Source organism: Alnus glutinosa, chromosome 1, assembly GCF_958979055.1.
Source record: "Alnus glutinosa chromosome 1, dhAlnGlut1.1, whole genome shotgun sequence".
NCBI lineage: Eukaryota > Viridiplantae > Streptophyta > Magnoliopsida > Fagales > Betulaceae > Alnus > Alnus glutinosa.
In genome coordinates, this window is record NC_084886.1 from 14,192,417 (window position 1) to 14,264,505 (window position 72,089).

Below are 72,089 nucleotides of genomic sequence, written 5' to 3' on the forward strand. Positions count from 1 at the left end.
AGTCTATTGTTATTGGTATGTAGATGATTATCATCACGTGTTGGAGTCAAAAGTAGGAATTAACAGATTTGTGGTTTAATCCTACACTATCCTGTAGTTTATTTAAAGAGAAGCAACGTGAATAAAAAGTATCAAAAAAATTAATCAAAACCTTGTGTTTGAAAATGTTTAGGTTCCCTCAAAATTTAAAAGGTCTAGTTTCATTCAAAATTTAAAAGGTCTAGATTCCTTTAGAACCTAACAATCTATCAAAATAGGTAAAAAAGAATAATCTAAATCCAGTTTTTTTTTTTTTGAAAGACGCGTTACAAGATTCGTTACGTATTCATGTAACATTTCATTCGGACGAGATCGTGTAAATGGTAGTAATTTGGACGTAAGTTGCGCTACAAATGTTAGAATCGCTCATAATATCCATATTTGAAATTTTTTCCTTCAATGTGCATGCCAATGTCACCTAGCTAGGCTCCTTAATACAATTTCTAACTCAAAATCCATCATTTATACCACTAAAATCCCACTTTCTTTGTGTGTTATAATTTATGTCCATATCAAATCATGTCTTGCACTATCACTGATTCATTGTGAACAAATGTACCTCTTCCCATGGATTACGGTTATCCCATTACCTTTTGTTTTTTAAAGGGGAAACATCATGCCACACCTCCCATTACTTTAGAATGCAAGACGCATAACACTTAACAGAATCCTTATTTGATTACAATTGTTTTCAAACCTTGAGCAAATAATTGAAAATTTCTTTCCCACTAATAATCAACCCCAAACCTTATCCAACTCGTATGAATGGAAACCAGGAAGAGATTTGATAGAATAGATGGGGAAGAGGTAGGGCCGGCGGGCAGGCTATTTAGCAACCAAAAATCAACAAAATAGTACGAGTATCAGTGGCATGCATGATAATTGTTACCAAAAAGTTGGGCAAACAATCAACCCTTCTTCTGTACGACACTGTTCCACCGCGGAAAGGACTCTTACCTGTACGGGTCCACGTTCTCCAGGGGCACTCTCGTGGTTCTCTCAAACTCCGTGTCTGTTCCCTGATCCCACGGCTCAAACAGTTACGGCAATATACGGCCGTTGGATCCCACCACCGTGGCCATCACGCATTCGCTCATTCCCCTTCCCACGAATATTCCCCCAAAACATTCCGAAACCATTTCATCGTTCTATTACTCTTCTATTTAAACCCCACAACCTCCAAATTAAAACTCACTTTTCTCTACCCCCCCAACAATCCCCACCCGAAAAGTAATGAGCCAAGCACTCAACAAAAACTACAAGATCTGCGAAGAGCTCGGCCGGGGACGATTCGGCGTCGTTTTCCGGTGCCTCTCGCTCGAAGGCGGTGACACCTACGCCGTAAAGTCCGTCGATAAGAAACTCACACTGGGCGACTCGCTGGACGCACAGTGCTTGTTAACGGAGCCCAAGATCCTCCATCTCCTGGCTCCACACCCCCACGTCATCGGCCTCCACGGCATCTACGAGGACGAGACCCACCTCCACATGGTCCTCGATTTGTGCTCTGCTTCGGACCTCCACCACCGGATCGTGACCCGCCGGGTCATTCCGGAGCCCGAGGCCGCCTCGGTCATGGACCAGCTCTTCCAGGCCCTGGCCCACTGCCACCGAGTCGGCGTTGCCCACCGCGACGTCAAACCCGATAACATTCTCTTCGACGAGCGCAACCGCCTCAAGCTCGCCGATTTCGGATCGGCCGAGATTTTCAAGGACGGCGAGCAGATGAGCGGCATCGTCGGTACGCCCTACTACGTGGCGCCGGAGATCCTTGCCGGGAGGGACTACTGCGAGAAGATCGACGTGTGGAGCGCGGGCGTCATTCTGTACATTATGCTCGCCGGGTTCCCGCCGTTCTACGGCGAATCGGCGGTGGAGATCTTCGAGGCCGTGCTCAGGGCCAATCTCAGGTTCCCGTCTAGGGTTTTCCAGTCGGTCTCCCCGGCAGCTAAGGATCTTCTCAGACGGATGCTTTGCAAGGACGTTTCTAGAAGGTTCTCGGCGGAGCAAGCTCTACGTAAGTCCATCCATGCCTCTTCAGTTCTTCGCTTTTATTGTGTGCTTGGTTGCGGAGAAAATTTCCTTTTGGTTTTTGTTATCTTAGCTTTTTAATATTTTTGTTCCAATTCCAAACGCTAGGAAAAGCATTTTGCCAATTAAAAAAGGGTTTAGCAGAATTAAAAAGAAGCGTTAAGATTATGGTTTTAGTTATGAAGTGGTTGTTTACTGATGGCTGATTGGTTTGTTTGGTACAGGACACCCCTGGGTAACAAGTGGAGGAGGGTCTCTCTAACTTGAGAAAGAAGAAATAATCATAACGAAGCAGAGTATATGGTATTTCATTAAGATATATATATAATAGGGTTTTGTAAAGGTGTGCGCTACAGCGCTGGTGTACATATTTTAATGGAAGCGAATTTCTCCCTTCTTGAGTGAGTTTGTAAAGCGCAAGGAAGGTATATAGCCAAATAGAGAGAGAGAGAGAGAGAGAGAGAGAGAGGAGAGTTTGAGTAGTTTTTGATTTGCTCGTCCGGGCCTTCCCCATCATTTTGGTGTTGTTTTTTTTCGCAAGTGAAGGTGGGAGAAGATTATGCATATGCTGATAAGCTGTATGTCATGTATGATATGTAATGAAAAGTTTCCTGGTTATCTACGATTGTTGTTTGTTTGTTTGTTAAGAAATCATAAGATCAACTAATTAAATGTCTCGTTGTGTTAAAGCAAAAACTAAATCCCACCAAATTTCACATCTCCTGCCTCCCTTCTCCATGTGTCGCCAGTCCCTTCCCCACGTGCCTTCACATCCTTTTTCTCTTTCCCCACGTCTCGTCTCGTCTCGTCCGCTCCCTTTTGCACCTCTCTCTACTGAGCATCTCCAAAATATTAGTTTAAACTACCAACGACTTTCTTTTCACCTCCGGAACATTTTTTTTCCTACAGTAATCAGTATCTTTTAACTAATTACTGTAGCAAAATGTTCCGTAATAAATTTTGGTACTGGATAACATGATTTCAAAAATAAATATGATTATGTTCTTGCTTTTTTAAAAAAAGTCGTATTTTATTCAATTTTATTTTTAAAATTTTATCATACAAAAATCAAACTTCAAATTTCACACATCAAACAAGAATTAAATTTTAATTTCAAAAATTAAATATTCAATAGCTCTTCTCTTTTCCATCTTCTCTGTCCCTCATCTTGTACATTAATCTTCTCTGTCTCTTTCGTCATCTTCCCCGACTCTTCTTCACCTCCTCGCTCCTCCAATAGCTTCTCGTACCTCTCTACTGCTTCTCTGGAAATTTCTATTGTATTAATGTAATCCTTCTTGCTTAGGGGAAAAACGTCTATCAATTTGTCATGTGTGTCTCTCGAGTATGTGAGAAACGTATATTTTTTTTTAAAAAAAATATGTACTTTTCATATGTAATTAAAAAAAAAATGAATTTCTTTAAATGTTAAGGAACACATGATAATTTTATAAACCGATTAAATTTGTAGGAAAATCTGTAAAAAAATAAAAAAATAAAAAAAATAACCCTTCAAGACACTAATTTGTTATAAGCGACAATTTTTTTTAAACGATCTAGATCTGGTTTTACTCTTCCTATAAAAAAAATTAGAATTAAATCTAAATAGTGGAAAAAAATACAGTAACATATACTATATTTGTTTTCAAATACCTAAGTCAAATCCTCGAAACACAACAAAGCCAATAATATTATTAAAATATTTTATTTTTCATGGGAATTCGGTAAATAAAAATACAAGAATATATATGGCCCTACCGTACTTATATATTGTTATTATTTTGTGCAAGTGGTACTACCGTACTTATAATTTATCTGGGAAGGAACATAACGATGAGTGTTTTGGTTATCAAAAAGAGGTGAAAAAAAAAAAAAGAGGCGGTCGAATCTCCGCATGTGCTGGACTATCGAAAATTTGAAATCTGCACCCAAGACTGCCCCGTTCATCACGGAGGTCTAACGTTCTACACGTGGCATCTTTAGTTATTCGTAATTGACCAAAAGCAATGGTCGCTAAACACTTGTTTTCTACCCCGACTTTGACGCCAATGACTTTTTTTATAAACGGAACGCAATTTTCTTCGGAAAAGGGATTCTCTGATGAATTTTTCCCCAAGTTAGTTAATGCAGATTTGAGTCTTCTTTGAGTTCCGAGAAGCTTAAAATATCTCCTAAAAAAAGAGGGAAATATTTAAATATTAATTGGATTATTTACCGAGATTAAAAATAACAAATATCAAATCAATCCCTTCAAAAGAGAGAAGAAAAAAAAAAAGAAAAAAGATTTGATCTCATTATCAATGTTTTGATATCTTAACTAATAAATTATTACTTATCCTAAAATGTTACCAAACTAAAGATATGAAAACATATATTAAAAGGGACTACCTACACTCTATAGTGACGCGGCCAAGTCCATTCATCATAGATAGTCACCATTATAATTATCAATTTTATTACCTTATCCTTAAAATTCTAACCTATTATATTATATGATATTAAATTGATTTTTTTATGTTTATAAATATAAAATGTGAATATATTAATATATTTTGTACGTTTTAATAAACAAACGAAAATTATGAATCATGACTACAAATAAAATTCTTAATTTCGAGTTTCAACGACTCTGCTAAGTCTATATTTGAAGGACTAGGATCAAATGTACAGTATGAAAAATGTTACATATTAAACATGTGACGTATTAACAATGAGAATTGAGTATATTTTTATCAGACTCTTATAATTTATATCATATAAAAATTTTGAACAAGAAAACTGTCTTTTGGTTTAATAAAGAAGAAGCGTCTCTTCAAAAAGTAAAGAAAAAACATTTTCTAATGATTTTTTTTTTCCTATCTCGATGACATATCATATCTTTAATATGTTGCATTTTTCACACTGGCCGTTTCGGTTTCGATATAAAAAAGGACTTGAATTCACATAATTTTTGAGAATTTAAAATTTCTTTAAAAGTATAGAGATTCATAATTAGTGTTTGAAAGGGGATGTTCAATTAGTTGTTTACCGGTTGGCACAAAATATATAAATTTTACGTGGCCCAGGTGTCTTTTTAACGTGTTCGATACATTTTGATTTGGCACAGAGACAAATACCTGTCTGGCAAAGAAGAAAATGCTTAACTTGGAGAGCACATTGAGACTTGCTAGAGGGGGCAAGGGCCATGCTCTCTTATTATATTTTAATGCCAAAGTTTCATATATATATATATATATATATAACACTAAAGCTTATGAGACAATGGTTTAAATTTAATAAATTAAACAGCTGTGTTCTGAATTAGAGATTTTTTTTTTTTTTTTTTTTTTTTTTTTTTTTTTTTTTTTTTTTCAATTCAAACTATTAAATTGATATGTTTCTAATTTATTTGTTCTCACGCGTCTAATTATATGTTATGTGAATGATTTTGCAAACAAGCAACATGATAAATTGTTAGGTTCTGAGAGAATCTAGACTTTTTAGATTATGAGGGAATCTAGACATTTTTAAAACACAAGGTTTTGGATTAATTCTCGTTACCTCTTAATTTTTTGATTGATCACCCATTAAATAGGGAGCTACATGACTACACGACTCAAACTAAAAGAGTACTTAAAGATAATTAAACTCCTATTCTAACTTGGAGATAAACTCGTATAAAAAACAATATATAAAAATTTATTACTAAATAACTTTTGCACCATGATGCTACAAATAATTAAAAGACTCTGACTTAGAAAGATAATTATAACTATCATTATTTAATTAAACTATGACTACTCTAGGATAAGATAACATAACCAAAAGAGTTTAATAAAATAAATGCTTGTGAGTCATGCCAACGTTTTTTAGCTACTGTAGAATTTTACTTTCATAACATTATTTGGATATTCGACACGTCAGATTATTAAATTATGGTGCACGCGGGAATTAATTCTTTGGATCCATCGACGTGGAGTAAAACTTTGGATTCATTCCTATAATCTAATATTTTGATGCATGTGATTAGCTAGCAGACGAGTTAGGTAGCCATGCATTAATGTTCTTCGTAGATGCCTTGATGGCAACACAAATGGAGCCTAGCGATGTCATGAATGATTAAGCTTAGACAAATAAACTGACTCTTGGCAGCACCCATAAAGAACTACTACTAACCTAACTACGTACCAATTAACCTTATCCATTCGTTTAATTGTTTTCTTTTGTACGTGGCTCGAAATGGTTAAAAAGCTAGGCCCGACTGAAGAAATTATTGATACTAGATAGCATTACCATTAATGAAATGGAATTAGAAATTGATGGCTCAATCAACAGCTGAAAGGAGTGTATATCCACCCCCCACCCTCTTCATTTCTCATCGATGGAAACCCTGCCAATTTGCATGTCATTTTCCGTTTGAACGAACACGTGCTGGTCTCTGCATATCTCATTGGCCAATTCAAAAAAGATACCCAGTTTCTAATTTCGTGACGGCTCAAACATTATGCAGAGATCAGGCTAGCTAGAGCTCTCAACTTGGAAACAGAAATTAAGAATTGCAAGCGACGGGACATGATTAACGTAGCGCCCACATGCATGCTGTGATAGATTAAGGTTGTTCCGTGTTCGGGAATCGGGGCGGTTGGTCTGCTGTTAAGTTGTTGCTCACGTGCTTGTAGGGTAGCCAGGCTCCCAACTATACGTTTCCATGAATGTCACTGCATGAGTGCATGTGCAGTGCAATATGACATATATGATTACGTCAAAAAAAAAATAAAAACGGTTGGTGCTGGGTCAAATCGCTAGCTGTCGTATACACACACGTATGAGAAATGTTAGAGTTTATTCTAGTGTTATTTTAGATCATTTTTATACTGATATGATATCTTTTTTTTTTTTTTTTTTTTAAGAGAAATCAAGCTTTAGTTTTTTTTTTTTTTTTTTAATTAAAAACAGGGTATCATGTTAGCATAGAAGGATCCCATAAAAAAATTAGAAGGAGTATATATATATATAGCTCATTCTAGCGTCTTTCTGAATAACATGGATTTAATTTTTTTTGCTTAAAAAATTGCATTTCGTAAGTTACATTTTGAGATAAATTTTTTTATTTATTAAATTCATGTAATTCAGAAGGATGGTAGAAGAGACTCTAACATTTCTCTATATAAAATAGGAAGACAATTATTTCGGGGGTGTGGGTGGGAAAAAAGGAAGGGTCCAAATGGAGTGAAAATGGGCTTCATCAATAGCCTTGGGTTCAATTACAAACAAGACCTTTTCTGATTAGAGGAAACCTGGGTTGGCCTCACAGCTTCACATATGGGCCTAGTTTCTCTATGAGCTCAGGCAGTTCGTAGAATATCAAGCTAACGGGCTTTGGTATGTTTAAGAGATGATAATATGATTTGGAGCTCAAAACTCTTCAATGCATTAATTCTACAAGTCGTTCATTTGTCATTACAAGAATGATGTGTTTTTAAAATTATTACTTGAGCATAATTTAATAGTGATTAATCATAAGCCTAATGTTGATTTTAAAAACCACATTATTCTTTTGAGGGACACAAAATGAACTTTTAACATTACTCATTAAAACTGTAATTGCTCATCTAAACGGATAAGGATTTACAGTAATTACATGCTCGAATTGGTAGCAATTTGGATAGATAATGTGATAGACCCTATATGAGACCCACATATTCGTTTATTATCCACTACCCACATATTAGGTAATGAGCCTTTTGGGCATATTTAATCTTTTGGACTTTTTTGGGTCTCTATTATGACCAATTTTAAGCCAATTTTTAGTGTTTTGGATTTGTTTTAATTCTTTTTAAACCCTAATATTTTGAAAATATATTGATTTCACATTAATTTTACCTTTTTGTCCAAGTGTTACACTATAAAGCAACATAGCCAATCAAACCAATGTAATCATAACCTATACATAATCTAAAACGACGTTATATATATATATATTTTGCTAACCGCATTCGCGTGTTCGGATAACGGATATTTGTAAATAGTGGATGTGGAAAAGCCTATTTGGGAGTCTTGTTGTCTTGGCTTGAGGCTCACAATTCTCCATGAGCCGGCCTTAAGGCCCCATCCATCTCAGATGGACCGGTAAAAGTGGGATTATTCCCAAAATATGTATAGCCCATTGAAACAGCCAAATGAGCCAAGAAATAAGCAGCTATTTATGGGCGTGAGAAAAATCTTTGGTTCTGCTTCGTTGATGAGAAATCACCTAAAAAAAAAGAAAAAGAAAAAAAGATTCCTTCCTTTCTAATCAAGAAACGATTACCATGATGTAATCGCAAAGAAATAATTAGCAGGAAAACAGAGAGTTTTGCAAAGTGATAATGTGATGATAAAGTGTGAGTTTCTGATTAAAATGACATAAAAGAGAGTCAATCTCAGTCATCTCATTATAAAAGAGTGAGAAAGATGATCTCATATTCTCTCAATAAGGCTGTCTTGCCAGTTTGCACAAAATTCTATGGAGCAAGTGCCTCAAGTATGACAGAATATGGTCGATGGGCCTTTTCATCTTCAACTTTAAACTTCAATGGGAGTCGAATGGCATATATATATATATATATATATATATATATATATATATATACACACATACATGGTGTACCGCACAAACTTGGAGTGCAAGAACAAATCCCATGCACTCGTGTTGGTTGCTAGAAGACGGGGGGGCATAACGGCCGAAGAAAAAAGAGTAACTAAAAAGTTGAAATTCTTCATTCTCTTCATGATTGATCACTTTTTTAACTACTGCAACTACAAGAAGATGAATTCTGCAGGAATATGATTATGTAATCATCAAGTGAATGTAACGCTAAAAGGCCACGAATCAATTAAAAAGAGAATTTAAATACACAGAGCATTGCCATAAAAGTTTGGACTTACTTTCAAATCACATAAAACTTACTGTCTGAAATTTCGTTTTTAAAAAATTAAGATTTGAAAAATTTATGTTTTCAAATTGTATGCAAAAAGATGTATTTTTAAAAACACAATTTTAGAGGCTGAATTGCGATTTGAAAGGCCGAACATATTTTTAAAAATTGCACTTTTTCAAATTGCATATTTTATAATCGCAAACTTAAACGGACCATAAATATACTAATTATGGGCCTGTTGCTCCATGGGCTTACAATCTATATGACCCCCCTTGTGGGTGTGAAGTCTAAACGAATTGGCAAATCCAAGGTACTAGTAGACTTATCAATATTGGTAGGGAAGAATTGTTAGAAATACGACTTCTATATTAGGTTGGACCTTATTACAATATTTACCTAGCTATATTGTTTGCTTTTCTCATGATTTGTATGTGGGAAATTTTTGAGAAAGAATTGTATTCACTTTGCTGATGTTGTAAATCACACAATCGAGCCCAGGTCAAGAGGGCATGCAAAAGAAGGTACTGAAAAATTTGTCTTTAAAAAAAGAAATTATTATTATTATTAATTTTTTTTTTTCCTTCAACCTTTAGTTTGAGAAGAGATATTAGAGTAAAAGATTTTCATATTAGGTTTGATATATTTTTCTTATTAGCATATTTATCATTTTTGTGTAATTGTAATCAGGGTCGGTTGTATTGTAAACATATCAGATTGAATATATAGGAGCAAAATATAGCCTTTTAGAGTACTTATCTGTGGTGGAAATAGGTCTCTAAAGCTGAACCACCCCAAAATCTCTTTGCTGATTTTTCTCTCTTGCCTAGCAATATTATCTTTCATTTTATATTTATTACAAAATTTTAAATCTTTCTTCAGTGATTTACTCATTGATCCTAGGGATCGGATTACTCATGCAACTGCAAGGGTCTGTCCTTCTGGTTCAATTAGGGTCATTTTTCCCTGTTATTTAGGTCATGGGTACCTTTCTCCGAGGTTAGTTTTATGGTGGTATATGGTGGATCGAGATCCCGTGCAATACTTAAGTGTAATAGCTCTCATTTATAAAGGGAACCGTCCAGAAATTGATACTTCTACCGTGATTCAACACCCCATAGTAGAGTTATTCACCCCATAATCTCAACCTCTAGAAGCTGATGCACATACCCAAGTCTTAGGGGGCATTTCACATTGCAATTTCATAAGCAAAAAGTGCAATTTTAGATCAAATCATAAAAAACTAAATCGTTTGGAATTTTGTTTTTAAAAAATTACAATTTAAAAACGTAGAAAATATGTTTTTTCAAATTACAGGTAATGATGTGTTTTTTTTAAAAACGTACAATTTTAAAGGTTAAACTACGATTTTATAGGTCAAACTGCGATTTTGTCAAACGTTTAACTATGTTTTTAAAAATGACACATTTTAAAATTGCAAACCAAATAGATCCTTAATTTCCGTTACTTGTAAGTTATAACGTACCTAACGATAAGTGAAACTACGCGCACAGCACCTCTACATGGATTTTCTTTTTGAGATATGATCTTTTGTTACTTCAAGTCACAACTCTTGACCATCTTGTCTATGTGGCAAGGTGATCCCTTAGCTAGCTTTAGAATTTTTTATTTTTTTTCTAAAAAATTTAAACAATTCACATGAACAAAATGGTCGAAGACTTTTGTTTTGAGGCGACAATTTATCCTATCTCTTTTCTTTTAGGATTGACCTCAGCCAACCGATCATTCGTTTCCACAAAACTGACCGACACTTGTCTGTACCATCCGGGGACGGATTCCGGACACTTCTTTCAATTGGGTGCAGGGTCCATGTCAACGGGCCCCATGCAATTTTAACTCGAAGCAATTAAGTAACAAACAGTCACATGCAGACACGCCTAAAAACGACACTGTAAGGTAAAGGAGAATCTTATTTCATATCATATGGTTGGCTGCCAAAATGTCCGGAGAATATCAGAAAGAGCTCAAAGAGATCAAAGGGCTATGAAGTAATCATAACGTGCATGTGATGAGAGGTTCTAATAAATTGTGAAGAGAATTAAGTACTTAAGCTCATCATCATCCCACAAAAGGACATGTCATCATTGTATACAAGAGGATGAGAAAGAAGCATAAATGCTAATTCCCCTTCCACGCACCTTAATTAGGCTGATCAATGCGAAGGAAAAGATCGATCACAAATGGCTTAAGATGGGTGGGTGTTAAAAGACATAATATATGCTTATTCTTATGCAACTTTGGCGGGATGCTTCCATGCTATTCTGTTCGTGTGGACGGCTCTTCAATTAGAATTTCCATAGCGTATGTAAACAAGTTCTAAAAGTTGTAGAACTATCATACGGAACGCATGCAATGCCATTGAGTTGGACTTTCTTAACTAAAAAGGTAAGCAAGCAACATTCCAATAATGAAATTGACAGTACAAAAATCACTACAATTGGATGCATGTCTACAGTACCGGTTACTGTAGACACGTGTCTTCTGAAAAACGTGTCCAATTGTACCATCTTCACAATTGGATGCGTGTATTTAATACACGTGTCCATTTGGACACGCGTATTAAATACACGCGTCCAATTTGACACGTGTATTTAATACGCGTGTCCAATTGGACACGTGTATTAATTAAATACACGTGTCAAACTGTTATTTTTTTCCAAATATAATTTTTTTTAATTAAATAGAATTTCAACAATTGGACACGCGTATTTAATACGCGTGTCCAATTGGAGTATTTAATACGCGTGTCCAATTGGACACGTGTATTTAATACACGTGTCAAACTGTTATTTTTCCCAAATATAATTTTTTTTTTAATTAAATAGAATTTCAACAATTGGACACGCGTATTTAATACGCGTGTCCAATTGGACGCGTGTAGGGGTGTAAACGAGTCGATCCTGAGCGGGTATTGCCTGTTCGGGCTCGGCTCGTTTAACAAACAGTAAAGCTCGAGCTCGACACGAGCTGAAAAATCTTGTGCGAGCTCGGCTCGCGTAACAAAAACTATTGTTCGAGCTCGAGCTTGAGCTCGAGCTCGGCCATTTTGGTCGATCCCGAGCTCGAGTACTCGGCTCGAGCTCGGCTCGTATCACAATTTAAATTATTGACTTTAGCAAAAAAATAAAAAATAAAAAATTAAACCACAAATTTTCAAAATAATGTGCACTTGCACGTATTAGAATTTTGCAATAAAAGAAAACAATAAGGCAATTGCCAATGAGTTTAGAATCTGAATTACAATTATCTATGAATCTATAATAAGTAATTAAATATGGTCAAATTGATCATTATGAATTTATGAGTCATAAATCATAATTTATAACTACCTACTAATAATACTAATATTATATGATCATACGATTTAAGTATTATCATATGATAGCATATTTAATGTATTAACATGATTTAACAACTCGTATGATCTTAAATCTTAGATTTTTTTTTTTTTTTTTTTTTTTTTATATAAGTAAGAGATCTTAAATCTTAGATCTTAGATCACGTGATGTAATGATTAAGTATTTAATGATAAACTCATAACATATAATAAAGTGATTGCATATTTTATATTTACATGTCATATGGCACAATGTTATATTATTATATGATCATATAGCCATATAATCTTATTATATAACATGAATAATATGATTAAGTATACAAATTGTCATTATATCATATGACTAATAATTAATTATTGATATTATTCACTTTTATTATTTTATATACCTATAACCAATTAATATATACTAACTAATAACTATTGTTATTTATTACTTAATTTATGCTTACATATAGTATATTATTTATTAATATACTATATTATAAAACTAGTTATATATATATATATATATATATATATATATATATATATATATATATATATATATACGAGTCGAGCCTTAATAAACGAGTCGATCCTTATACGAGCGGGTTCACGAGCTTTAGTCGAGTCGAGTCGAGTTTATACGAGTTTGCATCGTTTAATAATCGAGTTTGATTTTCGTGTTCACGAGTAGCTCATTTAATAATCGATTCGAGCACGAGTCGAGTTTATTCGAGCCGATCTCGAGTAAGCTCACGAATAGCTCAGCTCGTTTACACCCCTAGACGCGTGTATTTAATAAGTGTGTCCAATTGGACACGTGTATTAAATACACGTGTCAAACTGTTATTTTTTTTCAAATATAATTTTTTTTTAATTAAATAGAATTTCAACAATTGGACACACGTGGATCGGAGTTGGATTGGGTTGATGCGATTTGGAGAATAAAAGGTTATATAAAATAGACTTTGATACTATGTTAAAAACATGAAAAAGAAAAAAAAAAAAAGAAAAAAAAGTGAAAATAGAAGTAGATTTTGGAGAAAAGAGAGATAAGACAAAAGATTTGAAATGATTCAACTTTAGATGCCTGTGTCTACCGTAATAATGTCTGATAACGCTACATCTTTATTGACAGACTTGATTAATATTGTATTATGATTAAGCCTATAACTTAGTTGGTTAGTATAAACTATTGTACAAAGATAAATACAGCAAATGTAATCTGGTAAACTAATATATAGCAAACAAAGAAATACAATTTGAAGGATTTTAATATGTGATAGAAGCAAATATTGCAAGAGATCCTTTGTATTCTATAAATTTTGTTAATTTCTACTCCCTTTTCAGCACCCTGAGAAATTGTGACAAGAATCACAGGGAGGGAAAAAAAAAAAAAAAAAAACCTCAGAATTTAAGGAAAAGTTCAGTAGTGCGATTCTATTATGATAAAAGTTGAAGGTTATGCTCAATGGGGATGTATAGAGTCAATCGAACAGGAAGCCAATAGAGGAAAAACCATAAAGCTTTCTTTATACTAGCACATCATAACCTCTCATTATACAACAAAGACACTACTAGTTCTCAAACCAAGCAGTAGGGTAAGAGCTTATTCCATCTTTGGGCTACACGTGAAGTAAAAGAGTCCCTCATTAGATGAGTAATGTTACTCTTTACACCCATTTTATACTTGTTGATGTGTCGTATTTTAAGTAGCTTTCAAAAAGTTACTTAAAACATGCAACGGCAACCCGTATAAAATAAGTGTTAAGAGTAGCATTACTCAACGCTCATAAAGTACCCTCTAATGCAACTTTCAGGAATTCTACCGGACAATACAAACATATTGGATAAAGAGAAGGCCTAGTTAAAGCGTAACAGTTCTAAGGTCATGACCAGGTTGCTGCCTTAACTCTGTTGCAGACCCAGTTTCTTCCTCTGCTTCACCAGACATTTCCTCCAATGATCTTCCCTTTGATTCAGGCACCAAGAAAGTAAACACTATTCCAAGGAAGTTGACAACACCCAGAACTATAAGTGTATTTCTCACTCCAATACCCTTTTCTGCATACTGAAATCCAAATGCCCCAACAATTGCCCCAGCCTTTCCAGCTGCAGCTGATATACCATGACATGTTGACCTTAGCCTTGCCGGGAAAATCTCTGCCGGCACGACGAATGTAGTGGCATTTGGACCGAAATTGGCGAAGAAAAACGTGAGGGAGTAGATCACAACAAACCCAATTCGGTTGGCTTTTAAGGTCCAGTGATGGTAAGGAATGGCCAAGGCAAACATGAAGACAGTCATGAAGAAAAACCCCATCAATTGAATTGTAAACCTCCCGATCTTATCAATTAATGCGACTGTAAACCAATACCCTGGCACAGTGCTGCAAAGGGCTATAAGAGTTTGTGCCCTGGCAATTCTGAAAACCTCGTCAAGTGCACTCATTTCTTTTGCCTTAGGAATCCAACCAATGGCAGTGAAAATGTCCTTCTGAAACAGATTCTGGCTGTAGAAGGCAATATCCAACAAGAACCAAGTAGTTGTGGTTCCAACCAAGTGAAGCCCATGTCGGCGAACAAACTGCATCGAGAACAAACCGAAATCATTTCCCTGTCCTCTGTCCTCGACTTTCTCCTGTTCAGCTTCCAATTCAACCTGCAGAACTTTGGACATATCCGCAGCCGCCTGCTTAGCATTCTTGGCAACCAAGGCAGTGTATCGAGCAGTTTCGGGCATTTTCATGCGCCAGTAGTAAGTAAGCAAAGCTGGGATTGCACCAAACATCACAATTATACGCCAAACATAATCAGCTTCTGCAGGAGTGGAGCCAATTGGATCAAATTGATAAGCCAGGGCAGGGTATTTCAACTTGAAAGCTGCTGAAACTATAATAGCAACCATCCCCCCAGCCAGAATTCCGAAACCTTGCATCGCAAACACTGCAGCGATGAAGGCTCCACGAGTCTTCTTGTTGGCATACTCAGACATGATTGTGGCAGAAAGCGGGTAGTCACCGCCAATGCCGAAGCCAAGCCAGAATCTGAAGAAGCATAATGTGGCCATGACAGCATTGGGATCCTTGCCAAAGGAAAGGCCACAGGCAATTGAGCAAAGGACCATGAGCATGAGGGTCATTCCATAGACGCGTTTCCGGCCCATTTTGTCACCAAGCCAGCCGAAGAAGAGCTGGCCTGACAGGGTACCGCAAAAGGCAACGCCATTGACAGCAGCCGAGATATTTGAAGGGAGAGAGCCGGGATTAGGAGAGCCTTCCTTGTAGTAGTACAAGCGACCCAACAGTTTGGTCACAAGAGAGATGCAAAAGAGATCATATGCATCAGTGAAAAAGCCCATACCAGCAATCACTATTGCTGTGAAATGGTACCATTGTGTTTTAGCGACATCAAGGGCATTAAGCACTTGCAGTTCCTTGGCCATAATTACTCCTCCTAAGTCTCACGAACTCTTGAACTTTGTTAACTCCTCCAGTCCTATATAATCAAAATATGAAATTATCATTTATTTCAAGTAAATTTAATCAAAACACGTTAGACGATAAAAAAAAAAAAGAAAAAGGTGTGTCATGTATGCCAAGAGCATGAGCATGTGACCCAGAAAAGTCAGTCAGTGAGTTGACTCAGCCGAGCTGAACTAGAACTATTGGACTCGTGAGTCGTGAGTCGTGAGTCGTGAGCTGTGACAATGAACAAAACATAGAAGGTCAGTGTAATTAAGAAGAAGACAAAAAAGAGGGACCAGGCTTTTCCAGAGCCGTAAATACCTCTCAATAGTCAATACCTCTACGGGGAAGCAAACCGGTTTCAAAATGGAGGGCCATATGAATAAGAAAGAAACAGGTTATGACAAGAGACAAGCTGTGACAGAAGCGTGATAAATTGACTATAATCAGAGCATAGGAAGTCCATGAGTCAATAAAGTGATGCTGTAATTATCAACCTATGATAAATCCTGATAAAATATTAGTTGTATCTCAAATCAGGGAACACGTGGATTATTATTTTTTTAATAATAGTTTCGGCGGCTTTGAAAAGGGTCTCAGAGCCGTTCAAAGCATGGCTTGGGTCGAACTGTTCTGGTTGCTTCTTGTGAGTTGTGAGAGTGTGTACTTTTGGGTAAAAAACACTCCCCCCACGTTAATAAAGACCCTTTTCAGTGCTCTTCAATGCGTAAGATATCATATAATTTTCATTACAGATAGACTTAAAAGAAAAGGCTCAGAAAAAAAGAGAGAAAATAGATATTAATTAAAGAAAAGGATTGATGGAAAGGAAATCTCATTGAATGGAAGGTCCGCCCAAGCAGGAAAAGCTGCAAACAGACGGGGAAATGGGAATAGTGACTGAAAACCAGAGATTACTTTTAACGCTCCAGCCAAGAACACAAAAGAAGTCACTGACATGAAGGTTGCACTAAAAACAATCAAATAATTAAAAAGAAAAATATATATTATTCTGACTTGAGATTTATAAATAAAAATAAAGCTCTCCACTATATCCAGTACTTTTGTATGTGTTTAGCTACGTAAATATGATATGCTAAATATTTCAGATAGTCTTCCATCAGGATCCCTCAAAAGTTTGGAAAGAAGTCTCTCAAGAAAAGTATTCTTTGATTTTCCTTACCAACCAGACAGAAAGCAAGGGGGAAAGAAGAAATAGAATTAAAACCCAGGAACCTCTTGAAGAAGAATCATTAAAGACGTACAATGTTCTTCAAGAACTAAATCCCATCCAGAAAACAGAGAAATTCTACATCTACAAATATTCAACTAAAAAAAAAAAAGGGAAAAAAGAAACATAATAGAAAAGAAAAGAAAAGGAAAAAAAAAAAATCAGAAAATCACATAGTCGGGTTTCAAATTTTTTGTTTGGAAGTCTCTCTTAATGCTTCATAATCAATATGGCTAGTAGAGGTGGAAACATATACTGCAAAGATTTATAAATATTGGTACTTTTAAGTAAATCTTCCGTAATATGTCTACAATTTGACACCTAATTAAAAGCGCAAACCCAAGAATATTTTCTGCTTTTTATGTTTGGAGAACAATTTTCTGACTCAGAATGAAAAACAGGGCAGAATTTTTATCTATCCACTTGAAGAATATAATATCACTTTCAGAAAGCGAAAATGAAAAAAATAAAAAAAATAATTATGGCAACAAAGTTTATATGGAATCATTGAGAAAATATAAATTACCTTGCCTTTACTGCACCAGAGAGAACAGTGACTCTCTGCCTTCTTTTTCACATGCAAGAATACAGATTAAATGCAGACACTGAAGAGAGAGCTAAAGACGAACAAGAAGAAGAAGAAAATTAAAAGAAACGTTGAGAGTAGTAATTAAGTAAGCGTCCTATATGACTTTTTATATTCACAGATATAGAGAGAGAGAGAGAGAGAGAGAGAGAGAGAGAGAGGCCTTTGGATCTCCCAAGAAGCAGAGGAGGTGTGCTTGGGACATGAGCATGAAGTTGTATTTATAACTATAACGGACCCTCACCTATGGCGGAACTAGGTGTAGGGGAGGTGCTACATTAACATCACGTCTCTTCTAAAAAAAAAAAAATGAAGGGTTCAGATTTAACCAAATTTTATTTAAATCAAACGTAGCCGTTTTTTTTTTAGTGAAGCAGACGTACGTTTGATGGATTTTATTTATGACGCCGATTAAGCATGCTCTTGTCTTGGCCACCTGACCCAATTGGATCTCATCTATACGAAGCCAAAATACACAAAAATAAAAAGAACCCACCATAAAATTAGCACTCAATAAACCGTCCTACATCTCACTGAACAAAGAAAAACTTCAAAAGGCAAAACCCATTAAATTTCAGATTTGAAACCCATAAGAAAAACTCAATTTTCAGCACAAAAATATCTTAAACTTTTTAATGGGTGTCAAAACTTATCCTCATTTCCGCGTTGTCCTTGAACGAGGAAAAGAAAAACACGTACAACTCTCTCACTTTGAGCTCCCAATCTCTCAGTCTTAGAATCCAATAGTTTAATTGAGTTTATTTAGAGATAGATTTTTCTAAGAAATCTAGCGAATTGTTTTTATTTAGCAGTGGAGAATAAAATTAAAGTCATGATGCAGGCCTTCTTGTGCGTGCCTTTTATATCTTTTACCAACAAATATAAAGAAGAGTGGTTTACTTCATGCTTTCAGAGTTTTTAACTTTGAGAGCTGTTACACTTACACCCAATTCCTCACATCCAAATGCCTACGTCTTGATGTATACATCAATTTTTTTTTTTTTAAAAAACATTTTTCAAATTTTTTCCCCATCTTCATCTCCTCTCCTGCGCTCCTCCATCTTCCCTCTCCTTCCCACCTCCAGTTGAAAACCACCCATCGGCGACCATCAAAACCCAACCTCTGAGCACTAGTGATCAAGCCGCCCAACCTCCAACGACCTGAGATTTGGTTTTCACCAAAAAGTTCTCCCTCCATCTTCATCTTCCCTTCCCCGCCCAACGCTGCCAGAGAGGGCAATGGAAAAAAGGCCGGCCACAGAGAGAGAGAGAGAGAGAGAGAGAGAGAGAGGGCGATGCAGGGGGAGAGAGAGATCGACCAAATCTACCGGCAACGGTGAGGATGGCCGACAGGAAGAGAGAGAGAGAGAGATAGAGAGACAGAGGGCAATGGGAAACTTTGGAGAAAGGGAGCCTCCAATCGCCGACCGTCTATCTGTCCTGAGCTCTAGTCTGCCGTCTCTCTCTCCATTTCCGACATTCTCTCTCCAGTTGCCGGCCCTCTCACGACTAGTTCAGAATGTTCTCCTCTCTCATCTTTTTTTTTTTTTTTTTTTTGAGAATAATCTCCTCTCTTATCTTTGCTTTTGAAAGAAGAAAACGAAAATAAAATGAAATATGATGTGGTAATGCCACCTCAGGGTGTAGATATTTGGGTGTAGTAAGTTGGATGTAAGTATAGCATTTTTCTTTGAGTTTTGTCAAAATAGCTCACAGGTGTCGCGTTTAGCTTAAAGCCTTATAAAGTTTTTTTCCCTACGCTAAAACCTTTAGCAGTTAAACAAGCGTCGTCTCCACATTAATAAAACGGCTCGTTTTGGTAAACAAAAAAAAGTCTAAATGGTGCGTTTTGGCAACAAAAAAAAAGACTTTTGTCTTCAACCTTGTCTTCTTCAACATTGGTATGGAGTCTGACCTAATTATCCAAACGACAGAATATACAGAAATCACGTCAATGAATTGTAAATCTCACTCCTCTTGGAAAAGATTTGCTCACTTATGAATGATTGAGGCTGGGCAACCTAGGGCATCCAAATTTTTTTTACTAGAAAAGTCCACACTAATATTAGGATCCATCGACGTGGAGTAAAACTTTACCATTAGGCCATCGATTAGTTCCCAAAATAAGGTGGCCGGTGATTGTAGAGGGAGACTTTTCGATATATAGAAGAAATAGAGAGAAAAAGTCTTTTATTAATTTTTAGCATGCATGAGCAAATGATTCATAGAAGTTTGAGGATTCATTGGAATGTGCAAACAACTCCAGATTTGTGTTTCATCGAGATTGTTTGCATGTGCTTTAATACCATCTTAAAATAGGAGAAGAAAGAAGTGAAAAGTCATGATAAAATATATAAAAATAAATAAATAAATAAAAAAATCGAGAAGAAGGAAGAGAAAGAATATAAAAATTTCAGGTGATTAGTTTAAAGATCTATATCCCATGACTAGTACTAGTAAAGGTCTTAACACCTTAAACTTAAGATATTTCAATATGGATAAATACCATTTTTAATATGTTTTTGAAGTGCCTAATAAGAGTCAGCATGTTATTAAGGTTATCATCAATTCCCTGTCGGGGGAAAAAAAAAAAGAAGAAGAAGGTTATATATCCACAAGTCCTCTGTATCCTGTAGTAACGTAACATGAAGTCTTTAATTTCTTTTATGATATATGTGATATTTAATAATTTCCGTCCTCGAGATTTTTGCTGGATCCATCATGCCCATCATCATCACATGGTTTCGCAATATGAATACTTAAAATTAACTTCAGTCGTTTGAAGATATATTCCTGATAATATCTCATAATATCATTTTTTTTTATTTTTTATTAAGTTGACATGCATACGCTAATCCCCCATAAAAATGGCATGTTGCCTCTAGGTAGTGGTGGGGACGACGGACGGCGTGGTCCCCCAGCAAAAAGCAAAATGGCTTGCTGCCTCTTGGTATACTGGTAATATTATACAATGTTGAACACATTAACATGGAGTCCGATAAGAATTTCTAACAATTTTTTTTTTTTAATTTATTTATTTAAATTGTTAATAATTTGATTGAGCAGCATATGTGAAAGAGTACGTTCACATAAAATCTACATATAATCGAATAGGTAGCCGGACAATTTAAAATTTATTCAGACATGTGGCCAAATTGCTAGCAATTGGAGTTAATGGTGAGGCTGAAAGATGTTGGATATGGTATTGTAAATAAATTGATTAAAATATACAAACGGTCAATTTAAATTAATTTAAGGTGATTATGGAAAACGCCATACAATTTTTTTTTTTTTAATTTTTTTTTATTTTCACTCGAGTGATCAACTTGAAACATTTTTCATCAATGAAGATTGATGTCTAGTTATCTGTAATTTATAGTGACTAATTTAATTACTTATCTGTAATTATTAGCACTTTTATCTCGTCAATGTTCAATTTTATCAAGCACTTTCCGTCTGAATCTTCCTAACGTCAAGACTTCGGCACGTTTGCGCACAAATTAACTTCATCTAGAATTAGATGTATTGAATTTTCAATCTTTGCAACTTGCAAAGATTCGATTCCCCTTTAGTCTGCCATCTCTCTCTCCATCTCTGGCATTCTCTCTCCAGTTGCCGGCCGTCTCACGACTAGTTCAGAATGTTCTCCTCTCTCATCTTTTTTTTTTTTTTTTTTTTTGAGAATAATCTCCTCTCTCATATTTGCTTTTGAAAGAAGAAAACCAAAATAAAATGAAATATGATGTGGTAATGCCACCTCAGGGTGTAGATATTTGGGTGTGGTGAGTTGGGTGTAAGTATGGCATTTTTCTTTGAGTTTTGTCAAAATGGCTCACAGGTGTCGCGTTTAGCTTAAAGCCTTATAAAGTTTTTTTTCCCTACGCTAAAACCTTCAGCAGTTAAACAAGCGTCTCTCAACATTAATAAAACGGCTCGTTTTGGTAAACAAAAAAAAGTCTAAATGGTGCGTTTTGGCAACCAAAAAAAGACTTTGTCTTCAACCTTGTCTTCTTCAACATTGGTCTAGACTCTGACCTAATTATCCAAACGACAGAATATAAAGAAATCACGTCAATGAGTTGTAAATCCCACTCCTCTTGGAAAAGATTTGCTCACTGATGAATGATTGAGGCTGGGCAACCTAGGGCATCCAAATTTTTTTTACTAGAAGTAAGGGGGATTTTTGGGAGGTGAGGGAGGGACCCCCCCCTCCCCGATCTATTCTCATTGACACCCATTAAAAAGTTATGATATTTTTGTGTTACAAAATTGAGTTTTTCTTATGGGTTTCATATCTGCAATTTAATGGGTTTTGCTAATTTTTTAAAGGAAGAGGACGTTCCCCACCCCTTAAACGACGTCAAAAAGAAATTCATCAAACGTCTATTTCACTAAAAATACGATAAGGTTTGGTTTAAACAAAATTTGATTAAATGTGAGATTTGGTTTAGGCGCCAAAAAAAAATACAGGGTATATTAGTAATTTAAAATAAATGTGCCACGTGCCACGTACAATTGACACATAAAGTTTTAAACGAGAAGCACGTGACATTAATTGATTGGTCTGACATGACATACCGTTAATCAATTGATGAAGAAACCTATTTAAAACTAAAGGAAAACTTAAATACGTAATTGTCGAAATTAAAAATTTAGGGACTAAATTAAAATCGGGTCAAAATTTAACTACTAAATTTAATTTTTCTCATAATTAAAAATAATAACATAGGATAATTGGATCTTCTCCATTTTAGTCATGGTTAGAATTTAATGTTGTATTATTTAACGATGTTGATGATATCACATATCTTACCACGTTTGTCACAAAGGCTCAATTAGCTGGGGATTACGACTCACGAAGCAGAGGTTATTAGTTTAAATCTCATTCCTTCTCTTGTGTAGACACGTAAATAATAACAAAAAAAACAAAAAACAAAAAAAATACCCATTTAAAAAGTTTATGTTGGATTGGGACACGCACCTTCAACTTTGATAAAGTCCAAGTCAACGAGTCGTTTGAGATATAAATGTTGACTTTGAGGGATAATGATACGTGACCCGGCCCACATCGATCATTGTAAACATTTTTGGACCATACCCTTATTTATTTCAGCATGGTGACAAAAAAGGGTAGCAGACTTGTTTTCGTGTTAGGGACCTATAGCATTTTTAATAGTATCACCAAAATATAGCATTTTATTTTGGTGAGCTAATTTAATAAAAAAAATAAAAAGAAGCAATCTCAACGGCCTTAAATTGTTGAGTATTTTCATTCACCATCTCTCACCAATTTTATTTTTCATTTCTCTCTCACACGATCAGAACACACTTTTTTTTTTTCCTTTCATTCACCCATTTTCTTCTCCCAAGTCTCACACAGCACCAGCAAGCAAGCCTCTGCGCACAACTCTGATTCCAGCAAGCCTACACCCACGCACAGCAGAAAAACACCTACGAACCCACGCACAGCAGAAATCAACCCAGCCTTTGCCCAACTTCTGCTCAGGTAAACCACTAAAAGACGATGGTTTATTGCACCGCAGAAAAACACCCATAAAAATAACTGCTCTGATTCTATTCTTTTTTATTTTTATTTTATTTTCCTTTTGGTCAAGAGTTGGAGCTTTTGATTGCTTATCAATGATGTTGTTGCTTTGTGGGTATGTCGTCGTGTTTTTTTGGGAGAATTTATCATTGTTGGTTACTTCTGGCTTTTTTTTTTTTTTTTTTTTTTTTTTTTTTTCCTTCTTAAAAAAAATAGAATGAGAGATACCTATTTGGAATTTTCCATTTGTCTGAATATATTAGTTTCTAATTCTATCATGAAAATCCATCCCAGTATGTGGACTTTTGATTTCGGTCATTATCAGAGTCATCATGAAGGATTTTGGAAAGAAAAGAGCAACTCTTAAATAAAAACGAGTCATAAGAGTAAAATTAGAGATTGAATGGAAAATATAAGTATTGGTTGTGGTGAATGAAAATTGTGGAAGACATGGTCTTATTTATAGTGTTAAGCATATGACAGATTTTTTGAAAAATATGACCGTTAGGATAAGACAAATTTTAAAAAATATGACCATTAGGAAAAGACAAATTTTCAAAAATATGACTGTTAGCATAAGACAAATATTAAAAAATATGACCATTATGAAAAGATAAATTTTTAAAAATATGACCATTAGAATAATTAAGACAAGTATTTAAAAATATAACCGTTAGGAAAAGACAAACATTCAAAAAAGATTAAATAGAGAAAGAATAAAGAAATCTGAAAAAGTATTATTTAAATGGAATAGTGATAGTGAATAGTTAAAATGGTAAGGCTGCTGGGAAAACTTTAAAAAATGGCTTACCAAATAAAGAAAAGTGATTTTTAGCTACTTTGTGAGTAAAATTTGGTAAGGCTACTACGAATACACTAAGGAACAGATTAGTCATAAACTCTTTTTTTTTTTTTTTGAAATAAATCTCTTCTTATTGATAAATCACAATTGAGCTTAAACTCAATACAACAAGATAGAACTTTTCCTACAAATAATATCATAGATTATTGGGAGAATGTCTTCTAACCAAATTGAATCTATGACATGAGTAACAGCATCTTTGGTTAGACCGTGAACTGCTTCATTTGGATTTCTTTTAACATGTGCCACCTTAAAAAAACGCAAAGAAAGTAGAATTTTCTTGATATCATCCACAAGATGCCATATCTACTCAACTGAGGAAAAAAGGAAAAAGGATTGTATAAAAGCAAAGTTTTATTAACGGTGAAGATTTAATTTTAAAATTTTATGAGAAAAAGTGAGAAAAGTCTAAGCCAAATACTAAATATACCACGTAAGAGTAATTAATGCTATATACTATCATTTTATCATCTTTTTATGTGGTTTTTAAAATTATTAAATTAAAATTCAATGAAAATTTTAAAAGCCTGATAAGCTTTTAGAGGATTAAAAAAATGATAGTATATATGTAGCATTACTCACCACATAAATAGTATCATATTTGCATTGACTCTTTCAATTAAATGATACATCATATATATTCTCATGAGTCATGACATAATACATCCTTGGAATCATTTGGGAGAGAAGGAGAGAGGTCCCCCCCCCCCATCAGACACTAATGTGTAATTGATTTATGAATTTTGCAAGAGCTCAGTCACGATGGAAATGCTAAAGTCACACTTAATGTTGATGTAGTTTTTAGTTCGGTGACATGACAACATCGGAATCGTCCCTTCGCCTGTGACCTGTTAGACAACAAAGACCTGCAGAGAGTTGGCCGGCGGAGCCTCCTCCGACGATCAAGTCAGTAAAGAGTCATGAGAGTGAAAAGAAGGAAAGACCGAGTGATCTGAGATGAGATACTCCCTTTGTTCATAATACATATATTTATAAGCCAGTTTTCCTCTGTTGATGTATGGAAAAGCCTTGTGTTAATAATGACCGGTCATGGACTTCTAACACCCTTTCAGGCATGGGGCTCCATGTTGACATCTGATATAATTTCTGAATTGATTTGACTAGGCTGATAAATACTGAAGATTCAAAGAAATGTTGAGAATCTCAATCATTTTTGACTTCACGGCACCGGAATCTACTCCGTGTGTCCTGCCTGTACCCAACCCAAGGGTGGGTCTCGAGTGCTTATCCCGTGGACGTACATCTCGAGGACCCAGTCCGGGGTTTCCTTCCTAGGGGATAATAATCTCCCCAACACTTAATTTTGATGCGTCAAAAAGACTTGGGCAAGTTAAGGTGCAGTGAATATGCCAATGTATCAAACACGGTGTGTGGAATCAGATGTAGTGATGAGTGTAATTTATGTCCAATGTGAAATTTAGTTGCTAGGCTTGAACATATATATACTTCTTGTATTCATATTTTTTATTGAATATAAATCATATTTTACTCAAAGAAATTTTGATGTAGGAGTTAATGGAAAATTTGACATCGGTAATTATATAAATAAAACCCATAATTTATTTTTTAATTTTTATGGCATTAGCGTCGACTATATGTCAACAATGGTTCCCTATTAAAGTTGACGCTGGTAATAGTTCATTAGCGTCGACACTATAGGGAATTAACATTGACTCTAAAGTCGACGCTGATGATCGACTATTAGTAGTGACATTTCAGTTTGGGTTCTAAATTCATCAGTGTCGACTCCAAATATTATTAGTGGCAACATTTTTTGCAGTTGATTGGTCATCAAGTATGTGCTCAAACTCATTTTTAATAGGTGACGACCAACACATAGAACATTTAATTGAGATGAAAAGTGAATAACGATGGAGTCAGAATTTGAACTCATAACTTTTAACTCTGATACCATATTAAATTATCACTTGTCCTAAAAACTTAATTAACAGGCTCAACCCCACTAAGGATGCGTTTTTTCAATCATTTTATGTTGTGACCTAGAAGTTTCAATACCATGACAATCACATCGATCACATGGTGTTTAGATAGTCCATTCCACTAGATTTTGCTATTGGAGATGCATGTTAGTGCTATGTATATTTGCTGCATATCCTCTTTCCACTCTCTCTCCATTAAGTTAATTCTGAGCAAAAAACTCCTGATCGAGTCGTTCTTTTAATCCTTCAATTATTTTCCCAAGTATCAAGCATGATTACAAGCACTTTTGTTGAACAAAAGTTACCATTGGGAATAAGATATATATGCCCATCTGCTCGCTTTCTCCACTGTGTATGGTGGAGAATAGTCCTCACACCCTCCTCAGCTTTTCCCCCACTTTGCCATTATCAACAATCTGTCAAGAGTGTCAGTGGAAGGAATTGGCGGCAAACTTGAGTTGAACTTAACATAATTGCCTTCTCACCAACTTTTATTAGTTGACTTATTTGAAGGTTAATATCATTAGTTCATTCTTTCAATTTGTGACACTAAATATAGTAGCATATATATGATAATCATTCATGTGATATATTTATCTCCTTTTCTTTTATAAGTCTGTGATATATTTACCTGATCATAATTTTCACCAATTTTTTTTTCTTCCCTAAATTCGGGACTTTCGTTTCTTTGCTTTTATGCAGATTTTGAAGTCTTATTGCATCGTTAAAATTCGCTCAGTCTACACCATGTGAGCAGTGAAGAATTAATTGACGAAGAAGCTTTTTCTTACTTGATAATTAATTATCTTTTTGTTTGTCATTTGAAAAATAAAGGATTTTACACTTTTGCTTTTTGAAACAATATCTCAAAAAGCTACATCAAGAATTGAAGTCACTTCATAAAAGGAAATAGTTGACAAGATATCACCCGCAAAGTAAGCGTATCAAATCAACTTCGTAATGAAGAGGAGATTCATGGATTAACAGGTTTCGTTTCAAGATGGTGCAGTGTTATATGTCACAGATCTCCTATCATTACTTCACGCAAAAATATTGGACTAGGTTTGGATCGATTCATTATCTGGAACCCATGATTGAGATCGATTTTGGAAAAGCAATTAAGTGTTTGCATTCTTTGTCTCGCCCTAGCTAGTCAGATCATGGAATGAAGTTAACCAAGCAATAACTAGCTAGCTAGATGTTGACCGATTGGTGCATGATCCGATCGATCGAGGACTTTCTCTTAATTACCAATGTTGAACACCTTACCATGGAGTCCGATAAGAATTTCTAACAATTTTTTTTAAAATTTATTTATTTAAATTGTTAATAATTTGATTGAGCAGCATATGTGAAAGAGTACGTTCACATAAAATCTACATATAATCGAATAGGTAGCCGGACAATTTAAAATTTATTCAGACATGTGGCCAAATTGCTAGCAATTGGAGTTAATGGTGAGGCTGAAAGATGTTGGATATGGTATTGTAAATAAATTGATTAAAATGTACAAATGGTCAATTTAAATTAATTAAGGTGATTATGGAAAACGCCATCCAATTTTTTTTTTTAATTTTTATTTATTTATTTTCACTCGAGTGATCAACTTGAAACATTTTTCATCAATGAAGATTGATCTCTAGTTATCTGTAATTTATAGTGACTAATTTAATTACTTATCTATAATTATTAGCACTTTTATCTCGTCAATGTTCAATTTTATCAAGCACTTTCCGTCTGAATCTTCCTAACGCGCGTCAAGACTTCGGCACGTTTGCGCACAAACTTCATCTAGAATTAGATGTATTGAATTTTCAATCTTTGCAACTTGCAAAGATTCGATTCCCCTTTAACATAACATACGTACGTTGGCAAAGGACAAAGAGAAAAGCATAACATTTAATTTCTTCAACATCTTTAGGACTTCTAACTGGAATTAAGTAGATGGGAAGTGCTAAAAGTCTAAAGGCGAAAGATGCATGCGGCGGCCAAAGAGTTACGTGATCCCTCTTACCCGAAAGGAACAATTGTAGTCATTCTTACTCGAAAAAGAGCTACTCGAATCCCATAATCTTATGTCAAAACTCAACCCGGCCCATAAACCTAGCTATCAAATTGCTTGACCTTCCAACTAGCTTTTCTAGCTAGATTTCAAAACTTTGGCTCTATATTTTTCATGTCTAAGGTTTCTGCTTTCCGTTTTGAGGTGGTCCAGTATATATATATATGGTCTCACATTACAGGTTGTCAAAGTCTTATGATTCCTGCATGCGTAGGAGAAAAAAAAAAAAAAAGTGTCATTTGATCAAGAGATAGAATATATCCGGACCCACTGAGACGGGGGAGGCCTTGTTATTCAATCCACTACCTCTTCAGTTTTTGTATTTAAGGATTGTGTCAAAAGGTTCCGTTCCAAATTTTCAATTAGAAAAGTCAAAGGTTGGACACATGTACATGCACCTAATTTCAAATTTGTAGTAGGAATAGATGCTGACGTGAAGTTTGAGAGCATTTCTATTATTGAGTAGAAAAATTTATTTTTCTTATTTTAGTTAGCAACTTTCTAAACATATTAAACATCAAGTTCTTTAAATATTTATTTACTTCATTTAAATATTCTTTTTTAGTGGTTTAGGTAGTTGATTTCGACTGTCATGAAGCCGTGGTTGGAAGGGTTCTTTGTTTGGATTTAGATCCACGACAGTGCTTAGAACATGCCACATACTTTTAGTAAGTGGCATGGTACCGAGGTTGTCTTCTTTTCTTCTTCTTGTTGTCTTCTTTCCTACGTCGTTTTTGCGACTGAGCTTTGAGAAGCTTTTGCAACTGATTCGGGCTGCAACAATAGAAAGCTCTTTTCCCTCTAAAAGGTTTTCATCTTCATTTTCTTCAATCCACATAGGTGGGTTTTCTCTTTTCTTTTATTTTTTTTACACTCTGGTTTCCTTTAGATCTGAATTTTGGTTTATGGGTTTTTACCATTTTTTTAGATTCTCTCTCATTCAGTCATTCTCCAAAATTTTAAAGGCCTTCTTCTTTTCAACCTCATAATTGTCTTCTTCTAGTTGGTCTTATCAAAATTCCCTCTTCGTCTCCGAGCAGACCTGTTCAGCAATGAGAATTAAACCGTTCTTCTGCAACAAGAAAAATGGTTGGCGAAAGTTAAAGAGAGGAAATCTAGGAAAAAGTTAAAAACCCATAAACCAAAAACAAATAAAAGAGAGAAAAACTTACCTATTGAATATTGCGCGAGTACTGGTGTGGTGGTCTTTCAGCAAGGCGATTTCCTTCTCTCTTTTGTCTTTGAATCTTTTAGAAAATTTCGGTTCTTTGAACTGATCGGGTTATATATGGGTGTTGACCAAAAATGAAGGGGTAGAGAAGTTTGGGTTCTCCTTTTCTTGGGTTCTTTAGTCAAATGGGTAATTTTCTGTGTTTCAATAGAATGGGTTTAATTTTTGTTTCATGGAAGAAATGTTTTGGTGAAGAAGGAAGAAAAAGCAAGTAGGAGATCACAGGATGAAATAGGTGTGTTGGATCAGATAGACTGGATTTTGTGCGTTTCTTCTTCTTCTTCTTCTTCGGTCGTGTTCGTGCCAAAGGAAGCTGAAGAAGATGCTCGAAGGAGGCCCAGGTGTTAGAAAATGGGGGAGTGAGAGAAATGAAGAAGAAAAGAGACATGAATATTCCTTTTGACAACTTTTCAAATAACTATAAACACAAATATCGTATGCGGCAGAAAATTATAGGTTCTTTAAAAAAAAGAAAAGAATCATAATTAATCTATGATTTTTTACCGCATAGAATAGTTGTATGAAAAGTTAGAGGAAATCATATGTCACAAGAAAAAGTTGTAAAAGAGTGAGGGAGAAAGAAAGTGGTTGACTTTTGATTTAAAAATTGAAATTTTAAGACGGGATTTACATGACAGTTTCTACGCGCTTTTATCAGCTTAAGCAATGGGGATAACTTATAATTTAAGAGAAATGCTACACTTTCTAGATTTTTTTATTCAAAATTTGGTTTTTAAATGATGTATTACAATCCAATGCGATCAATTATTTTAAAAAATGTATTACCATATCATGGGATTGTGACACATCGATATCGTTTGGGAATTGGAAGAAAAATTTGAAAACTCTAGCATTTATTATAATTAAATATGGTTGCAGAGCAAATATCTTAAGTTCGAACCGTATTGCTGTCATTCACCTATTATTTCAATCAAATATTCTATATGTCATACCTTAATCACTAATTTTAGGCGTGGAGGAGGATAATATTTGTTCCAAGAATAATTCCGTTGATTGTTGAGCTTTATCCTTCACACATGAATGTGCTCTATATAACTTCTCTCAAGCTATGTATATATATATATTCAGTGTTGATATAATAATTTGGAAACAAATAATGAAATCGCAATTTGTAGCTAGAGATCGAGATTGTATTTGCATTCGAAAGCAAAATATCTTCATAATTATTGCAGTGCACATATATATATACACTAGAAAAGCCATGCTGTTTGTATATTCACAATATATCATGAACCTTTGTGGTAAACAAACTGATAAACTCAAATCACACAGGAACAGTTCTAGTATAGGAGGCCTGATTCTCCTCTGCTGGCTGCTCACTTTCTTCCTCATTCTCGCCCGTCAATTCCTCGAGCGATTTGCCCTTCGATTCTGGCACCAAGAAGGTAAACAACATTCCGAAGAAGTTGATCCCGCCGAGCATAAGAAGCGAATTCCTTATTCCAATTCCAGGTGGGTATCCTGCATCTGTCAATGCCGGGTTCGTGTTTTGGGCAGCATACAAAAATCCAAAGGCCCCAACTATGGCTCCAGCCTTCCCGCATGCCGCTGATATTCCATGACAAGTAGACCTCAGTCTTGCGGGGAAAATTTCTGCTGGTACAATAAATGTGGTGGAATTGGGTCCAAAATTTGCGAAGAAGAAGGTGAGGGAGTACATCGCAAGGAACCCAGCATGGTTTTTCTTCCAATGATTGTAAGGGATAGCTAGCGCAAACATGAAGACGGTCATGAAGAAAAAACCCATCAATTGGATTTTGAACCGTCCCAATTTATCAATCAAGGCCACCGTAAACCAATACCCAGGAATAAGACCGCACAAGGCTATAAGTGTTTGCGCCCTTGCAATCTTGAAAACCTCATGAATAGCACTCATTGTCTGCGCCTGCGGTAGCCACCCAATAGCGCTGAAGATATCCTTTTGGAAAAGATTTTGGCTGTAGAAGGCAATGTCCAACAAGAACCAACAAACAGCGGTTCCGACCAGGTGAAGCCCATGGCGTTTCGCGAATTCCTTGGAGAATAAACCAAAAGAATTATTGCTCGACTCTTGAGCAGGCAGATTCTGTGAGTACTTTTCTTCTTCAGCGACGAGATCCACGTGTAACACCTTAGACATGTCTTGCGCTGCTTGTTTTGCATTCTTGGCAATCAAGGCGGTGTAACGAGCCGTCTCCGGCATTTTCATACGCCAGTAGTAAGTGAGGGCGGCGGGGATGGCTCCAACCATTACAATTATGCGCCAAACGTAATCGGCTTGAGCTGGTAGCGAGGCTGCCGGATTAACATCATATGCGGGAGCCTTGTAGGCATGATCGAAAGCGCTTGAAACTATTAAAGCAACGATCCCACCAGTCAAATTTCCAAAGCCTTGCATGGCGAAAACCGCCGCAATGAACGCCCCACGAGTCTTTTTGTTGGCGTATTCGGACATGATTGTCGCTGAAAGAGGATAGTCGCCGCCAATGCCAAAGCCAAGCCAGAAGCGGAAGAAGCACAGCGTGGCCATGACACCCTTTGCTGATTTGCCGAAAGAGAGCCCCGAGCCAACGGCGCAAACGACCATGAGAAGTAGTGTAAGACCGTAGACCCTTTTGCGGCCCAGCTTATCTCCGAGCCAGCCGAAGAAGAGCTGCCCGGCTAAGGTGCCGCAAAATGCGACGCCAGTCACGGCGTCCGCTACGTTGGGAGGCAATGTCCCGGGCTTTGGCGAGCCTTCAACTGTGTAGTATATGCGGCCGAGTAACTTGGTAATGAGGGAGATGCAGAAAAGATCATATGCGTCGGTGAAGAATCCCATTCCGGCTATCACGATTGCCGTGAAATGATACCATTGGGTCTTTGCAGTATCTAGTGCGTTAAGCACTCCCTGTTGTTGTCTAGCCATGTCCTGCTTTTTAACACTCCTTGAATGCTTTCCTGCCTACGTATCAAAGAAATACTCTTAAAGTGAACTGGTTCTTAATCAGAAGAAATTAAGCACTTCATTTTTGATTGAATATGCCTAGAGAAACTATACCAAGAAAGCACTTCAATCAGAAAAAAGCACTTCATTTATAAAAACAAAAGGAAATCTAAAGCATATATATATTGTCTCAAACATCGATCCCTTTAATCCAAGTGACTGATAGGCAATAAAGAATATTCTGCTTGCTTATCTGCGTTTAAACGAAGTTTTGCCATGATTGGTTGGAAAGCCAAAAAAAAAAGCCTGTCCATCTTTCCTTTTTTCCTGAAATACATGGATGCGCCACCACTCACCAGGCAGCTAGCTAGCTAGTACTTTAACAATTAACATGGATAACTTTCCATCAGCAGTTTTGATAGATCAGCAGGATTAATATCCGGCTAATTAAAGTGGTTCTATTTAGGTAACTGGGGTAAATAATTAGCAACAAAGTTGAAGAAAACGAAAAGCTATAAAAAAAAGGATTTTAGAAAGCAAAAAAAGCTAGTGTTACCAGAAAGAGATATGCTAGTTATACCTGATTAAAAAGCCACTTGAAATACGCAAAGAACTTGTTAGCTAGGCTTCCTGCATCAAGAAATTAAAGTAGAAAAAAGAAGACAGAGATCAGATGTCCTCATCCTTGAGAGGAGAAAGAAGCGATGTGATGTGATGTGTTGGGGATGGTGAGGAAGATTAGCTGAGAGTAGCCAGATTATATAATGTGCATCTCAACACTTCAAGATTAATTAATCAGGATAAACTCAGGAATCAAATGGCATATTCCATCTAATGTCACAATAATTCAATGTTAATATTACAAAAATTAAAACCTTGCTTCTTTGACTTTAGAATTGACCATCAATATTTTCCTTTTTTTAATGTGGGAGTAGCGCGCGGTAGACAATAGTTTCCGCCGTCGTGTAGTGTTTTTTCAACATAAAAAGCGTGTGGCACCCCGCACCTTGCCTGTGCTTAATTAATTTCTTTTCAAATGAGAACTGAGACTGTTGAGACGTGTTAAACGAAGCAATCAGAAACAAAATGGCCAATAATTTCCAGATTACTTTAAACATAGCGTGTTCGTTAGTGATTGTTTGCGTTTTACCGAAAGAGAGAGGCTCGACCCATAGTACACGATACCTAGCTAGGTTTCTAGTAATTTAAATTCAAGGGAAATCATGGAAAATTCATGCCACAAAAAACAAGGGGATGTGGTCCTGTACGTGGAGAGATAAGAATATACAGGTGAGAGAGGGCCGGATACCATGGAAGTGTATCTAGGATACATATGACTAATATTCTGCTTGTTTCGATGTAGAATAATTTTCGTTAATTTTTTATGTTTGGCGTATATGAAAAATAACATATATTTTTTATATTTTTATTCAATCATATTAATTTATAAAAATCAAATTTTATTCACAACATAAAAGATATCAATATAAAATAATATGTGTGTGTGTGTGTGCCGAATTCCGGCCAATTGGCTGGAATTTGGCCGTTTTGTGTCGGATTTCGGCAAAGTAGATGGCCGGGGATCCAACCGTTCTGGCTAGATTCCGGCAACGGTAGCCGGACGTCACCGGATTTCGACATAATTTCTTAGATTCTGGCATCGACCGGTGTCAGAATATATCCGGCGATAGTCGATTGTTTGAATGTAAAGGTCGGCTGTGCCGTTAATAGTTAATTACAAAAAATTACTGTAGTTAACTACTATATATATAACCTAGGAACCTCTTTCGAGTTCAGCATTCTTCATAACATAAAAAGCAGCACAAGACTAAGGAGATTTGCTTTTGCGAATAATATTTTTCGCAAGCAAATCAGTAATTTCTTTCTGGCAAAAATCTCTATATATATATATACATCGAGTAACATATAGTTAATTACATTTACTTTGTATATGTTAGTTTATGATCTTACTAGTTAATATGTTAACTAATACACACATATAAATATTAAGTAACATATATAACATATATTACTTAATTACTATTATACATGCTTAAATTTATATAACTCATTTTTAGTAATATATAAGAGATATGAATGAGTTAACAAGTTAGACTAACGAGTCGGGCGAGCGATTCGGTTTAACTTTAAACGAGTTGAGCTTGCAAACCCCTATCGAGTTTTGTCGAGCGAGTTGGGTATGTATCACTTACTAATCGAGCAGGTTTCTACAGTAACGAGTGAATTTCTACAGTATCGAGCTCGAGTTCAGATCAGACTAAACTGAGCGGGTTGTCAAACGGACTGGTTTATTTACATTCCTATAGACGGACATAATCTTTTTAAAAAATAATACCCCTATGGAAAAAAGATAAAGGAATATCCAGCCTAGCTAAATAACCTGCATGGGGTAAAGTAAGCACAAACAGGAACAACATCAGCATAAACAACAAAGTGAATAATATATATATATATATATATATATATATATATATATATATATATATATATATATATATAATTGTAGCACATAGGGTGAAAACCAATTAATGCAGAAACCAAATTTTCAATATATATATGATGGCTCCGCATTTTTCATTGCAACAGAATTTGGCATAAAAGGCCTCTTAACAGGTTAAGTGGTAACATGAGTGAGAAATTTTGGCCACAAGAGGAAGAGGAAAAAGATCGAGCTAGGTTTTAAAACTCATATCGAACACAAAATAAACATGTTTAAGAAGATCTATAAAATTACTAAGAAGCTTATATACCAAGAGGGCAAACACCCAAACAAAAATTAATACTACTGGATGAACCCTATAACACAAAGTACCTGGAAATTAAGATGACAAGGATGGAAGGAATGTATTTGGTGGTTGAGAGATAGGATAGGAGCTCCAGTCTCCTCCACAAGGAAGACGCCAACAATTTCCACATGTGGACTACTAGGAAACACTTGGCTTCAATTTTCTTGTGTTGTTTCAATTCCTAAGCATGGAACATCATTCGAAAAACACATAATTAAGATTTCCTCAATGCAACGCAACAAAATTTGCAGTTAAATAAGAGCTAAAACAGCTATATCACATAGAAAAGAGATGTATGATTAAAGCACTTGATAATATGATCAAGGGGCATCAACCAAGCCAAAATTGGATTGATCAGCACCATTTACTACTACTCCACCTTATGTTCAAGAGTTTTCAAAACACATCCCTAACTTCTTTTTCTGCATCAAACATAAAACATATTCGTAAACGACGTCACTTTTTTGTGAAGTTTGAACAGTAAACAACATCACTTTATTAATGATGTTTATTGTTCAAACGATACAGATTTAAATATTTATTTATTATAATCTAACGGCAGCAAGTATCACACTTCTACCAAAATGGCTATTGCCCAGCTAATTAAAATTGGTGATACATATATACATGATAGGATTGTTTTTGTTGGGAATAATCCCGCTCAATCGGGTCCATTTTGGGAATTTCGAGCCTCTAAGCCCACATTGGCTCACTTGTGAATATGGGCCCATGGCCCACCATAAATGAACCTGCAAGAACAAATACCCAGGAGCCTCGGGAAGTTATCGTCCTGGGACCAGCATAACAGATTGGGGATCCATTATATGCAAACCAGGATATCTCGGATTCGCGCCCCGTCCCTAGAAATCCGGGATTGACATTAAATGTCGGATCCGTTGCCGGGAATCTCACTTTAAGATTGTTAAGGAAAGAATCTTAACCTAGAAGGAAAATAATTTTGGGTCAATGAGGGACTCTGACGACGCTCCTGGGTTAAAATGGAAGGAATACGAAACCCTAATGTAGTAAGGGTTCTCATCATTCAGCCAATAAATAGGCCTATACCTCAAGTATGAAAACAAGACTGAATCATTGTGCTTGAGCATATTTTACACAGGAACACTAACTTTGGCATCAGAGGGAGGAACGCTGGCCAACCCCCGGTGTATTCTCTTGACTTTGTTTGTTTTGCAGCGATCATATGACAAGATTGACAGGTAAGGGCGTGTTATCAAGACCATACCGGAAACTATATAAACAGTTTTGTTCTTGCAACACCACTCAACAAGTACTAGATTGTTGGTGACAAGCAAAGGCCTTAAAGAACCATAGATCAAAACGAAAACCAAGAGAAAACATCATGAGCTCTTGCAAATATTGTAACAAATCTTAGTTAGAACACACCTTTGTAAATTGACTTACAAGATGATGATGTCCAATAGCTTATATACACATGGTTAAAATTGTAATTAACCAAATGTGAGATACTTGAGATCGTAACATTTCACCAAGCTTCTGAATCCAACGTTTATAGCTGCCCACTCTATCGACAATGACCTAGTGATAGTCATTTCCCTTTTGTCAGCTTATCTTGTCTAGCAACATTTAATGACTTAACACTATGTCCATACATAATATTAAGATATCTTAATCCAAATTACAGGTCACCCCTTCGTGACTCAAACCCATAACGTTGTGTTTGTTATTATATCAATTATAACAAACCTTAGGTAGAACTCACCAGTAAAAACAGGCTTACTAAAGGAGGATGCCTAATAGCATATATACACATGGTGAAGAAATCACTTAACCAAATGTGAGACTCTTGAGATCATAAATTTCACGAAGCTTTTGAATCTAACATCAATAGCGGCCCACTCTATCGACATTGACATGGTGGTAGCCTTTTCCCTTTTGTCAGCATATCTCATTTATGAGTATTTATGACTTAACACTATGCCCATATATAATATTAAAACATCTTAATCCGTCCTATAGGTCGCCCCTCTGTGACTCGAACCTGTAAAACATAGTGCTTGTTCTCATACCAATTGTAACAAATCTTAAGTAGAACTCACCAGTGAAAACCGGCTTGCAAGAGGAGAATACCCAATAACTTATATACACATGATTAAGACTACATTTCACCAAACGTGAGACACTTGAGATCGTAACATTTCACCAAGCTTCTGAATCCAATGTGTCTATAGCGGCCTACTCTATCGATATTGACTTGGTGATAGCCCTTTCACTTTTGTTGGCTTATCTCGTTTATCAATAGTTAATTAGGGGTGGGTATCGGTTCGGTAGGTAGTTAAATCGGTTAATTCGGTCGGTTAACCGACTTTTGTCAGAATGCAGTCAGTGAATTTATTTTGATTAAGCGGTTAATAGGCAGTCGATTAAGTCAATTAATAGGCGGCTGGTTAAGTTGATTAAGTCGTTTAACATGGGTATGAAACGACGTCGTTTTGATTTTTTTTTTTAAAAAAAAAGAGATAAAATGTTTCGTTCTTACTAAAACGACGTCGTTTCATTTTATGTCAGTTCGGTTAATCGGTCTGAGTAAATGAGGTTCAGTTACCAAACTGGCTTTTGGAACAAAATTCTATATCGACTACCGGGCCGAAATTAGTCGGTAGAGTTGGTAGGCGGGCGATAGCGGTTCGGTTCAGTAAGCGGTCGGTAGGCGGTAGGCGGATAATTAGCCCCCTACAGTTAATGACTAACATAACAGTATGCCTACACATAGTATTAAGACATTTTAATCTAGCTTATAGGTCATCCCTCTATGACTCGAACCTGTAAAACTTAGTGTTTGTTCTTATACCAATCATAACAAACTTTAGGTAGAACTCACTAATGAAAATTGGCTTGTAAGAGGAGAATGCCTAATGTTTTTGTACACATGGTTAAGATTGCACTTAACCAAATGTGTGACACTTGAGATCATAACATTTCACCAAGCTTCTGAATCCAACATCTACAACGGTCCACTCTATTGACATTGAACTGGTGGTAGCCCGTTTCCTTTTGTCTAGGGGTGGGCATGGGGCGGGGTGTGCACGGGGCCGAGCGGGGCAATTTTCCGCCCTTTTTGCCCCCCCCCCCCCCCCCCGCACCACTGCGGGTTGGGGAAATTGGACCCGTGAACTGCTTATTGATGTGTTTTAAAATAGTACTCGCAAGTGCACGAATCATTTTGCAATATAGTGTTATGCAAGTGCGAGGTCGATCCCACAGGGAATTGTGTTGCGAAAATTAATCTCTATTCAAACTAATCCTACTTTAACCTAGTTCCAAATTTAGGGTTTTTTTGATAAAAGAAAACATGAACAAAAATAATGAAGATAAAGGGGTCTAGGGTTTCGGAATCCACACTCACCAAATCACAAGAACATAATCTCATGCTCATCACACATATTTTGAGGTTGTCACATTCAAATCTTAGGTATGCTCTACATTGCTTCAAAAATCATTTGAAACATTCAATGATTCCGTTCATAGCACAAATCACAAAGAGTACCAATTGAAATCAAAACATCCAATGTATCATTCAATCACAATGAATATCATCATTCAAACCGATAAAACAATGTATTAGTCGAACGACGCACAATGAATATCCAATGTTTTGATAGATCAAACACCAAGCAATCAATTTTAATGAGACTTATTCCACATCATCACTTGTATCCGGAAACCACAAGAGATATCAAAACATCATCTCATAAAAATCGAAGTAGAACAATGAGAAATCAAACCCATAAACTCAAATAGCATGAACAAGCAAGAAACTCGGTTTCTCTTCAATGGTGAGGTTTCATCCTCAACCCCAAACGAAAATATTAGCTACACATGATAAAATAACTACAACTTAAAACATTAAATTAAAAGCATAAAAATCAAAGAGTTGCAAAAGGAAAGAAATAAGCTACAAGAAGAAGAGAAGCAAGAAGTTATGTACAAAGAGGCTCATGCCTCTCCTCCTCCCTTTGATTTTCAGCCTTGGTCTCCTTTTATAGCCAAGTGGTTTGTGTGGAATGGGTGAGTGGATGTTATTTTATGTATGAGTGGAGAGATGAGTGATGAGTGTTTTATGGAATGATGGTATTTTATGTTGAGTGGAGAGATGAGTGATGAGTGTTTTATGGAATGATGTTGAGTGGAAAAAAAAGGTGATTAAGTGGTTGAGAATGTGGAGAAAAACGTGTATTGGCTCTAGCTTTGGGGAGACAAGGGATGAAGCAAAAGAAAAATAATAAGAGAGATGGTTCCGGATTTTCGGGATGATCCGACGACTGAAATTCAAACAGCCATATCTTTTTCCACACATCTCTAAATTGGCTGAAACTTGTTGCGTTGGAAAGCTGACATCTTGAAATTCAATGTAGACCTAAGAAACTTCCAAAAAGGATATCGTTTGGTCCTGTTATGATCAGTCTAGATGTAGTGGTCTGCTGCATCCGAATTTCCTTGTATTTTGCTTGAATTGTATCATTTCTCTCTTATTGTCCTACAAAATATAAAAACACTAAAACTAACCAAAGCATTAGAAAATAACAAAACTAAAGGTTTAACTAATGTAAATTAAGGGGTCCAAATATACACTTTTTGGCACTCATCACTTATTTTAAAGGAACCCCATGCAGTGCAGGTACCTGCGGGGCGGGGGTGCGGGTTTGCGGGGCACGGTGGGTTTTGTTGAAGAGAGTCAAGAGACCTCTCTGCATCTTTAAATATTCTGTTTTCTTTTCTTTTATCACATTTTCTCCACAAACCAAACAGGATGCCACTCACAATTCACAAACCAAACAACAAAATAAAACTTCAAAAGAAAGAAATCTCAAAATATTTTCTCAACTGAAATCTCGAAATATTTTCTAAGGAACAAAATAGAGAGTTAGAGAAATACAAATCGGAGTGCCAAAGAAAAAGACCTTGAAGATCTTCACCGTCAACTACGAGAGCATGTATGGGAACCTCGTGGACGTCCAGCAACCTTGACCACCCCACAATGTTCGCAACACTCGCTATGGACTCAGAGATCTTGAGAGGTTCGTGAAAAGGAATGAGTAATACAGTAAGAAAAAATGAAAAATGAAGAGAAAAAGGAGAGTGCGGCACTAGAAGAAAAGAAAGGAAAAAATAAGAGGGGGTTTGGGGAGCGCTAGGGTTAAGGCCTTAAGGGTTTTTTTATTTTTTATTTTTAATTTATACGGTGCGGGGTGGGTCCCTTGGATTTTGAAAAATCCCGACCCGCAAACCGCACCGCACTGTGCGGTTTGCAGAAAACTGAAACGAAATCCGAATATTATATGCGGGTTAAGTGTTTTTGCGGGGTAGGTGGGTCGGGTTTGTGGGGCGGATCGGTTTTTTGCGGGTCTTGCACACCCCTACTTTTGTCGGCTTATCTTACCTATCAATATTTAATGACTTAACATTATGCCCATACATAATATTAACACATCTTAATCCAGCCTATTTGTCACATCTCCCTCACTCAAACAATCAAACTCATAACGTAGTGTTTGTTCTGATACCAATTGTAATAAACCTTAGGTAGAACTCATCAGTGAAAATCGACTTGTAAGAGGACGATGCTTAATAACTTATATACACATGGTTAAGATTGCACTTAACCAAATGTGAGACACTTGAGATCGTAAAAATTTCACCAAGCTTCTGAATCCAACAACGGCCCATGCCACTTTATCGACACTCACCTGGTGGTAGCCTTTTGCCTTTCGTCAACTTATATCGTCTATCAGTGTTTAATGACTTATCACTGTGCCCACACATAGTACTAAGACATCTTAATCTAGCCTATGAGTTACCCCTCCGTGACTTGAACCTGTAATGTAGTGTTCGTTCTCATACCAATTGTAACAAACCTTAGGTAGAACTCACATTGAAAAGTGGCTTGCAAAGGGGTGATGCCCAAGAGTTTATACATACATGGTTAAGATTACACTTAACCAATACGAGGAAAAGTTGTTATTGCCATTCAAGGGTCTATTTTAGTTTATTGATTTGGGGTTGAATGAAATCCAAATGCAAATTATGAACTTTAGTTGCTAGGCTTGAACATATATGCTTTTATTTATATTTTTATTTGAATTTAAATCACATTTTACTAGAAGAGAAATGCTAGGGAACCCACCAATATCCCACCAGCATCCCACCAAGCCTAAGTAAAAAAACTGAAAATGAATTTACTAAATAAAAAGGCAAAGCCACTTAGGGCTTAGTGGGATGCTGGTGGGATATTGGTGGGTTCCCTAGCATTTCTCTTACTAGAATAGGGAGCGGAAATACTTGAATGATATATATAGGAGTTTAATGATAAATTTGGCATGTGATTATAAAACCCAATAATTATTTAAATATAATATATATTTTATTTTTTTAAAAAAATGAAGGGCATTAGCTGCGGCATTTGGTTTCAGTTCTAAATTAATTCCTTTTTTTTTTTTTTTTTTTTTTTTTTTTTTTTTTTCTTAATGTCTTTCTTGAATGCGTGCATGCTAATTAGTCGAATGTACACAAATTTTGGTCTCAGCTAATTAAGTACAATTAGCGAAAAGAGAAAACAATAATTCAATGATATTAACTTTCAAGACAACTCGGAAGTTTTGCTACAAATATTTCAAAGAAGACAAATAAATGCAAGGAAAAATTCTACCTTTACGACACCAACACAATATGGTACGAGATTTGATTCTTGTACAACACCAATGCAACAACTGTACAACAACCCCTCACATGAGGGTGGGCCCCAGTATGTAGGACTCACCCTTATGTACGTGAATGATTATTGTACAGTTGTTGTATTGGTGTTGTAAATTTAACATTTTTCATATGGTACAACAGCCTATCACATGAGGTGGAGCCCACAAAACTGTTCTCATGTTGTGTTGGTGTAGTACATCAATCAGTCCTCTAAATGCAAACATCTCACATAAGGAAAATGTTAGTTTTACAACATTCACACAACACCCTCTCACATGAGAGTGAACCCTAGTGTGTGAGCTCCACTCTCATGTAAGGAGGTGTTATACCCATGTTATGTGGGTGTTGTGCAGCAATCAAACCCCCTCACATAAAACGAGCCAAAGCACATATCTCCTTAATTATTGCAATATTAATTGCATATAATAAAGTTGAAAAATAGAAACCACAAATCAACATCTCACATAAAGTACTTGATATGGAAAACCGGCCCAAATCATCAATCACACTGGAACAGTCCTACTACCACCGGCCTCGGTGGCCTGCCCCGCAGTTTCATCCTCCTCCTCTCCCGTCAATTCCTCCAACGATCTTCCCTTCGATTCCGGGACCAAGAAGGTAAACACCATTCCCAAGAAGTTAATTCCTCCAAGCACAAGAAGGGAATTCTTGACCCCGATGCCAGTCGGGTACCCGGCATCTACTTGTTTCGGGTCTTGGCTTTGGGCAGCATACAAGAATCCAAACGCCCCAACTATAGCTCCTGCCTTCCCCGCAGCGGCTGATATTCCATGACACGTAGACCTTAGCCTCGCAGGGAAAATCTCCGCCGGCACAACAAATGTGGTGGCATTGGGTCCAAAGTTGGCGAAGAAAAAGGTCAAGGAGTATATTACGACGAAGCTAATTCTGTTGGGCGTCAGAGTCCAGTGATGGTACGGGATAGCAAGCGCAAACATGAACACAGTCATGAAGAAGAAACCCATCAATTGAATTGTAAACCGACCCAGATAGTCAATGAAAGCCACCGTAAACCAATACCCGGGCACGGTACTGCACAATGCTATAAGTGTTTGCGCCTTTGCAATCTTGAAAACCTCTTCGAGTGAGCTCATTGTCTGTGACTTTGGAATCCACCCAATCGCGGTGAAGATATCCTTCTGGAACAGATTTTGGCTGTAGAAGGCAATGTCCAGCAAGAACCAAGTGGTAGTGGTTCCGACCAAGTGAAGCCCGTGGCGTTTCGCAAATCTTTTGGAGAATAACCCAAATGAGTGCTCTTGAGTATTAATCCTTTCGAGTTTCTCCTCCTCAGCTTCAAGAGTCACGTGTAGCACCTTAGACATGTCTGCCGCCGCCTGTTTTGCGTTCTTCGCCACCAGGGCAGTGTAACGCGCAGTCTCGGGCATTTTCATACGCCAGTAGTATGTGAGGGCGGCCGGGAGAGCTCCGAACATGAGAATCAGGCGCCACACGTAGTCAGCTTGCGGTGGTAGCGAGGCTGCTGCATCAACCTCGTATGCGGGAGGGCTGTATTTGTTCCTGAATGCGCTCGACACAATTAAAGCAACAATCCCACCACCCAAAATTCCAAAACCTTGCATGGCAAAAACAGCGGCGATAAACGCCCCACGAGTCTTTTTGTTCGCGTATTCAGACATAATTGTAGCGGAAAGGGGATAGTCTCCGCCAATGCCAAAGCCGAGCCAGAACCGGAAGAAACAGAGCGTGGCCATGACACTGTTTGGCGAGTGTCCAAACGAGAGCCCTGAGCCAATGGAGCAGACCACCATGAGAATAAGGGTTATACCGTACACCTTCTTGCGACCCAATTTGTCACCAAGCCAGCCGAAGAAGAGCTGGCCAGCCAAAGTGCCACAAAGCGCCACGCCGTTAACAGCGTCAGCCACGTTAGGAGGCAATGTGCCGGGCTTCACTGCACCTGGTTTTGTGTAGTAAATTCGGCCGAGTAACTTGGACACAAGGGAGATACAGAACAGATCGTATGCATCAGTGAAGAATCCCATTCCGGCAATGACAATTGCCGTGAAGTGGTACAATTGAGTCTTGGCCACATCAAGAGCGTTAAGCACTCCCAATTGGTTTCCAGCCATGGCTATCTCTTGCTACTGTTCCTCCAACGGTTTCCTGCATAAAACGTACAATATATAAATTTAATATAAATGAATTCTCCGTATATGAATGCAAATGGTGTAGCTAGCTAGCACGACCTGTGACTTGTATTTCTATTTCTATTTCTATGGACCAAGACGTACAGTTATTAATGCAAATGGTCCTTTTTTATTTATCCCAACCAATCGGATTGTTGCCCAATTTATTGTTTCTATCACCGATAAATAGACATGCAGCGCCCACGATGTCCTATTACCATTTTTTTCTATTGTAATTGATGATGTTCGACAAATAAAATGTGAAATGCTCAGGAAAAAACAAAGAAGGAGAAATAAAAAAATAATAAAAAAAAATCAATAAAGGAAAAAAGACATATTAGCATGTTGACTTTGAAGTAGGTTTTTTTCTCCTTAAATCATGAACAATAGAATTGAACTGATGGATCAAAACCAATTAATTTGATACAGATTGATCAGCTACTTAACTAATCAACTATTTAGTGTTTTTTTTTTTTGGTTATTGCTCCACAACTAATTTTTATGAACTAAAAATTATTCCTCATCCTTCTGTCATTTAACTATTTTCTTTTCCAATTTTTCTATATTCCAAATATTCCATTCCACGGATAGAGACGACTTGAATAAAAATCTTCCATTGTATTATGTTTCTGATAGAAGAATTAAAACCTTTGGTTGAAGATAGAAAAAATTTGTGGCCGACTTGCACTTGCAACTTGCAAAGCCAGCCTGTCAAAGACCTTAAGAAAATATCAGAGGCAATTATATACATGGCTTGCGGAACTTTCTACTCTTATTAATTAAGTAATATTACGTATAAAATGAAATAAAGAAGTGGGTCGATCGCTACCAAATACATACATATATATATAGTACATTTGGTTGGTACGAAATTAAATATCAGCAAAATACATATAGTTAGGCGCCCCTGTCAACGTCGCAAGGACAAGCTATTGACCCAGATGAGCAACAGTAAAACAATGGAACTGAACATTCAAATATGATAAGAGAGCTGCTGCTCAATGCTCATGTGTGTTCAAAGCAGGCACTAATTACAGCAGAATAAAGTAAGAGATCGAGAGTTCCCCGGCCGCTTCTGTGGCTCATATATATATATATATATATGAACGATACTAAAAACTAAAAGAGAGATATAATTTTTTGTTACTTTACGACACAATTTTAAGGTATTTTTTTCTAAAAAAATAAATAAAAAAGTAAAAATTGCTATGTGGACAAAAATAATCAAAAGTTGTATATCTTAGAGTAGCAATATATTATATCTCAAACTAAAATGAATGATCGGCTTAACACATAGATGAGATAACTCACGAGTGTTTGATATATTAATTTATATAAGAATGTAATGAAACTGGGAGATAACTAAAAGGTATAGCTAGTCTGATCTAGGCAGAATGGATGAAAGCTAGTGGCTTTCAACTTCAAATGAAGGGTGCCCTACCATGAATACTCTGATCACCTTTTGCTAAAAAGTGTTGAGGTATCTAACTACAGTGGTCCTGATATCCTACGACGCCAGTTCCAATAAGCGAGGAATGTATCAGGTTTCATGCATGTCCCAAGTCTAAAGAAATATTTCGTAACATTATGCAGAGAGAGAGAGAGAGAGACAAAAAGACTGACCTGCTTTTTGAATCTTCAACTAAGTTGAAGGAGGAGAGCGACGAGGGAGAGAGAGAGAGAGAGAGAGAGGCGTCAGTGTGTTGCGAATGGCGATGATAAGAAGGAGAGAGGCCGGCTATATATAATATTGTGTGCATCGGACTCATAGAAAGCCCATCAAGTCCAGCGTCCAATGGCATATACCCGAGGATCCAATTTAGTCAAAGCTTTCACAGCCCTTGCTTCTTTACCTTGCCCTGTGATGATGACCTACATCTCTTTTCGAAGCAAGTAATTCCTCATTATTGTATTAATAGACTTTTGTACAATGAAACGGCAATCCATCACATATAATGTGGCTTCACCTGCTGTGTGTAATTACCACCATGGGAACATAATTATAAAACTAAAGAAGAAAAAGAAAGGAGAAGATCAAGACCGTCGGCTCACTTCAAGGTTGATCATTTAGGTCTACAACTATATATATATAAGTCTAGTTGACCCATAAATGGTGCATTAACAAATTTCATTATGAAAAGAAAATTTCACAGCATTGGGATGATCGAAGTATTTACTAGCTAGATGTTATACCATATCTCTATATATATTATTATGTGATCAGTAGAAATGCTATCATGCATAAATAAACAAATTTTACTGCAAATTCATATATTTAATTACGTGCAATCTTGATACTATACACACGGGTTGTTCGATCTACTCGATCCATATATGGGGCATATTACAGATAAGGCCATTGAGAAAGCAACATGACATTCATTAATTAATTGCTGCTAATAATTTGTTTAGTTGTATTACCCCTTTTATTTTCTTCCATGCCATATACGTGATTGCTACGTATATACTTTCTATGTAATTTTTCCAACTCGATCTACTAACATTTACTAACAGCAGAATATTTGGTTTTTTGCATTTTTTTTATTTGCATTATATTAATGTAAGAATATCAGTGAGAAATTACAAAATAAAGTCCTACGGCTACAATTACAAATAACAAAATATTTGTCATGAATTCATGCCAGACAATATACTACTGGGGATATTAATAACGCATTTAGGCCATTATATATTCTAACATTTATGTCCTTATCATGACAACTAGCGCCCTATATGTGCTGCTTCTAATGTAATATTGTACGTGCAAAAAATAGCAGGCTAAATTGCCTTTGAAATTTCAAAGCCAAGGAATTGTCAAACAATTTCCTCCTGTCCTGTACGGAAAAATGATTCTTTGAAATGATTAAAACCGCTAATCTTTTTTTTCTTGAAAACCAGAGTAACTTTATAAAAGCGATTTTAAAAGTCACTTCATAGTCGGAGGAATACTTGCAAGAGTGACACATGAATGACTTTTAACATTACTATGAAAACAGCGCGCTCTCCTAGCTTTTCGACAAACGGTACAAATTAATGTCCACATAATAATTTTAAATATTACTCCAAATTAATGTTGGCTCGGTATTGTGTCGCACAAAATGCGTATAATTCTCCCGTATATATGAAGATCAATTGCCATAGAGATATGATACATTGTCACCCTCAAAACATAACTTTTGACTATTTTTGCCCACGTGGCAACTTGTACTTTTATTTATTTGTTTATTTATTTTAAAAAAAAACCCTAAAGCTAGTTAGGGGACCACCTTGCCACATAAGCAAAGTGATAAAGAGTTGTATTTTGAGGTGATAAAAAGATGATATCTCATTGTCATATATGTAAGGACCTTAATTGGCGCTTAATTTCATGCAGACAATTATGAGAAGCAAATCTTATAGTTAAATATTCCAACTGGCTAGCCGCAAAAAATGATCGACAACATTTACCAATTGACTTTCTATATAGTAATGAATTTTAATTTTCAAAATGGAATGGCATTAATATGAAGGGTATTACCACATGCTACAAGCGAAAACGTTGACAACATTAATTATTATTGTTAATATCTTTCTAGCAACAAGTATCAATAATTAATTTCTTGTTCACCCATTTGTAATTTGGATCGAATTTTTTAAGTTGCTAACAATTATAGTTTAGAAAGTTACACCTTACACACTTGAGGCTACATTCTTTAATATTTGTTCAATCCCAAATTGTTAAAATTTGTATGTATAAATTACATACAAGAAAAAAAAAAAAAATAGCAACCATATTACAATTAAAACACACTAAATTCATGAGTTAAAACCAAAGACAGTTAGATTTCATGTAGATAACATATAATTTCCATAACCATATAAGTTGACAACTTGAGTTTAATGGATAACATGTAACTTTTTTGATAAAACTATGACTTTTATTAACAATTCTTTATGGCCACGACAACAAGCTTTGCAAACGAGGTATGCAACAGAGGATTACGATCCCCAATCATTTTAATTAAATTGTAAATTTTCAAATTATCGAATTTAGGTCATTTTTAAGTATAGAAAAGCTTGGACAATGCTATTTATTAAAAAGGAGGCATGCTATCAAGGCAGTCAGAAATAATTTTTCTCCTAAAACGCTTTTTTTTTTTTTTTTTTTTTTTTGTTGCAGAAACACGTTATTTTTTTTTTTTTTATAAACTAAAAGACAGTTTTTTGCTCAAAACTTTTTTACAACATAAAAAGAAATAATCTGATGAAAATATACTCAATTCTTAATTGTAACTTATTACATTTTTAATATGTGGCATTTTTCAAGCATTTTGATTGATGCTTAGAAACGGCCGCCTAAATTCCGTAATTTCAAAATTTACGAATTTTTTATTTTAAAAAAAAAAAATTGTAGAAAACTTGATACACGTAAGATTGGCAATCGTACCTATAACTTTGTCAAACAAACAAAAATAGGTTTAAATAGTTGTCGATTACCAATTCTTTTAGGTGTATGTCAATTTTCATACTCCTAATCTATCCAAACCGATCGATCGATGACATTCTTATGTTGGGACAACAAGAAGGGCACATGTAGAGTGATGATCAAGCTACCAATTGAATGTCACATATATCCCATGCAATCACAATCACAATCAATTCTTTTTCGCATGGCAATCTCTTGTTATTATGCCATTGGCGTTACATATTCGAATGTCATATATATTGCCTTCTTAATTAAATTATTCTCAATCTCACATTCCCATGTCCCCAAAAAGTAATGCTTTAATTTGAATATGCAACAATGTCCCAACCAAAAGAAGAATAATTTGCAATATTTTGTCCCCAAAGGCTCAAATCTCAGTATTTAGTTGGGCAGATAAAATGATTAATTATGGCCATTTCCACTATTTAACAATCTTTTTAGGGGATTAAGATTAATTCTATACAACTTTCCAATTAATGTATCATTAACGCCTCTAAACGTGCCCCGCTACTCTTATCTTCTGATCATGAGGGGATGACATGGGTACACCAAAGGTTTTCTTTAGTCAAAAGCGGTTTTTTTTTTAGTAGGCGGGAGGGAGGGGCACGGTGGTGTTGAAATTAAAACTGGCATTAGATTATCTTTTTTTAGAAAAAAGAATTAAATTTAAATAAGATATTTGACTTTATTTTTGGCTGGAAAATAAGATAAGTATTTGACTTGCACATAAAAGTTGAATTAAAATATGGTGTCGCGCGCGTGCTAATTCCATTGTCAACTATTAACGCGCGTTCCCAATCTAAAATATTAGGAAAGAATTCCATTTAAATCATCCATATTCTTTATGTTAAGTTAATCATCCATGTTCTGGCAGAAGCAAGTAGACAGGAAATAAAAAAGAATAAAATATCCACATCATGATATATAGCTACATCTATTGAATATATAATGTCGTATTGTAGTGTCAAACTGGCGTCACAATTAAGCCATTGTAATTTGTATCCCTTGTTGGCTTAAAGGCCAAGAAAGAAATGGAATTTGGCGTTTCAACTTTGCATAAATTTATTAAATAATTTTAGACGGCATACTCATGTTCCTCTAATAATGAAGTAGCTTTTAAAATCACCATTAGACTTGTAATTGAATATTATTAAATTTTGATCAAATGATGACGTATAGAGAAACATTGATATGACTTTTATAATTACTCCAATTTATAAGTGTAGCCATGAGGAATAGGTCATGGACCTATAAATAAGAACCTTTCAACACTTTTTTTTCAATAGAACTTTGATTGCATCATCGCTTGCACTTAACTTCGAGTTTCTAAAAATAAACAGCATGCATATGACGTGGTTATCTTATAAAATGAGTTGACTTTGGAAAGTTTGAATAATTAAACCATGGGAGGATAATGATAGATCCTGATCTCCGCCATTTATAGCCATTTTATAGTGAAATTATAAAGTAATTTTAGACAGCATACTCATGCATGTTCCTCTAATAATGAAGTAGCTAGCTTTTAAAATTAACATTAGACTTGTAATTGAATATTATTAAATTTTGATCAAATGATGACGTCTAGAGAAACATATATTGATATAACTTTTATAATTACTCCAATTTATAAGTGTAGCCACGAGGAATAGGTCATTGCATCATCGCTTGCACTAATTAACTTCGAGTTTCTAAAAATAAACAGCATGCATAGGACGTGGTTATCTTATAAAATGAGTTGACTTTGGAAAGTTTGAATAATTAAACCATGGGAGGATAATGATATATCCTGATCTCCGCCATTTATAGCGCCATTTTATAGCGAAATTTTTATTTTATAGCATTTAATGATGTACGTACATAACACCATGACATTTTAACTCTTCATTTCATTTGAAATAAAAATTATAGATCATTATCTCTCGTGACAGGGTATGGCCCCCCTCAATTCCAAAAAAAAAAAAAAAAATTAGGTAAAAGAAAAATTATAAGGTTAAAATATATATATATATATATTAGCCTACGTACTGGCCCCTACCAATAATTTTTTTTGGTCCTTGGTCCCTGCCCGTAAAAATTTCTGGCTCAGTCCCTACCTTGTGACCTTCAAGAGAACCCTGGAACTAGGGCAACACCCGTAATTTTATTTCGTTCTCAAGGGAGTTGGCAACGCCACAACTTGGCATCAATCCGATCCAAGACAAGTGTGGACAATGAAGAAAGGTTCTGATGGTGATGAGTACTGTGTGATGGTGGCTCCCAATAGTGGCAGGAGACAACTCACATGTTAGTTCTACCCATGGTTGATTTTATTTTATTAATCTTTTTTTTTTTCCTAAAGCAATACATGGGAAAGGGAAGAACTAATGTGCTTAATTTTATGGTGATCGGGGGTGTGCTTGGGTGTTTTAATTTCTTGTTTGTGTGATTGTATTTCCACTAGCCCTAAATGTCTACTATATATTTGGAAGCTGATACAGGGGACGGAAAACACTCTCTTTCTTATTTTTTAATAAAAAAATAAAAATTAATTTGTCATTTGATGTGACTACCAAAGAACAAATTTTTATTTTTTTGGCTTAAAAAACCAAAAAGAAGGTGATGGAGGACGATTTTACGTCCCCACAAATCATTTCCGATATATTTGTACTAAAACTTCTGTTGTCCCGACAATATATATTGGTGAAACGGAAATAAATCTAAATGTTCAAATAAATCTATAAACTACAAAATTGAACATCTTCAAAATCTCGCTTCAATTAGTAGATAAATCAAATGATTATATTTTTGCTTCTACTTGAAAAGTGATTAGTATAGCATGCACATGTAAAGAGATCGGGTGTACCTCTACCTTTTTTTTTCTTTTTCATTTTTTTTTAATTTTTTTTTATTTGATCTCATGAAAGTGAAGATAGATTAAGGCTTTGTTTAGGTCGTAGAATAAGTCTTTGGAATGGAATATATTCTATTGAAATAGCTATTCTTTTATTTGGTAGGGACATATTCATTGGATTAACTATTCCATGAGAATAACTATTCCATGGGAATAACTATTCCCTTACGAAGAGGAATAGCTATTCCTCTTATTTTTTAGAGGAATAGACAACCTTTTCAAAAAAAAAAAACTAAACTGTACTTTTCTTTAATTTTTCTAAACTAAACTAAAAAAAAAATTTTAAAAAAAATTAAAATTAAACCAAAAAAAAAAAAACAAAGAATTTAGATCAGATTTGTGGGTGGCCGACCACCCACATATCTAAGGTCTACCATTTTTATTTTTATTTTTATTTTTTTTAAGATTTGAGTTTTTTTGAAAAATAAGAAATTATGTAGCTGAAATACAAGTTCAGCGTGACAACAGGAGATTTTCGAGTTATTTGGTTTTTCAGCCATGAACAAATATGAGAAATATCTTGGACTACCAATTTTAGTGGGAAAGTCTCGATCCCAGGCTTTCAAGAGTATTAATGATAAAGTTTGGAATCGATTATACAATTGGAAGATTAAGGCCTTGTTTGGCAACCTCTTCCTCTCAAGTATGGGGGGAATTCGTCCCCAAGGGGTAGCTCAATCGGTTGGGGACCACGCCTCTTGAAGCGGATATCGCTAGTTTGAATCCCTCATCCTCCCTCTTGTGTGGACATGTAAAATAAAAAGGAAAAAAAAAAAAAAAAGAAAGAGTATGGGGGAATTCTTTTTTTTTTTTAGTGATAGTAAAAAGTGATTGATGTGATATATAAAATAGAAAGAATTTATATGAAAATGTGGAAAAAAAAAAATTTGTATTATAGTGCCTTTTTTTCTTTTTCTTTTTCTTGAAAAAAGAATTTAAATAGTAATAAAAATTTATTGATGTGATGTAAAAAGTAAAAAAAGTTAGAATGTTTTCAAGTTGATTTTTTAGTTTTATTTTATTTTTTGGAGAAGTGAAAAAAAAAAAAAAAAAAAAAAAAAAAAGGAGAAGGGGAGGGAAGTGGGTTGCCAAACGGGGCCCTAAATTCCTTTTACAAGCAAGGAATGAAATTCTTCTGAAAACTATGGTCCAAGTTATTCCAACATATAATATGAGTATTTTCCAACTTCCATTTGGACTTTGCAAAGAAATTAATGTGCTGATGCAGAAGTTTTGGTGGAGACATAAGAAGAATGAGGCTAAGATATGTTGTGCAAATTATAATACTCGCAAGTGCACGAATCGTTTTGCAATATAGCATTTTGCAAGTGCGAGGTCGATCCCACAGAGAATTGTGTTGCAAAAATTAATCCCTATTCAAACTAATCCTATTTTAACCTAGTTCCAAATTTAGGGGTTTTTGATAAAATAAAACATAAACAAAATTAATGAACAATAAAGGGGTCTAGGGTTTTGGAATCCACACTCACCAAATCACAACAACCTAATCTCATGCTCATCACACATATTTCGAATTCTTTCAAACCAATCTTAGGTACGTTCTACTTTTGCTTCAAAAATTGTTTAAATCATTCAATGAATCCATTCTTTCACAAATCACAAAAGATATCTAGTTTCGACTAAATCATCAAATGTATCCATAGAATGAAACACAATGAATATCCAACATACATGAAAACCCAAGCCATCAATTTAATGAAATTATATCAAATCATCACTTGTATCCAGAAATCACAAGAGATATCCAAAAATAATCTCAAAAATCGAGATAGAACAATGAGAAATCAAGCCCATAAACTCAAATAGCATAAACAAGCATGAAACTTAGTTTCTATTCACTGGTGAGGTTTCATCCTCAACCCTAGATGAAAGTATTAGCTAGACATGAACAAAGAAAGCATAAATAAACTACAAGAATGCATTAAAAATGAATAAACTTACAAAAGATTGAAGTTCTACGTCAAAATCGACCAAAAAACCCTAAGATACAATGAAATCGGCCCCTAAGGCACTCTTAAGCGGCCTCCTCATCAAACAAAAGAAAAAATAATGGTATTTATAGAGTTAGCTAGGGTTTCTGAAATTCCAGCTCCGCATAATATTCGATCGATAGATCGATCGAATATTTCGATCAATCTACTTTTTCAGCACTTCAAAAAATCCAGCTTTTCTATGTATTTTTGCCTTGAAAATTGTCATTTTTCTCTTATTGCCATGCAAAACGCAAAAACACTAAAACTAACCAAAACATCAGAAAGTAATAAAGATAAAGGTTTAACTAATGTAAATTAAGGGGTCCAAATATACACTTTTTGGCACTCATCAAATACCCCCAAACTTACATTTTGCTAGTCCTTAGCAAAACAAAATGAAAAACAAAATCAAAGCATGAAACATAAGTCCTCTTTCGTGGGAGAAACGATTGCATTTAGCATATGCAACAAGCCTTTTAAATCTCTAGGACTCCCTAGTGGACGAGTGAAGTCTCGTGAGGGTTTGCCAGAAATGATACCCACAAACATTGAAACACTATGTTGTCAACAAGAAAGAATTTTCACACAAACTATGGTTCATACGTCATTGGCATGCTTAAAAAGACAAACCCCATCATAAACATCAACAGGGGATCCAACATCAAATCACTCATAAATGGACAGTTAAGACATCACATTTTCTCAAAAGTGTAGAGTGAAATTAACATGCAATTATGAGGTTTCATTTTAATCTCAAGATAAGTACTTCAAAAATCATTGGAATCCCTATCAAATGAAACAACCAAGGCAAGATATGCAAATTATTTTATTTTATTTTATTTATATATTTTTTTTGCCTTTTTTTATATGTTGGCTGTGCAATGCTCGGCTCCTTTAAGCTTTCTAATTGACCCATGTAACGAGTGTTGGGCCAGTGGCTCCCAAACCAGATGGTCTTAGGGCACTAGATGTAGAAACATCCCTAAGGGCTTAATTACTCAAATCAAAAAGACTACGAAGCCAAATTAGCCATACAATTAACCAAATTGAAATTCTCACATTTTGACGCGAACACTCAATGCTTAGTGAGGCAAGAGGCCCGGTTACTCAGTGAAAAACTCAAAATGATCTTTTTTTTTATTATTTTTTTTATTTTATATATATATATATATATATCTTGCAAGCCAAGGTTATTTATCAATAAGTCATCCAACAATTCTCAAAATACACAATTAAGCACAAATTCATACCCCACAGATTACATGCTAATGTGCTCGTGATAATTCAACTCAAACAAGTGAAGTCTCACTAGCCCAAAAATAAGTCAAAAGATTCAGATTCCCAAAGACATAATGTGTTCAAAACTTTAAGCAAGCCGATGAAATGCAAACCACAGCTATGGCTTAACTCAAACTTGACAACATAATTTTTTTTTAATTAAAACATTTTAAGAACAAAAAGACAACTAAAAATAACTAAACAAACAGAAAAATTAAACAAACAAACAAATGGACAAAATATTTTTCCATACCCCCAAACTTGAATTACACATTGTCCGCAATGTGTAGTGTATAAATACATTACCAGAAATACGGAAACATCGAGGTGTGAAAGGTCAAGGCGTCCCCCAAACTTAAACACCAAAACACCTGTCAACAAAAACTAACCACAATATTTTTTCATAGAAACAAATATCAAAAGGTTAATTGCTGTCAGAAACAAAAATAAAATAACAAGAAATTAAATGAAAAGTGAAAGAAATTAAATGTACAGAAAGTAAAAAGGGAAAAGAAAATTTACAGCGCCTTCCCCGATCATGTGGTGGATGTCCAACCAATCCCTTCCACCCTTTCCTCTTGAAAATTTGGTATCCCTCTGGTGGAATGTTTCACCATTTTATGTAGCCAACTTGCTTGCTTCGAATGATCTTCTTAAGACGATGCTGCCTAGATTTGCGCAGTTGTGTGCATAGATCCTTGACAGTTTTGGTATAAGATGACTCTTTGAGACATTTAAGAATTGAAGCTTGGGGCTCATGAAATGTCTCAAGAGGGATGGTGATGAAGGAATGAGCTTCAGTACTCATTTCCTTGTCATTGGACGTATTTGGATTTGGCGAGGGCGCTGTGTGCTCCAAGTGCTCCTCCTTTTCTTTCTCCTCATTGCTATCCACAATTTCTTCATTCTCAAACATGGTGATGGTAGGGACATGCCCATGACTAGAATAGCTAGCATCATCCTCATCAATCATGTAGTGCCCTTCAGCCATCAATTGACTTCGAAACTCTTTTTCATCTATTCTAGTGACTTCAGCAACCAGATATTTCGAGCTGTCCTTCTATCCTTGCAATCGCTTGAGTGTTTTCCATAGTAGCATTCTTCATGTCACTAATAGCCTGGCCTGTGAGCTCTATGAAGACCTTGAGAGTGTCTTCCAAAGTGGAATGTGAAGAAGATGCTGGATAATTGTAGGATGAAGGATGGGAAGATTGGTTATCGAATTGTGGATAATCAGGATGGTGCAGTTCTTCAGATTGGGGAGCACAATTTCCCATGGCTTGAGCTTGCCACGAGAAATCAGGATGATCGCTCCAGTCCGGGTTGTAAAAATCAGAATTTGAATCAAATCCCGGGCTGGAGAAATTGGTGTTCACTTGCTCATAAGAAAGATTGCAGAATTGTCCCCAAGAGGGACAACTACTGACACTATGATAAGGATCAGAGCAATATGAACATGGTTCATGTGGGTTGAAACTGTAAGGGTAGTTGGTTGGAGCAAGTTTCCTACCACTAGGTGAAGCATGTTGTGCAAAAGAATCACAATAATTATCAAAGTAAAAACTCATGTTTCACTTACACCATATAGCAAAAAAATATCCCACAAAAAATATGAACCAATTTTTTATTTATTTATTTTTATTTATTTATTTTTTATTATAAATTAATCAAAGAAAAACAAACAATAAAATAATATAAAACAGAAATAGAATATTAACAAAATAAACTAAAAACAACTGTTTTTTTTTTTTTTTTTCTAGTTTTCTGCTGCTTAGAAAATTCGCACGATCGAAGTAAAGTTCGATCGATCGAATTACTTCTAGATCGATCGACTTTATATAGGGCGAATGCTTTCTCGATCGATCGACTTCGCAGGGCACTCAGAAAGTGCAGAAATGGCAGAAACAGAACCGGGAACACAATTTTTTATTTTTTTTTAGAGAAAAGAAACAAAACAACAAATATTTGAAAGAAAATTTTATCTAAACTAGTAGAAAAATAAAATTAATTCAAACAAAAATCAATTTCCACAAACAAAACAATTCCCCGGCAACGACCCCAAAAACTTATTGTGCAAATTATAATACTCGCAAGTGCACGAATCGTTTTGCAATATAGCATTTTAAAAGTGTGAGGTCGATCCCACAAAGAATTGTGTTGCAAAAATTAATCCTTATTCAAACTAATCCTATTTTAACCTAGTTCCAAATTTAGGGGTTTTTGATAAAATAAAACATAAACAAAATTAATGAAAATAAAGGGGTCTAGGGTTTTGAAATCCACACTCACCAAATCACAACAACCTAATCTCATGCTCATCACACATATTTCGAATTCTTTCAAACCAATCTGTATGTTCTACTTTCGCTTCAAAAATTGTTTAAATCATTCAATGAATCCATTCTTTCACAAATCACAAAAGATATCTAGTTTCGACTAAATCATCAAATGTATCCATAGAATGAAACACAATGAATACCCAACATACATGAAAACTCAAGGCATCAATTTAATGAAACTATATCAAATCATCACTTGTATCCGAAAATCACAAGAGATATCCAAAAATAATCTCAAAAATCGAGATAGAACAATGAGAAATCAAGCCCATAAACTCAAATAGCATAAACAAGCATGAAACTCAGTTTCTATTCACTGGTGAGGTTTCATCCTCAACCCTAGATGAAAGTATTGGCTAGACATGAACAAAGAAAGCATAAATAAACTACAAGAATGCATTAAAAACGAATAAACTTACAAAAGATTGAAGTTCTAGGTCAAAATCGACCCAAAAACCCTAAGATACAGTGAAATCGGCCCCTAGGGCACTCCTAAGCGGCCTCTAAGGCACTCCTAAGCGGCCTCCTCATCGAACAAAAGAGAAAAGAATGGTATTTATAGAGTTAGTTAGGGTTTCTGAAATTCCAGCTCCGTATAAATTCTATCGATCGATTTTAAATATTAATTCGATCGATCTACTTTTTCAGCACTTTAAAAAATCCAGCTTTTCTATGTATTTTTGCCTTGAAAATTTTCATTTTTCTCTTATTGCCCTGCAAAACGCAAAAACACTAAAACTAACCAAAACATCAGAAAGTAACAAAGCTAAAGGTTTAACCAATATAAATTAAGGGGTCCAAATATACACTTTTTGGCACTCATCAAGATACATGGATGAGTTGGGAATATATGGGGATTTCAAAGACTCAAGGGGGTTTGGGGTTCAGAGATTTGGTGTGTTTTAACAAAGCTCTATTGGCCAAAATATACTGGAAACTTTTGAAGAACCTTAACTCACTAGCGCTACACAGATTATTGAGGCAAAATACCATCCACAATCCATAATTTTGGAGGCCACGTTGGGTAAACGACCATCTTTTGTATGGAGAAGCTTGATGCCTGCGTGCGATGTATTGAAAAATGGGCTTGTATTAAGGGTGGGGGATGGGAGAAATATCCGAATTTGGGGCAACAAATGGATTTCGATTCCAATATCTTTCTCAATTCAATCCCCACGAAGAATTTTAACGGTTGATGCAAAGGTAATGGAGCTCATAGACCAAGATACTAAGTGGTAGAATTCACCCCTTATCAAAGAAAATTTTCAAGAGGAGGAGACCCGTATTATATGCCAAATTCCGTTGAGTCTTATGCCGACTAAGGACTCCCTTATCTGGCACGGTACACTGAGTGGGGATTTTTCATTTCAAAGAGCGTATCATATCGAGAAGGATTTACAAGCCATTCGGCATAGTAGAAGTTCTCGACAAGGTGCAGAGAATATAATCTGGAAGACCATTTGGAATCTTAAAATCCCCAATGCAAGTAAAATGTTCATGTGAAGGGCGTGTAATAATCTTCTTCCCACCAAAACGAATCTACACAGATGCAGTGTAGCCCTATTCCCAATTTGTACAAGAGATATAGAAACTATAAAGCATATCCTTTATAGCTGCCATTCGGCTCAAGATGTATTGGGATACGGCCCCCAAAAGCTTCTAAAAGGTACGGATGGGGGTTGAAAAATTAAGACTCCTATGTGTGTGTGTGTGTAATCAACTAATATACCAAAATATTAAATGAAGAATATAAAGAACACAAATATTTTGGTGACGAACTGGAAACTCTTTCTACCAAAGAGAAAAACCACTCTGGGGCAGCTAAACCCTGGCAATCCATTATTCAGAAGAAAAAAGCTAGTTACAAATTAAGGAGTCGTACTCACATAATCAAATGCAGTAGTCGTACCTTTAACTATTACACGTACCTATACTTGAACGCCTCCCAACCAGACCTCATGTTTGAAGTGTTCTTCAATGGATTTATATAGCTTAGAGCCCATCTCTAAGCTAGACTTCAATGGTTGATCAAATCACATAAATACACTAAGAGAGTTAGCACATCTAACGATATCTGCCTAAACACTCTCTCTTAGTACACTGGAATTCAATACTGAATTCTTACAAATTACAAGCACAAAGCCCCTTTAAATAGGCTTCAAAAATTCTAATTTTAATTAAACTTGGATTTCCATAGGTGGTGTCCAGATGGTGCTTGTGGCGTCTGGTCCTTTACTTAAATCTACAGTAAATATCTGACGCGTGTCCAGACTTGTAACCCTAGCATACGGACGGTTGCATGAAAACCCTTTCTTCATCCGCAGTCATCGCAATTTCGTCCAGACCCTGTGCGAACAGAGACTTACTGACTTCAGCGCCTACTGGGCCGTCAGGACCTTGAGCTACTAACTCCACCGTCTGCTGTAGTGTTCGGACCTTGATCGGACATTGAGTTTCTGACTTGGGTGTCCAGACCTTGGCAACTGGGCGTCTGGACGATCTGTAGGAAAAATCGACTTTCTGAACTGTAAATCTTTCAGATTCTTTCCTTCACCAGGATATTAATTATTTTGGTGAAAGAAATTCCTTGATATAGAAGCATTTTTATCAAAACAAAATGAGCCAATTAAAATAAACCAACAGGGGTCATACTTTTATTCATATTTTTGAGTCCCTTATGGAGCGTTGTGATATGACCGATCTAAAGCTTATGGTGATTGTGGCTCGAAAAATCTGGTTTCCTAGAAATGGGGTGGTGTATGGAGGTGCGGTCATTCATCCTCAACAAGTGTTCCGAGAAGCAAGTATGTCTCTTGATGACTTTCAGAGGGCAACTGCAACCGATTTGGCTACTAGCAGCCCTACCCATCCAGATTCTCCCTTATTATGGTAGCCACCCCCAAAAGGTATGTATAAAGTTTACTGAGATGCAGTTGTGGATGAAAAGAATTGGTGTATTGGAATTGGAATGTTGTCAGTGATTATGAGGGCGTAGTTTTAGTTGCACCCAATACCACAAAGAATTTTATGGTTGTACTTGTTGTCGCTGAAGCTTTGGTAGCTTTTCATGCTGTGGAGCTGTGTAATGAGATGGGCTTTGCTGATATAATTTTGGAGGGGGACGCCCTACATATTGTAAACGTGGTTAAAACAATAGGCAATAATTGAAGTAAGTTTGGACACATCGTGGATGGAATCAAAGCTGGGTTGAGCCAGATGAGATCTTGGAGAATCGAACGTGTCAAGTGGAATGCGAATACAACCGCTCATACCGTAGCCAAATAGGCTATTTTGTGTCATAGATAGAGTTTAGATTAAAGAAATTCCAAATTGTATATGTGGTATTATTTCTAGGGAGCTTTTGTGCCCCTAGGTGATTGAAGTTTATTCAATAAAGATTGATATTAATTCAAAAAAGAAAAAGAAAAAAAAGAAAAAAAAAAAAATAAAATCATTACAGTCATCTCCATCTGTTGCCTAAAGATAATACTTCTCCATTATACAATCCCAAAATTTTAACTCCACCTCGCTTAATCATATGATTAATTAGATATGCTTTCAACTAGTTATTTATGAAAATTGTTGGGAATAATCTTACTTCAAGTCGAATTGGGGTAGTAGTCTTAATCTATGTCCAGTAATGACTCCTTGAAGAATCTGGTTAACAGCCTAACTCCCAGTTAAATGGAGATAGGATTCTTAGACCAAATCAAACTCCATGCATTCATAGTTTAATTGGGAGTAGAAAACCTAATTTAAGTTTGACTCTACGTCTTTGCCTATAAATAGGCCTATACCCCAAGTATAAACTACAAACTTAATATTTTATGCATAGAGCATACTTTTTTTTTAGAAGCTGATTTATGCATCGGAGTGAGATCCTCGAAAGGAATCTCTTAATTTTAGTTGTTTTTGCAGTATTATTGGGGAGCACGAAGAAGATCGAAGATCGTACAGTTTACACCGTACCGAAAACTGTTTGAATAGTTTGGCGCCGTCTATGAGAACGATTATTCGTTTCTCATATATATAAAATCTATCATGGTAATGAACATGCGTTCAAAAGATTGTAGAAGAACTGGGAGTACTTATGATGATTTGGGGACTTGGAACAATCCCTATGCACCGATAACAAATCCAAAACTCATGTATAACGGATATGTACAAATCCATGCAATTTGTGTTTTTGCACAACGAATCTGTATCCAACTGTAACAGATCTTCATTCACTCACCAAATCGATGTTCACCTCCCTCGGTTATGCAAAGATTTTTGTTCAACGGCCACGTATTGATATTCATGCACACCAAGTCGATGCTGGTCTTCACCGAGTGTGCGAGATAAGTTTACATTCTCCCCTTTATCATTGTTAGTAGCAATTAGCAATTTTAGCAGTTTATTGTCTTATTCTGTGACTTTCCATTCAAATACTTGCCTTCCGTAATTTTGAAGATTGTAAAATTTTATGAACATTGGTTTTACAAGAAAAAACAAAAGTTTGAATAGATAAGTATTATATCTTGAATGCTTTATTATTGGAAGGAAAAACTAAGTCCTTCATTAAACTAGTGCTAGAAGGTTTTGCCGAGATAAATAATAAATAAAAGTGCTTACTTTTATTAACATGTTAAAAACAAAAGCTTGAATAGATAAGTATTATATCTTGAATGCTTTATTATTGGAAGGAAAAACTAAGTCCTTCATTAAACTAGTGTTGGAAGGTTTTGCCAAGATAAATAATAAATAAAAGTGCTTACTTTTATTAACATCTTAGTATGTAACCTTTCATAACTGTGTAAGTGCAGAGAACAAGAAAATGAGAAAACCCTAATGCAAATCCAATGAGACAACCTTGCAGAGAAAACAAGGTAGAGAGAAAACCCTATTAAAAACAATAAGACATGGAGAAAACCCTAAGGCAAATTCAGGGAGACAACTTTCCAGAGAAAACAAGACAGTGAGAGAACCTAATCAAAAATAAGATAGGGATACAACCCTATTAAAAACAATGAGATAGAGAGAAAACCCTAAGGCAAATTCTGGGAGACAACTTTGAAGAGAAAACCCTAAGGCAAATTAAGGGAGACAAAATTGGAGAGAAAATAAGGAAGGGAGCAAACCCTAACGCAAATCCAGGGAGAACACTCTGTAGAGAAAACAAAGATGTGAGAAAACCCTAAGGCAAATTCAGGGACAAAACCCTGTAGAGAAAACAAGGCAGGAAGACAACCCTATAAAAAAAAGAAAGGCAATGAGACAACCCTACAGGGAAACAAGGCAGGGAGAAAACCTTATAAAAAATAAGGTAGTGAGACAACTCTACAGAAAAAACAAGGTAGGAAGATAGGAAGAAAACCCTAAGGAAAAACAAAAAAGTGTGGGGTTGGATTTAACCATCGATTTTCAGGTTTAACCGAGGCTATGTGGGGTACATATTATGTTGCACTTTCACAAGTTTGATTGCAGAAATCACAAAGGCATTACATACTTTCGGATGATATTACAGGAAAAAGCTATTTCATTCATTACCGGGAAAAGATTACAAAGTTCACTAAGGAGCACTACCTTCGGCAACTTCAAACCTGAGACATTTCAAGGGAGGAAGCTAAAGATTGTTAAAGTCTTGAAACAAGCTAAGGCTCGGATTTTTCGAGATATAAAATTTTCATTATCAGAGCATGTCTCGGATAAGGGAATTGATGGTAACTATTGGGAATAATTCTACTCCAAGTCGAATTGGGGTAGTAGTTGTCTCAATTCATGTCCAATAAGGGCTCCTTGAAGAATCCAATCAACAGTCTAACTCCTAGTTGAATGGGGATAAGACTCCTAGGCCAAATCAAATTCCAGGTACTCACAGTTTAAGTGAGAGTAGAAAACCTAATTTAGATTTGACTCCACCTCTTTGCTTATAAATAGACTCATACCTCAAGTATAAACTACAGACTTAATATTTTATGTATAGAGTATACTTTTCTTTCAGAGACTGACTTAGGCATTGTAGTGAGATCTCCGAAAGGGTTTTTTAATTTTAGTTATTTTTGTAGTATTCTTAGAGAGCTTTAAAAAAAAAAATCAAAGAACGTGCAGTTCACACTGTATCGAAAACTGTCCTAACAAAAATATAGAGGATAATACTCACCTGATGTGACGGGTAATTGTTAGTCTTAATTATGCATATGAACACATAACTTGGATTTAATTCCTTCGACCTTATCGTCAAAATGCAGCATTCCTGAAAGCAACATTGGTCTATTCTCATTACCGTAAACTATTTCCATGAAGTTTCTCCGGAAGAAAAAACTAGTTTTCTTTGAAGTTAGCTGGACAATGACCAATGACCAATATAAATGACAAGGAGATGGTTACTCTCTGAGAAGGTAAACCTGCTCAGATATTGTTAGAGAAGTGATGACAAAACAGGGCAGGAATTGAAGAGCAAATGAAGTACGGGGGAGGGCAATTAATTACGTCAAGCTCCGAGTAAACGTCAAAGTCGTTTAGCCCCTCAGTCTTCACGCGGAAGAAAAGAGCGTAGCCAATATATAGCCATGAAACGATGCCGTGGAAGAACCGGTGAAATAGAGGTATATATATACATGACAAATGTGTCGTTAATTAATGTCCGATTCGAACCTTGACAAACGAGGAACAACAAAGTATATGGGACCCATTTAGCGTGTGGACCAGGTGGATTTCCTTTTCTCTTAATTATTTTCCTGAGGTACTGTTAGGCCCATTCAGTAATTAATGCTGTAGGATACTCTAAATTGTTTATCTGACGTGAAATAATAATACATTGTAAATACTAAATACATACGTACGTAGTCGTTTTTTACTCCAAATTTCGTGATAACTTGTTTTTTCCTCTGATGAATAAGAAATTCATTAAGACAAAACTGATATACGTACACAATGAGGACAATCAAGCAAGCCCCTTATAAAAACACGACGACAGTAGACTTGCAACCAATCCACACTACAAAAAAAACAGATTTTCGCCACTTGCAGTTCGCCACGTGTACGGTACGTCACCGTACACGTGGCGAACTATTGGTCACATGCAAGTGGCCACGCAAATACACGTGGTAGATCCGGTTGACACTAACTGCACAGTTGGCCACGTGTATTTGAATACACGTAGCGAACAATTGGCCGCGTGTATTAAAATACACGTGGCCAAAATAATCCAAAACCAAACAACTAAACCAACTCTAGCTAGATGACTTTATCCCAAAAAAAAAAAATTAAAAAATAAAATAAACCCTCCGAGTTTTTATTATAGATAAAAAGCTGAAAATTAGAGAGAGCATTACTGAGGTGGATGTTCAAATATATGAAAAATATAATATAGTTTCAATATATTTCATATTTGGTTGATATGGGATTATTTTCTTTTAAGCTAAGGCTTGATTAAGATTTGATTATCATACATGTATTCGCTCACATACTCTATAAATAGGACATTTAATTTATATTGTAAATAAATTAAGTACTCAATGAGAGCACATTAATGTAGCCAGGGGTGGAGCTAGAAAGGGTCGAGAAGGAGCACATGCTTCCCCCCTCAACCTCCAAAAATATTTCTTACCCCGTAGTAGAAAATCTTTTAGATGCCCTGTTTTCTCACCCTCAATTGCAAAATCAGGAACAACTGAAACCCAGTCACCAAACTTCAAGGGCAAACTTCAGCTACGGCCTGCGGGAATGTCGTCTGAAATTTTGTCTGAATTCTAGGTTTAGATTAGAAGAAAATGGGGGAAGAAGATGATGACAACTTGAGAAGCACGATACCTTTAAACACACCATTTCAATAAAGTTGTCCTTAGATTGTTTGTGGGCCACGTAATGCCTTAGCTTCTTTTCTTCTTCTTCTTCTTCTTCTTTTTTTTTTTTTTTTTTTTTTTTTTTTTTTTTTTAATTTTATGTTATTGTTGTAAGTTGCATTACCTTCTTTCATTTGAGGCGTTAGTGGGCTTAGGAGAAAAAAAAAAAAAGTCCATGGGCCAAAGTGTTTGGTTGAGAGACCAAACTCCAAAGACTTTTCAAAAGTCCATAAGTTTAAACTCTTCTAACAACACAGCACCAACACCACTAAAAACAAAAGTCTAAACTCTAAAGCATATACTAAAAGGAAGAAGAAGAAGAAACACAAAATAGTATATTAAGGCCTAAATCTAGAAGGAAAAGTTGAGCAATAGATAAAGGTCATTGATATCGAAAAACAAAATTGCAAATTGAGAATTACGATTTAGACTTTTTCAAATTCTGAAAATTTTCTTTCAGTTTGCCAATTCTTTTTTATTCAAGCCTTTAACAATTCAAATCAATTGCTTTTTTAAAATTTCCCATTTCTTAAAAAATTTCAAGTATGTAATCAAACTTAATTCAATTTTGATTAAGCTTTTAAATTTAGATTGCTCAATTAAATTAACTGGTATGAATATATATAATTTTTCTTACATATTTTAATTGAATGAAATATATAATTGTAGTTACTTGAATTTATGAAAAACAACAATGATTTCATTATGCTCCAATCAAATTCTAAATGAGTTTGGCCGAGGTAGATTTAACAAATATAAAAACATATCTTTGCTTAAGAATTTTATTTTATTTATTTTTTAATTATGAAGACTTGTCGAAGATAATTGAATAAAGTAAAAGGTTAGGCTAGGCATGACAGAATAAATTGTATGTTACATTTATATGTTTTAAACAATAATTGATATATATACGCTCATAAATATTGGATCAAGTAATTACAAAGAGTTTCAAGTGTCTTGTATGAATTGAAGAAAAGTAAATATATAAGAAAAATGTCAAACTATTATCATGTGTTTTTGCTCTAGGTTTTAAATAGCTTTTTTAGATTCTAATTGTTAACAAGTTTTTCTTTTCCTATTTTCTATCAAATCCTTCTATCTCTATATATACGTCCTTTTTTTTTTTTTTTTGTTTAACAAAATTCTTTTACGATTCCAATAATGTCCCAGCAAAAAAATCCCAAAAAATTCCAAAAAAACAAAAGCAGTTGGGGCTAAGAGCGGGTTTGAGCCAATGAGCACATCGTCGTCACCCTTCCCCTTCCCCTTCCTCAACCGGTCACCCTGCGAAGATCGGGATTACTGGTGGTGAAAATCGAGGAGGGGCAGTTGTTATATGGCACCATTTAGCGTATAATTAGTTATATAGTATATTGTGTGTATTAAACTTAATTAACTAATTAATTAGCTAGTTAATTGGCCGGCTGGTTTAGTTATATATAAGGAAAATTTTATTTATAACCTTTGATCTTTCATTACTTTTGTAAAAAGATACTCAAATTTTAAAAAGTATCAATCTTTCAATTTTTTTTAATTTTAATATTCAATTAAAATTTTCTGTTAAATTCTATCAAGATTCTCAAAATACCCATGCGTTTATCCTAAGCTTATATGAGTTATATAAATGAACATTAATCGAGTTAAAATGAATTTATATGAATATCTCTCATTTTTATAATAGAGATTAATTTTGTGTTAACAAATAATTTATATATTAAATAAACCGAATTTGATTTCTCTTTTTAATAATTGTTGTTAATAAGAAAATGGTCCGTCTGACGGTTTTTGTAAACCTTACTTCTTCGCTGGCAGACGGCGAAATCACTCAAGAAAGTTGACCGATCTGATTAACACATGGTGGTACTCATCTAAGCAGTGAGCACGCGTACGCCATTACCAACCCGGCAAACCCCAGATTTGGAAGTGTGACCCACGCTTAATGCTTGAAGTAGCCATGGCCAGCTCAACTAGGATATATATATAGTTTGGCTGAAAATGGCGGTCACTACTATATACGGTAATGAGATTCATGTAGATCGAACAAGAACTCCCCATCTTTTGTAACTTGTCTGTCATATCCCAGCCGGCCCAGTCCTTGGCTTGGGTGAGCTGTCCCTCCATATCTATGCCCTCATTGATTAGCTTTTCCTAATCAGGAAGTAAACCAGAAGCAGTGAAAGAGTGAAGATGCATTTTGGCAACAAGCGAGTTAAGACTAACATACATATATATAAAAAGTGGTCCATGATGGAATCACGGAGTACTCTTCACAACTGATCTTGAGTGCACTAGTTGATCGAAATTTGAGGTTGGCGTGGAAGTTAGAAGTCGCTAGACACAGATTTGGCGGCCACGCAATTTCTGCTAGTCAAATATCTACACGCAAATTAATGTTAAACAAGCCTAGACTATTAGGAGGAAAGTGAGTAGAACAAAAATATCAAAATAAAATAAGCTACTGTGGAAGAAGACCGAGGAGGATTTGAGGAGGAAGAAGAAGCTATTGTCAACATGGAGACAGTGCAGCTCTAGAGGCTGCTGGGTGTTAGGGTTTTCGACCTACGCATCGCAGCCATTGATTTTCTGAATATTTTTGCACTGAATCATTGTAAGTGGTGCTTACACGTACAGCTTAGACGTTTAGGTTAATTTTGAAGTAGTCTATCAATCATCGTGTGCTTTTGCCTTTCATGTGCATCGTGCAGTGCCTAACTGCCTATGTTCCTTTCAAAGTGAGTCATTGTAAGTGTTGGTTGTCTGGCTCCTTATGGGCTGTGAGCAATTATGTAGTATCCCTTATATATTAGACCTAGGTTAGCCCATAGGCAAGCCCCAGGAGATGGGCTTCTAGTGTGCGGGCTTATGTTAGCTTAGTAAAATGGACCAAAAACTCACTATGAATAAGATAAAAAAAAACAAAATTATTTTGTAATTATATCTTGAATGAAATATATATATAGTTTAAGAGAATAACTTTTATAGAGACTTTGCACAAATCAAGTCATTTGGGCCCTCCAATGAAAAAATGACACCACAATGTAAATACAACACACCAAACATGATAAACTCGAAAACACCATACTGTTTTTCCATATTAATTATTTTCAATTTATCAACAAAATCCCTAATATTTATTCCGGTCCACTGAAAGCCACCGCCCCTTCTTCCATCGTACACCACCATCATCTGGCCAAATGGGGGTGGCTGGCGAAGGAGGTACGTAACTCGACCATTCTTTTTTTTTTTTTCTTAAATTTTTTTTTCCAAGAACGTTATCAAGAATTCAGGTTGTAAAAAGTCACATGTGACGCACGTGATTGACATTCTGTCCAAAAAGACGAAAAAAAGATAAAAAGATCTATGCCGAAGAGTCTAACTTGCCATTGTTAGATACTTTATAGGAGTCGAATGTCACTTTTTGAACATTTGACAGCAAAATAAAAACAAGAAAAAGAAAAGAGATATACTTCAAGGAAGGTAAAATGTACTTTTCCTAATAATCAATTGAACAAAACGAAAAAAAACACACACAAAGGCAGAGATTGCCCAACGTACACTGCCCCAAAACCCTAACCGAAGGAACAATAATCATATATAACGTCGTTGCTAATAGTCAATAGCAATAGTCAATAGCAACCACTTTAAGGGCTGTAGCGACGACTCAAGGTCGTTGCTAAAAACCATTTTTCTTGTAGTGAACAACACGCGCAACTATACTATATATCATAACCAAACAAGACCATATACACAACCAGCAAAAGAAACTAAAATCTAATTATACCCTCCCTCAAGACTCGACTAATCACCTATTAAAAACTCGACTAATCACCTATTAAAAAGAGAAAGTTGAAAGCTTGACAAAGGATTGATTCTAATTTTTACCCAAAAAAAAAAAAAAAAAAAAAGGGTTTGATGAGCATAGATTAACAACAAATCCTAAAGAGAATGAAATCAGACATTAACGTGCAACAAGTGGTTTAATTTATTCAAGATCGAAGATGCTATCACACAAATCCTAAAAGGATTAATTGAAATCAAACATGCAGTTGAATTTTCAAGGTCCAATCAAACATCTAGGCCTTCAGAAAGACGGGCACTACAAAGTTCAAATTGCCTTTTATTAAATACATGCATATAGTACTTCTTTAATTTCCAGCGCGCGACCAAAGTATAAAACTTCATGCATGTATATTGCATTGCACGAAAGCTAGAAACCCAAGTAAATATTGAAATTAACTCCTTATTACACAGGAACTTCGGTCTCTCCGGTTTCGTCCTCGTTCTCCCCTGTCAACTCCTCGAGCGATTTTCCCTTGGATTCAGGCACTAAAAAGGTAAAAAATATACCCAATACGTTGATCGAAGCGAGCACAAGGAGTGCATTTTTCATTCCAATGCCAGGCGGGTACCCTGGATCTGTTAGAGCTTTGTTACTGCTTTCAGAAGCGTACAAAAACCCAAATGCACCAACAATAGCTCCAGCCTTCCCCGACGCGGCGGATATTCCATGACAAGTAGACCTTACCCTTGCTGGGAAAATTTCTGCTGGTACAATAAATGTTGTCGAATTCGGTCCAAAGTTGGCGAAGAAAAAGGTGAAGGAGTACATCACGAGGAACCCAATCCGGTTGTGCGGTAGCTTCCAATGATTGTAAGGGATAGCAAGCGCAAACATGAAGGCGGACATGAAGAAGAAACCCATCAGTTGTATTACAAACCGTCCCAAATAATCAATGAAGGCCACCGTAAACCAATACCCAGGCACAACCCCGCACAGTGTTATTATTGTTTGTGCCCTTGCAACCTTGTAAAGCTCTTCAATGGCGCTCATTTTCTGCGACTCTGGAAGCCAACCAATTGATGTGAAGATATCCTTCTGGAAAAGGTTTTGACTATAAAAGGTAATGTCCAACAAGAACCAACAAGTAGCGGTTCCAACCAAGTGAAGCCCGTGGCGTCTCGCAAATTCTTTGGAGAATAAACCATATGCTTCCTGAGTCGGTAACTTGTGTTCTTCTGGTTTGATCTCGACCTGCAGCACCATAGACATGTCTGCCGCCGCCTGTTTTGCATTCTTGGCTACCAGGGCGGTGTAACGAGCTGTCTCGGGCATTTTCATGCGCCAGTAGAAGGTCAGGGCGGCCGGGATGGCTCCAAACATGAGGATTATGCGCCAAATGTAATCAGCTTGTCGTGGCAGGGATTCTGCCGCATTAACATTGTATGGAGGAGCAGGGTATTTGTCATTGAACGCGCCCGAAACGATCAAAGTAACAATCCCACCAGTTAAAAACCCAAATCCTTGCATGGCAAAAACCGCAGCGATAAACCCCCCACGAGTCTTTTTGTTAGCGTATTCGGACATGATTGTAGCGGAAAGAGGATAGTCTCCGCCAATGCCAAAGCCAAGCCAGAACCGGAAGAAACAGAGCGTGGTAATCACACCGTTCGCTGAGTGTCCGAAGGAGAGCCCTGAGCCAATGGAGCAGATTATCATCAGAAGGAGGGTCACACCATACACCTTCTTGCGGCCCAATTTGTCACCAAGCCAGCCGAAGAAGAGCTGCCCAGCCAAAGTGCCACAAAACGCAACACCATTAACAGCGGCTGCCACGTTGGGGGGCAAGGTGCCTGGCTTTGCTGCGCCATCAACTGTGTAGTATATGCGGCCAAGTAACTTGGTCACGAGAGAGATGCATAAGAGATCATATGCATCGGTGAAGAATCCCATTCCAGTTATTACAATTGCCGTGAAATGGTACAATTGGGTCTTTGCAATATCGAGTGACTCAAGCACTCCCAATTGTTCTCTAGCCATGGTTGAATCTTACAGCCTTAATGGTATTTTCCACTTTCGTTGCCAAAATTTCCTGCGAATTAAGCAGAGAAAATGGGTCTCAAAATCTAATTAATTAAGATCCATGAGAAGAGGGAATTTTTTTTTTTTAAAAAAAAAAAATCAATTCGTTTTCCACAATTATTGACTATGTTGTATCCACATTAAACTGAAGTGTCTTTTCAATCTTCTAGAAAATTTCTGTTAATTAGATTTCTAGAATAGCTCTAGAATTGTCCGGAGAGCTTAATGAAATTTTCATATATATTATTGCATTTGTTTATGCATTTTTCAAATTGTATTCTTAAGCTTTGCAGAAGCAACTCATCCAAAATGCTGTCTTTGTAAAACTTATCTAAATCATCAACAACATAATCATTATTATTTCAAATAATAATGATTATGTTGTTAAGTCTTTTTTCTTTTTCAATAAAATAAGAAGCTAAGAGATTGAATCTAGCCATGACATGAAGCAATTTCTTTCGGTGATTGAACTAGGTTCAGGACTAGCTAGGTTCAAGATAGGTTTATTATTTATATAAGAGCATTAGTAGCAGATATCATATAGGTAGTTCACTTCCCTAAATATAAGGAAAATATCAAAAAAATCACAAAAAATACTTGTAGCAATTCGCTACAGGTTCCCTAAGCATTGGGAATGCGACATTGCTTTCCAATGTGTAGGGAATCAAAAGAACTTCCTTATGATCGATTATTATAATCATAAACTTGATTCTCTCTCCTCTCACCTCTCTTCTCACACCTCTTTTATCTCTCCTTATAATAAAGTAAAAGTAAAAAAAATAAAAATATTTTAATAGTTTAGGAAAAAATTAAAGGAAGCTATTGTGGAGTATTTTTAGATAGGAAAGCAAAAAGTCGTTTTATTTCCTAAAATTATGAAAAATGGTTGGCCCGGTTGGGTGTCTGCTGCTAATACTTTAAGAAATTTTTTAATAAAATGTGGCATATAAGCCACATGCTTTTAGGTTGGTTTAATAAAACACTAATTAAGGGTGCTTGATATTTTATTTCAAATAATAAAATTATTTATTAAATTTTAATTGAAATCCGGTATTATTCCTTGATGTAAGGAATAAATAAGGTATAATATTCTAATTTACGATCCTCAGCCTAGCTTATAAATAAAAAGCTTGTGTATTAAACAAAAGGCATAGGCTAGATAAAACCTCTTTCTAAAGTCTTTATTCAGAAATTTTATTACGAGTTTTTCACTTCAAATCAAGAGTAACTTTGAGCAAACATGGCTTGGCCGGGGTATGTCTAAATTATTTTCCGTTGCGTACTCTAATGAATTTATGACAAACAATTTATTCTGTAATATATATGACTAATAATCGTATAATATATATATAACTCTCCCTCGCTCTCATTCCACCAAAGAAAGGAGAAATAAAAGAAAAAAAAAAAAAAACACACCAAAAAATAGGAGAAATATATGATTTCATTATTCTATACATCTTTTTTCCATTTTCTATTTGTGCAGAGATGGAGATTAGCACTATAACACTACAAAATTTTCATAATGAGGAGCAAGAGAGAGAGAG

At 35.7% G+C, this 72,089-nt stretch overlaps 5 protein-coding genes across 5 annotated transcripts in view; 1 reads left to right on the plus strand and 4 right to left on the minus strand.

The window, feature by feature from the left end:
- The first annotated feature begins 1,224 nt into the window (after positions 1-1,224).
- LOC133873881 (phosphoenolpyruvate carboxylase kinase 1-like) lies at positions 1,225-2,692 on the plus strand. The gene is made up of 2 exons (XM_062311675.1): positions 1,225-2,056; positions 2,295-2,692. The coding sequence occupies exons 1-2, from the start codon at positions 1,273-1,275 to the stop codon at positions 2,330-2,332; spliced, it is 822 nt and encodes a 273-aa protein (XP_062167659.1). The 5' UTR covers positions 1,225-1,272; the 3' UTR covers positions 2,333-2,692.
- Positions 2,693-13,819: 11,127 nt separating this feature from the next.
- Positions 13,820-17,759, minus strand: LOC133873890 (low affinity inorganic phosphate transporter 1-like). The gene is made up of 2 exons (XM_062311686.1): positions 17,537-17,759; positions 13,820-15,810 (listed from the first exon to the last, which is right to left on the minus strand). Exon 2 carries the CDS (start codon positions 15,755-15,757, stop codon positions 14,180-14,182), a length of 1,578 nt encoding a protein of 525 aa, XP_062167670.1. The 5' UTR covers positions 15,758-15,810; positions 17,537-17,759; the 3' UTR covers positions 13,820-14,179.
- A 12,627-nt stretch (positions 17,760-30,386) lies between these two features.
- Positions 30,387-32,881, minus strand: LOC133873899 (probable inorganic phosphate transporter 1-5). Its single transcript, XM_062311699.1, has 3 exons — positions 32,849-32,881; positions 32,764-32,781; positions 30,387-32,201 (listed from the first exon to the last, which is right to left on the minus strand). Exons 1-3 carry the CDS (start codon positions 32,864-32,866, stop codon positions 30,543-30,545), a joined length of 1,695 nt encoding a protein of 564 aa, XP_062167683.1. The 5' UTR covers positions 32,867-32,881; the 3' UTR covers positions 30,387-30,542.
- An 8,691-nt stretch (positions 32,882-41,572) lies between these two features.
- LOC133873904 (probable inorganic phosphate transporter 1-3) lies at positions 41,573-45,672 on the minus strand. Its single transcript, XM_062311710.1, has 2 exons — positions 45,517-45,672; positions 41,573-43,870 (listed from the first exon to the last, which is right to left on the minus strand). The coding sequence occupies exon 2, from the start codon at positions 43,834-43,836 to the stop codon at positions 42,226-42,228; it is 1,611 nt and encodes a 536-aa protein (XP_062167694.1). The 5' UTR covers positions 43,837-43,870; positions 45,517-45,672; the 3' UTR covers positions 41,573-42,225.
- Positions 45,673-68,643: 22,971 nt separating this feature from the next.
- The window catches only part of LOC133873915 (probable inorganic phosphate transporter 1-3), a 3,666-nt gene continuing 220 nt past the window's right edge, over positions 68,644-72,089 (minus strand). The window contains exon 2 of the mRNA XM_062311722.1: positions 68,644-70,555. Within this exon, the coding sequence (XP_062167706.1) occupies positions 68,929-70,503 (1,575 nt within the window). The 5' untranslated portion in view covers positions 70,504-70,555 and the 3' untranslated portion in view covers positions 68,644-68,928. The remainder of the gene's footprint in view (positions 70,556-72,089) is intronic.

What these genes read in the sequence shown, in the direction of transcription:
- LOC133873881 (XM_062311675.1), top strand. Translation starts at nt 1,273, where the DNA reads ATGAGCCAAGCACTCAACAAAAACTACAAGATCTGCGAAGAGCTCGGC. An exon ending in CTCGGCGGAGCAAGCTCTAC is followed by an intron (nt 2,057 to 2,294) that starts GTAAGTCCATCC and finishes TGTTTGGTACAG; the next exon opens with GACACCCCTGGGTAACAAGT.
- LOC133873890 (XM_062311686.1), bottom strand. Translation starts at nt 15,757, where the DNA reads ATGGCCAAGGAACTGCAAGTGCTTAATGCCCTTGATGTCGCTAAAACA.
- LOC133873904 (XM_062311710.1), bottom strand. Translation starts at nt 43,836, where the DNA reads ATGGCTGGAAACCAATTGGGAGTGCTTAACGCTCTTGATGTGGCCAAG.